A 72,089-nucleotide genomic window follows, 5' to 3' on the forward strand; every position below is an offset into this window, starting at 1 on the left:
TATATGGAGGTATATTGGCTATATACTGATATGTGAGGCTATATGGAGGTATATTGGCTATATACTGGTATGTGAGGCTATATGGAGGTATATTGGCTATATACTGATATGTGAGGCTATATGGAGGTATATTGGCTATATACTGGTATGTGAGGCTATATGGAGGTATATTGGCTATATACTGGTATGTGAGGCTATATGGAGATATATTGGCTATATACTGTCATGTGAGGCTATATGGAGGTATATTGGCTATATACTGGTATGTGAGGCTATATGGAGGTATTGTGGCTATATACTTTGGAAAGAATGTTAAATAACCATTGGTGTGTTCCGCTAAAGCATGAGACCTTCTTCTCTCTTCTGTTCCCTATTTCTTAGCCCTTCATAGCGGGACGCCATACGGCTCCTTACCTGAACTTATTCTCTAATCCTCGCTTCTATTTTCTCTCTCTTTCTTACTTTGAAAAAACGGTTCAGCACCTACTACTACGACCAACCTCCCACTTGAGCGCTCAATGTCATTCTTGTGTTCTTTTACTCTTATTTACTGCAAATTTTATTTACACACTTTACTCTATCTGAATGCTTATGTGCTCACAGTTTTCCATGACGTCATTGCCTGATGTTACCTGCTGAACTTTAAATAAAGTTGTTATAAAAAAAACTACAAACGACATGAGACCTTTAAACATACAGTATACCTTCCTCTAAAACCAAGGTCATATATAAGAAAGCATCAAACATTTGTAACACACTTATGAAATGCTACATTCCATATGACACTGAACAGAAGAAAACATGGCTTAAAATGCTCCTGGCTCCCATCACTGTATGAATTCTATGGGGTATAACGTAAATAAATCTTCACGCAACTTTAAATCAGTTAAGGAGGTTGTATAGTGTGGAAACAAAAACAGTGCAGGATCTATGACACTATTTCATGTAGCACCAAGGGGGTTGAATACATTTTGGAGAAGGAGAAAACCAGGGAACTCATCCGTAAGGTTTTACCACACATAGTGTCTCAAATTACTTCTTAGAAGTACATTTTAAAGATCCCACTGGTCTCCTATTTGTGGGATTAAATCAGACTAAAAATATTGAATTTAGCCTCCATTTCAGAAAGAGATAAGTGAATTTTCTTGTTACAAATATTTATCGGTTTCGAAATCAATATCGACTTTAATTTGGGTGCTTTTTTTTTTACAAGTATAACTAACATGCAATATATATATTTTATGATACATAATTCACTATATTTTTGAAGTACGTGAATATACTATATACTATAATTTACACTTCTTTGTCCTATGTACTGTTTATTATGTTTTTATGTCAAAATTTCCCTTTTTATTGTACTATTTGTAATGAAGATTGTCCTTTTCCTTATTGTACATTCACATTTCTAGCTTATTTTTCTGTTTTTCTACAATATGAATTTTTATTTATTGTATTTGTACATAATTGCTTGATAAATTTGTTCATTTTAACAGCCTCTGATGTTGTACTATTCTAGATAAGGAATACCATGTTTTCCATATCATTCAAATCTCTCTTCAATTCAATTTATGGCTACGTTTCAATAATTACATCAACTCCTCCCATTCATATTATAAACAAGGACTACCTCTCACTTCCATGAAAAAGTTTGCATCAAGACGAAATGCGTTGCGTTCCCTGGTTATTTGACACACCTGGGCCATCGTAAACAGGAGACCCACTTGCTCTTCAAGGTGGAGCACACTCGATACAGAACTGAGTAAATTTTAATATGTACTAAGTTGGGGATATCCCTATAATTTGAAATAGGGCTACGTTATATGTCAAACTGAAAACAGGACGAATGAGTCATCCGTAAGCTGGATTGTCTACGCGGAAATTAATCCATCTAGTATAGAGGCTTTAGTCTGATACTGAACAATCATATATTTCTATGTCTTTTGTTATCAATTTACTATATTGTATTGTCATTGATTAGCATGTGTTTGGCAGCACGGTGGCTCAGTGGTTAACACTTCTACTTCACAGCGCTGGGGTCATGAGTTCGATTCCTGACCATGGCCTTATCTGTGTGGAGTTTGTATGTTCTCCCCGTGTTTGCGTGGGGTTCCTCCGGGTGCTCCGGTTTCCTCCCACTCTCCAAAAACATACTAGTAGGTTAATTGGCTGCTATTAAATTGCTCTTAGCCTCTCAGTCTGTGTGTGTGTGTAAGTTAGGGAATTTAGACTGTAAGCTCCTATGGGGCAGGGACTGATGTGAGTGAGTTCTCTGTACAGCGCTGCGGAATTAGTAGCGCTATATAAATAAATGGTGATGATGATGGATTCCATTCAGTATTCTAGCGCAGACTCCGGTCCTAAACTCCCTTTCTGCTAGTGCTACTCAGTGCATTCTGGATGAACAGAGGTTTTATCAAGGCCTCCAGTTCCTGTCACATTCCTGCTTCAGCAAGACCCAAGGGTCCCAAATTGGTACAAGAAAAGTAGACAACTGTGACAGTAGACATCTGGGTTGGGTACGTTTACCCAACGTTATTTACACCGACAACGACAAGACCTGCAAAAAAAACCCGATAACTGTAAAAACGACTAGAATATAATTCAGACTTACCTGTAAAAGGACAAAGCAGATTTGTGAAGAGAGCAGCGTGCTGACAGCTAGAATATCCGATGACAGAGCTGGCCGGCACTCCATGTTGATGTCAGTTTAAAGAGCGACATAGAGCAATGTGCATTTAAAGGGATAATGTGAGGACCCCACATCTACACACTTTACTGTGTGTTACATTGGGAGTGTTGACCTAAGAATTATTACAACTCTGTTAGTAACGTATTCATTATATATGTGGCCTAAACTACCTGTCCATGTAGAAATCTCTTTTGTCAAACTTGACATTAATATCTGCTGTAGAGACTTCTGCTAATTTCAGCACAGCAGTATAGAGTTCAAGTTTTGGTACGTTCAGGCAGTGGTGCTAGTTACCTATTGGATGGAATGTTATGGCGCGTATGGATCCTGAGAACGCCAATGGAAAAGCGAAAAACAATGAAGAAAACTAGAACAGTTCACACTGTGTGATTTGTAAATCACACACCCAATGGTGATACAGTTACTTTGGAATTCTTACACTGATGTTTGCCAGCGGAATTTACAAATTAGTGTATACTGTTGTATTTCTCTTTATTGTTTCTTTATTACACACCGAAACTTCCCTCCCATTCAATACGTGACCCATAGAAGCAAGGTCGTATGCTTATTTGTTTCCAAGCTGCTACATTGTGTGATACATGCAAACCCGTTCAGGTCTTTAAAGAGTGTTTCCAATCCATGCACAAGATTTCCTACTATGAAAGTAAGAGTGTGTTATTGAGGTCTGGTCTCGTCAAGAGAACTAATGTAGGAAAACACCTTCACGCTTGGAACTGGTGTCGTACACCAGCCTAATCTGACCTGGCTGTTTTAGGGTTATATACACCAAATATCCTTAAGTAGCAGCATTCCTTCCTTACTTTTAGGGTGGGATTCACTTCTGTGGACCGTTCTCTAATATCTTCTCTGCTCATTTCTGTTTTTTTCAGAACTTATGTTTAAACAAAGAGAAGCATTTTATTCCTTGTTCTTTGTTGTTAGAAAGGTGGAGTCTTTGGGGTTTGAAAGAAAGTGGAGCGACCCAGCTGTTGGCGTAATCGTTAAGTAGTTGTTGATCCATATCCTTTAGAAGGCTTTATCTGCAATTGACAGTAATTGACGGAGCCAAGAGCTTTTCCCATTTTCTTCTTTGGAAGACGAAGTCCCCTAAGTTGTCTCCTTCGATGTTGCAGTCATGATTTGTAAGGACCAGTGATTAGATTGGATTGGAGGGCATTATTCTGCAACTCCTGTATGACTTCTTTAGGGGCATGGCTGAAAAAAAAGCAATATCAATTTTCCAAAGTATTAGTAAGGACAATGTTAATAGTGGTTGGTTAGTGTACACTTTCCAAGCAAACATTGTCCTCTAAGATCCATCTTAAATTGAGTTTTTGGGGCATATGGGGACTTGTGAAGGCCATTTATTTGTTTGCTCACCTAGTGATGTCCATCCAAATCAGGAATATCATCTGAGCTTGGGCAGCAAGAGCAGGGTTCGAAGATTTGCTGACCTCGGCCTGATTACTGGATTACGCTTGTTCGCTTGTGACCCTGACCTCTGCCTAGCTACTGGATTCTGCTTGTACTCTTTTTGCCCTAACCTCTGTCTGGTCACTGGACTCAGCTAGTCTGTCTGCTTCCCTGGACTGCCTCGTGCCTTTGGCAATCTGGAATCCTGATCACTGCCTCCTTAGTCTGGAGCCTCGTGCCTCCTGGCAATTGAGTAACTCTATATACTTGTTCCTGCATTTAAACTGTATTTGTCATTGCTTGTTGCTTCTGTGGACTATTCCTGCCATTCATCACACCTTTTCATATTTGTGTATTGGAGTATACCTGTTTATTCTGTTACCTGCATATTCCACAAACTCAATCTTTGTTCACATATTTTGCCTAAATAAAGATTCTTGGTTTTTATACTTCTGTTGCCGCTTCCTGAATTCGCTAGGAATCATAGCAGTTGCACTTGATTAATATTGATAAAGGCCACAATGTCCGGCCATTATGCATTCATCTTGATAGTCAATTGCTCTTCTCCCTGATGTTTCAATTACACAAGTGTATGTCTTAAGGGTGTAAGAAAAACTGAGGCCTTTAGTCTTGAACATATCAAAAAACACTGAGGTTGCTAATGACCTATTACTTTGTTCATCAAGGATAACATACAGTTTCACTGCTTTGCCTTTGTGACAAATAAGTAATATAATCGGAGCATTGTATGAAGGAGATTGCAATAGGTCAAACGTTTATTTCAACAAAGCTGCAATAAGAAATGCAAGTACATGGGGATAATATTCAGGTGCATTGGAATAGTTATCGCGCTGTTCCCTCCAGCTATCAGACCAGGTAAACCAAATAAAAATGCTAAAGGTGATCCCTTCTACAACAGGCTCCAAAACAGAACTGCTCAGGTCAGGGAGAGCTCAGTATGTATAGGATAAAATGCCCACAAAATTGGGACAATTTTCATACTTAATTGCCATACAAGATAAGCTTACTTGTTTGGGGGGATTTTAGCATTCAAGACTAAAGGAAAAAAAATACAGGTAAAGAGATACATGAAGATGTAAGTACAGAAAGGCATATAAATTTAACATAAGAACACAATACAAGTACAAAAGAAACATAAATTTCAAAAAAGACATTAAGATCATAGCAATCGTTCAAAATGCATGGGATGATCGTATTTAGACTATACATCCAATAGGGTTCTGTCTTAAGCATTTCAGGGGGTCCACAGGAGTCAGCCACCAGGAAGAACCAAAATGCCATGGCCAATCAGACAAGAGTCCCAGGCTCCCTCCCATCAAACTGTGGCTGCAGGCTGGGTCCATAGGTCAAAAGGCTGCTGCGGGGGCCCCTGACTCATGTTCCTGTCCCCCCATGGTGCACACACCCCTGATTTGAGGACCCTAGACTTGGTCTCTAACACAGATATCTGTGACATAATAGGATGATAGACCTACCTGCTTGACTGTACTGCTGCAGTTGTCTTAGCATTAAGATGTGCTGTAACGAGGTAGCAGTACGTCTATCTGATTCAATCTACTAAGGTAATGCCATACGGGAGCCGCTGTTCCACTGTTCTGCCCCGTCAGTATGTGATGTGGGAGATATAGATTGACTGACAGCTAAATGCTCTCCTTTTATTATCAAGCATTGAAATAGGAGATTCTAGCTTCAACTTTATTCATGAGTTACAGGCCAGGGTTAAACTGGAAAAAAAAAACACATTTTCTATCTGATATTACACATATAAATCTACATAGTTCTATATATCATCATCAGTTATTTATATAGCGCCACTAATTCCGCAGCGCTGTACAGAGAACCCACTCACATATATGCATAGATAACTCAAACAGAACATTTATTAGTGAACACATAGAAGCTGTATAGCTAGGATGCCATGAGGAAGTAAGATGTCTAAGGTGAAAGCTTAATAATACCAAATGCATGAATCACCGAACAATCAATTAAGTAAATATTCAGCACATATCATACTTTCTAACTCTCCCGAAATGTGTTGTAAACTCCTGACACTCTTCTGGATACCTCTTCTTATTATTGTGAAGTGGGCAGGCCTTTATGACGAATTCACGAAATTCAGGAGCCTCGCGGACATTTCGGATGAGCAGGCAACTGTGGTCACATGTTAAAGTAAATACAGTAAGTTTGCTGAAAGACAACGTTCACCTACTGCGGTGTATTATGACAAGTAGCCAGCAGAGGGAGCTAAGAACATGAATCAGTGCAAACCATACACTGGGTAAGCTCCACTAATGCCATGACAATGTCTATCCGCTACAATCGTCACTCCGACATCCTTGGCAATCTTCTGTCTCTGGACGCTTGCCTAACTGCCTCGTGTTTTGCTTGCAGGAAATCCTGAACATTTAAAACCTCTTTGATATTATTAAAAACTCTGATGGCGTAGTAAACATGGTTATTTTGGCAACTGAACCATTTTCCCTGTATTACTCCTGGGTAAGGGCTAAAAAGAACATATACAGTACAATGCTACAAACTTATCTCTGTGCTTGGTGCGGAGGTCTTTAAAATGTTTTAAACTGTTGTTGCCAACTACCGTCCCTGATTACCATGTAACGTTGAATGTTTTATAGATTTATCTGAAAGGATTATCTCTAATAATGTGCACATTTTTTTTTATGGTTGCCCGGTTCTGTTTTGGTTGCTGGGTGCAGCTGTTTCCTGTATTGTATATAGGCTTACGTAATAATAACAAGCTTTTGCAATACAATAGAACTGTTATATAATCCTGCAGTGGTCATGTTGGAGGTGTAGTGTCCTATGTCTGTATAGAGTGTAATAGAATTGTACTATGATCATGTCCAGTGGTCAGGTCATGTTGAGGGTGTAATGTCCTATGTCTGTATAGAGTGCAATAGAATTGTATTATGATCATGTCCAGTGGTCAGGTCATGTTGGGGGTGTAGTGTCCTATGTCTGTATAGAGTGTAATAGAATTGTATTATGATCATGTCCAGTGGTCAGGTCATGTTGGGGGTGTAGTGTCCTATGTCTGTATAGAGTGTAATAGAATTGTACTATGATCATGTCCAGTGGTCAGGTCATGTTGGGGGTGTAGTGTCCTATGTCTGTATAGAGTGTAATAGAATTGTATTATGATCATGTCCAGTGGTCAGGTCATGTTAGGGGTGTAGTGTCCTATGTCTGTATAGAGTGTAATAGAATTGTATTATGATCATGTCCAGTGGTCAGGTCATGTTAGGGGTGTAGTGTCCTATGTCTGTATAGAGTGTAATAGAATTGTATTATGATCATGTCCAGTGGTCAGGTCATGTTGGGGGTGTAGTGTCCTATGTCTGTATAGAGTGTAATAGAATTGTACTATGATCATGTCCAGTGGTCAGGTCATGTTGGGGGTGTAGTGTCCTATGTCTGTATAGTGTAATAGAATTGTATTATGATCATGTCCAGTGGTCAGGCCATGTTGGGGGTGTAGTGTCCTATGTCTGTATAGTGTGTAATAGAATTGTATTATGATCATGTCCAGTGGTCAGGTCATGTTGGAGGTGTAGTGTCCTATGTCTGTATACAGTGTAATAGAATTGTATTATGATCATGTCCAGTGGTCAGGTCATGTTGGAGGTGTAGTGCCCTATGTCTGTATACAGTGTAATAGAATTGTACTATGATCATGTCCAGTGGTCAGGTCATGTTGGGGGTGTAGTGTCCTATGTCTGTATAGTGTAATAGAATTGTATTATGATCATGTCCAGTGATCAGGGCATGTTGGGGGTGTAGTGTCCTATGTCTGTATAGAGTGTAATAGAATTCTATTATGATCATGTCCAGTGGTCAGGTCATGTTGGGGGTGTAGTGTCCTATGTCTGTATAGAGTGTAATAGAATTGTATTATGATCATGTCCAGTGGTCAGGTCATGTTGGGGGTGTAGTGTCCTATGTCTGTATAGAGTGTAATAGAATTGTATTATGATCATGTCCAGTGGTCAGGCCATGTTGGGGGTGTAGTGTCCTATGTCTGTATAGTGTGTAATAGAATTGTATTATGATCATGTCCAGTGGTCAGGTCATGTTGGAGGTGTAGTGTCCTATGTCTGTATACAGTGTAATAGAATTGTATTATGATCATGTCCAGTGGTCAGGTCATGTTGGAGGTGTAGTGCCCTATGTCTGTATACAGTGTAATAGAATTGTACTATGATCATGTCCAGTGGTCAGGTCATGTTGGGGGTGTAGTGTCCTATGTCTGTATAGTGTAATAGAATTGTATTATGATCATGTCCAGTGATCAGGGCATGTTGGGGGTGTAGTGTCCTATGTCTGTATAGAGTGTAATAGAATTGTATTATGATCATGTCCAGTGGTCAGGTCATGTTGAGGGTGTAGTGTCCTATGTCTGTATAGTGTGTAATAGAATTGTATTATGATCATGTCCACTGGTCAGGTCATGTTGGGGGTGTAGTGTCCTATGTCTGTATAGAGTGTAATAGAATTGTATTATGATCATGTCCAGTGGTCAGGTCATGTTGGGGGTGTAGTGTCCTATGTCTGTATAGAGTGTAATAGAATTGTATTATGAACATGTCCAGTGGTCAGGCCATGTTGGGGGTGTAGTGTCCTATGTCTGTATAGTGTGTAATAGAATTGTATTATGATCATGTCCAGTGGTCAGGTCATGTTGGAGGTGTAGTGTCCTATGTCTGTATAGAGTGTAATAGAATTGTATTATGATCATGTCCACTGGTCAGGTCATGTTGGGGGTGTAGTGTCCTATGTCTGTATAGAGTGTAATAGAATTGTATTATGATCATGTCCAGTGGTCAGGTCATGTTGGGGGTGTAGTGTCCTATGTCTGTATAGAGTGTAATAGAATTGTATTATGAACATGTCCAGTGGTCAGGCCATGTTGGGGGTGTAGTGTCCTATGTCTGTATAGTGTGTAATAGAATTGTATTATGAACATGTCCAGTGGTCAGGCCATGTTGGGGGTGTAGTGTCCTATGTCTGTATACAGTGTAATAGAATTGTATTATGATCATGTCCACTGGTCAGGTCATGTTGGGGGTGTAGTGCCCTATGTCTGTATATAGTGTAATAGAATTGTATTATGATCATGTCCAGTGGTCAGGTCATGTTGGGGGTGTAGTGTCCTATGTCTGTATAGTGTGTAATAGAATTGTATTATGATCATGTCCAGTGGTCAGGTCATGTTGGAGGTGTAGTGTCCTATGTCTGTATAGAGTGTAATAGAATTGTATTATGATCATGTCCAGTGGTCAGGTCATGTTGGGGGTGTAGTGTCCTATGTCTGTATATAGTGTAATAAAATTGTATTATGATCATGTCCAGTGGTCAGGTCATGTTGGGGGTGTAGTGTCCTATGTCTGTATAGAGTGTAATAGAGTTGTAGTGTGATCATATAATCATACCACACTAGGCAGCCAACTAACTTACACACAGTCAGCCTAACAGCCGGCTCCTGCTGTAGGTTAACTAGTAACTGCCACAAGTTTAGAAGACACCAGAATCTATTTACTCACAAGACAACTAACCTACCAGTATGTGGTTAAACCTACGATTATTTAACTAACGTGTTATATAAAGTATATTTTGTTTGTTTTGTGTCTATGTAGACTTGATGCTGCTGGTTACCACTGTATTCCAATTTCGTGTGGATCTGTTAAATATTTGTAATATTTTTTCGGGGCTCTAGTTGCTTAGATACAGATATAAGACCAGGCCTCTTCTGTGTCAGGGAATACCAAGCCTGCAGACGTTTCCTGACATCCTGTAATTACTATGAGCCCCTGCTAAGTAAACACTCTTCCTGCTATCCCAACAGAGCTCTACATAACATACTCCATACTTACCTACTTTCTTCAGCTCTCTTCCGGGAGCCAGCCAGTGGAGGGGGGCGTGAGGGGGCGGGGCGGCCAAAATCGCGTCATTTCGGCCCCGCCCCCTGTGACGTCATGACGCAAATTGCGTCATTTGACAGCGGGGGGCGGGGCTAAACGCCGCGATTCATCGGGAATCGCGGCGTTTGGGATCTAATTCTGCCCACTTCACTAGGAAGTGGGCACTTCCTAGTGAAGTGGGCAGAATTCGGGAGATTGCCACACTCGCCCGGGAGTCCGGGAGACTCTCGCAAAATGCGGGAGTCTCCCGGACATTCCGGGAGAGTTGGCAAGTATGACATACTCTGAATGTTTTCTCCTGTGTATAGACGTCCAAGAAATGTCTACCTGCAATCAACCCTTTAGTTCCAGTTTTAGAACATTACTAATTACTAATTATTAGAATAATTACTATTATTTAGGGTTTTGTACATAGAGCCTAACACTATGTATGAAAGCATACTGTATATGGTGTTTGGAGTCAACACATTTATAAAGCCATATGTGAATGAGCCCCTTGCCGCATTCACTCATCTTGCTTCAGCTGTGTCCTCTTCCTATTAGAATGTAAGCTCTCGCAGGGCCCGTCCTAGCCTTTGTTTTTATGTCTTCATGTGGTCCTACGACCTTGAAGGTTCCTATTTTATGTAACCACTACTGTCTGGCACTGCAGAGCACTGTTTCACGTTAAAAATCAATAATTATAATAATATAATATATGACCAGACCACCAAAAAATTCCATAGTCTTTTATTTATTTTTTAAGCAAGGTAAATTTGCACTGGTTTATGCTGGACTGAGATAGCTGCAGACTGTGTGAGGGTTACAAATAAGAGATATCCAAGAGGGAAGCAGGTACAATTGCAACATGTACAAAATAGGACATCAATCCAGAGTCAGGACCGGCTGTGACACAACAGTATTTTATCAATAATATGAGGTTTCCTGATGGTTTATTTTATCATTTAGAACAAACTGCAGAAGGGAAACCACATATATCTGGATATAAAATTATGCTTCAATTAAAAAAACATGGTCAGTAAAAATCAATGTTAATGTATGATTAATATCTGGGTGCAACCTTCAACCTGAGAGCTGAATGCAGTGTCTGGTAAATGCTCTCTGCTGTATCAAGTATTATATATCTTGTACATTGTATTGAAAAATACTCATTATAGTGTCTTCTAAGAGCATTAGCTTGCTTAGCTATTCGAGCTCTGCAGCGTATTATTGCTTGCTTGACCCGACAATTTTTTGACCATTCTTGTCTGCTGCCTTCTGCGACCTCTGCTTGTTACCGGTTATGCTGTCTGCAGCCCGAACTGACCTCTGCTTGTTACCGGTTATGCTGTCTGCAGCCCGAACTGACCTCTGCTTGTTACCGGTTATGCTGTCTGCAGCCCGAACTGACCTCTGCTTGTTACCGGTTATGCTGTCTGCAGCCCGAACTGACCTCTGCTTGTTACCGGTTATGCTGTCTGCAGCCTGAACTGACCTCTGCTTGTTACCGGTTATGCTCTCTGCTGCCCGAGCTGACCTCTGCTTGTTACCGGTTATGCTGTCTGCAGCCCGAACTGACCTCTGCTTGTTACCGGTTATGCTCTCTGCTGCCTGAGCTGACCTCTGCTTGTTACCGGTTATGCTCTCTGCTGCCCGAGCTGACCTCTGTTTGTTACCGGTTATGCTGTCTGCTGCCCAAACTGACCTCTGCTTGTTACCGGTTATGCTGTCTGCTGCCCAAACTGACCTCTGCTTGCTACCGTTCATTCTGTCTGCTGCCCGAGCTGACTTCTGCTTGTTACTGTTAATTCTGTCTGCTGCCCGAGCTGACTTCTGCTTGTTACCATGCATACTATCTAGTGCCCGAACTGACCTCTGCTTGTTACCATGCATCCTGTCTGCTGCCTGAGCTGACCTCTGTTTGTTACTATTCATCCTGTTGCCTCCCTTACTGACCTATGTTTTTTTCCATTTATCCTTGCCTGCTGCTCGACCCAGACCTCAGTTTGTGACTTTCATCACCATTTATCATCACCATTTATTTATATAGCACCACTGATTCCGTAGTGCTGTACAGAGAACTCACTCACATCAGTCCCTGCCCCATTGGAGCTTACAGTCTAAATTCCCCTAACATACACACACACAGACCGAGAGAGAGAGACAGACTAGGGTCAATTTTGATAGCAGCCAATTAACCTGCCAGTATGTTTTTGGAGTGTGGGAGGAAACCAGAGCACCCGGAGGAAACCCACACAAACACAGGGAGAACATACAAACTCCACACAGATAAGGCCATGGTCGGGAATTGAACTCATGACCCCAGTGCTGTGAGGCAGAAGTGCTAACCACTTCGTCACTGTGCTGTCCACAATCTGTTAGGCACCTGCTCCGAGTTTCTATTGTATATTTACTGTTCCTAGTTTGTTATTGTTCCTACTCATAGTAGCTTTAGGTTTTTACACTCCTTTACATTTTGTGGGGTTAGTCTCTTATACGGTATTCTCTGTTTGAATCCATCTATTCATGTATAAACCTATAGTATTGCACACATGATTTGTGGGCAACTGAGTACCTTTGAGCACATCTCTGGGATATATGGCAGCTGTAGGTGAAGACCTTACATGGTTCTATCGGTTTATTGTGATGCCAAGTGGCAGACATTGGAGGATGTAAGATGAGAACAGTGGGTACATGGAAGAAATGTGTCTGATTTTGAGCTACACATATCCTTAAGATACTCCGTTTATTATGTGTATCTTTGTATGTCCCGTAGACATGGTGAAATTTTTAGTGTTGATGATGGGCAGACCTTTGAGATGGACTATCTATAGACTAGATTACAGGTGGGATGTATCTTAAGAAGTGGCTGTGTTTTTGCACGTACGCTAGAGACGCACTTTTGCAGCCAACTCTAACTAGGGCACAAAGTACTTTGTCAAAGTGTCAGATAGATACTAATTCTCACATGGATGATAGACGTTAGATGATCTCGTTGTCCAATGCTTGTATTTAGAAGTATACATTAACCTTCTTTTCTCATGAATACGCACACACACCTCTTTAGTCTGTTTACATTTCACTCCACTGATTCACGTCTGTGTTTCTCCCACAGTAAAACAGCTGCCTACACCGAATGACTATTTTATTAACAATTTTTAGCACTGACTTCCACAAACACATTCACACTTATGGTAGAAGTAACTTACTATAATTAAACTGTCTATTAAGCCCAGTCTATTCAGACATTATTGACTCAATGCATTATACATTTGTTTCTAAAAATACAGCGTAGACAAGAGGACTAGCCGGCAGATTGTACTGAAAAGGACAATACCCCATGAACATTTTGTCTAGCAACTTCCTCACTGGTCACACAATGCCATATGGCTAAACTTAGTTTCCGCTGAAAATGGGTTTAAGTAAATGGTGCCAAGCACGCCCTCTGTTGTAATACCTGGCGTCAGATGCCCAAAAACAGGATAGACCATCTCTGCCAAGCGTCTTAATTAATAAAGGTAGGCGTTGCAGTTTATCTAGTTCACAGCAGCCACGAAGGGTCAAAGTGCAATCTGAGGGTAGAAGTATTCATGCATGAAGAATCCAAAATGGAATGTTTATTCCGTATGTGGGATAGCTACATACCAGTATCTTCTATATGCGGTCTGGCAAGAGCACACTACTGGTAAAACACAGGCAAACAATTTTGCTTTCTAACTTTGTTTTAATGTCAGAATGGTAAAGTACTTAAAAACATAAATAGTCCATACAGTTTCCTGTGACTCTAAATACTAAATAAACAGAGATCAGCTCTCTAGCCTACGGTCAGCTTTTCTAGCATTGGTCACACTGAATAGTGAAACAAACAGGTTTTAATACCTGACAATCCTCCCACAGCCCTAGCCTGATGGGCAGGTGTCACTCTCACCTTCCCTTTAAAAGGGAGTTCTCATCTCATGCTTCTGTTTGATTGCTTTTACTATAGGCACACCCTGTTAGCTTTCTGTATGGGAAAAGACACTTCCAAAGCATGTTTAATCAGACTCTATACTTTTATTTTGTCACACATATGTCCTCCTCCTGTTTATCCTTAAACTATGTGCACTGCTGCACAAATGTGTAACACTGTTTGCACCCGTACTCTGCAGATTATCAGTTAAATACCCCCCCTCCTTAGTTCCAGCGGATACATATATATTTACAACATACCACATGGTATGGTGGCAGAGAATCCCCCAATACATTTATAAATTCACCTATCATTTTGTAACTTACCCTCACTCTTCACCTCCAGCTGTGAATTCAAGCGAGAAATTATTTTGGAGAAAGATAAACCATTGATGACTGTATTGTGTTGTTATGAGATATTATCAGAGTCATGACTTTATTTAAAGTTAAACACACTTACTATAACAGTAAGATTGTATTAATTTTTTGCATGTTTTCATTCAGTTAAGACGACAGACATTTTTTTTCAAACATGTTTATTGAATTGATTTGTGTGTTTAATATGACATTTTTCACTTGATGCTCCTAATACGTTTGTTTAACAAAAAAAAATAAAAAATGCATTGCTGCACATCACTAATAATACGACTGTGGTTATGTCTCGTGCAGGTCTAATGTCCCTTTCCTCCTCCCCTGATCCCCTAACTCCGTCAGGGTGTACAATAGAAAGGTATAAGAGGTTGAGCAGAGACAATGGGAGCAAACATATTAAAAAAATGAATAGGTTGAATAATTCCACCTGTTGCTGATCATTATCCATTGTACATTTACTGTACATCACAAAGTTATTTTCCTCCAACAAATGCGTAGGATGTCATTTCCTATAAGCTTTTTACCTGTCTCTCCACGCTGTGAATTGTCGGTAACCTCTGTGCTTCCATCCTGTCTGACACCCTGTTATTATACAAGTTGCTATTTCCTGGCTTGCTGGAAAGCGTGTGTTCTAAACACAGAGATCTTACACTCTCATTTCTCTTGTGTTTATTTTTACAACTTTTTTTTATTTCTATCAGTCATTCACGTGTTTGCAGCAAGTAGATATTTTTGTACAGAGTTCCAAATTTCCAAGAAGTCCATAAAATTCTGTGTTCCGGTATGTAAAAATGTTCCACGGAAAGTCCAGCTTTACAGTAATCCCATAGAACGTATCTGAAAATCCGAATGTTTCCATGTCTGCTCTCTTCTCTTACATTATCTAAATATAATAGGCACATATTGGCCATTTGAATATTATAACAACAGGACAGTGAGTCTAATATAACAGACGCTGACCAATTTATTCCTAGAAATAAACACAATAATACAGACAAGTGAAAGACAAAACAATTATTTTAAGAGTTAAAGGGGGGAGAGAGAATTGTAAGATAAAGGAGAGAGAGATGGGAAGGGTACAAAGGGGAGAAGGAACGGGTAGCTAGAGCTTGTCCAAAGCGCATGGGTGAAGTTGTAAGAGGCAGAAGGGAGGGGAGCACCAAGATCTGCTTTCTGCAAAGAGCCATGGGGGGCACCCATACTTGATTAAATACATGACCCCTATCATGAAGATAATAGATGATTTCTTCCATGGCTGATTAGTTTTTTTTTAAGTGCACAGCTAGAATGTAGAATACTAGTTTGTTAGATAATTTATTAACATCTTGTGGGTGGAGGGTAAAACAGAAGAAACACCCAAGGATGCTTAGCTATCAGGACCTCAAATAATCTGTTTAGAAGAATGTGTATTTTATCCCATCATGGTTCTATTATGGGACATGACCCCCAAATATGGAATAGGGTGCCCCTGTGGCCACAAACCCTCTAACAGTCAGTTGAGGCAGAAGAGAACATTTTGTTAAGTTTCACTGGTGTTTAATGCCATCTGTAGTAAAATTTGCAAGATGTTTGTTTGATATTTGTAGAGATAGAAAATGAGCAATTCCCAGTTCCACGTCCACCCAGGCCTCCTCATCTGACAGGGGGTCCAAGGTCTCTCCCCCACTCCATCTCCGAATCAGTATACATAAGACAGCCTCGATCAGCATGCCATAAATTTGGGATTTCATTCCTAGTAGGATGCTGTCTACAGATACACTCAAAGGGGGTGAGAAAGCCAATGGATTGAGAACTTGGTGGAGAGCGCCAACATTTTTCCGATTGGTAGGTATTCAAATGGGTTTGGGTACAAGTAGGAGACTTTTGCTGTGGCTCAATTAGGTGCAGCCACTGAGCTCATGTACAGAAATCGAAAGGAAATTTGAGGTCAGCTTGGAGCCAGCCAGTAGACCTAATTACAGATGTTCCCGGCGGGAATGCTGGACTATGTCAAATAGGACTCATGGGAGAGATAGCGAAGGTGATTTTCAGTTTCACCGAGTATGAATCCCAAAGCTTAGTCAGGAATTTTAATGTTGGCAGTAATTTATGAGAACGTGGTCTATGTTTCCTATGCAGATCCTAGAGGGGGTTAGATAAGGTCAATACAAATGGTTAGTTTCAATGTCAAGCCAAGAGGAAGCACCAGTAAGCGCATATGATGCCGCCACTTGAGAAATGTGTAAAGCCAAATAGTGTCACTTAATATCGGAGAGTCCTTTCCTTCTCTAGAAATCGTCATCTGTCTTGTACTGGACCACTGAAAGCAGAGTGGGCCAGGAAATAAGTATAGGCACACCCGTGTGTAAATAAGTGAAATAAATATAGTAATGCACAAATTAAGCCCTACTTAAGACTCATAGAAACATAGAATTTGACGGCAGATAAGAACCACTTGGCCCATCCAGTCTGCCCATATTTGAAGCTATGGTAATCCCAAACCTGATTTGGTCCTTAGTTCTTTGTAAGGATATCCTTATGTCTATCCCAAGCATGTTGAAATTGCTCTACTGTATTATCCTCTACCACCTCTGATGGGAGGCTAACTCACATTTATTTTTTAGTAGCCTAGGACACAAAAAAAAGGCAGAAATGCATAGATCCTATAACGAACACTATGTTGAAAACATGAATAAATACAATAGCATAGCCATTATCATTAAAAAAACACTCAGTACTCCTAGCTTGTTTTCTCCAGGCAAAAAAAATAATTCACAGAAGCTCAATCGTTTTGACAGCGGTTCCCGATCCAGGTTTCCATCCATCATGTCTTTATTGTGCAGGGTTGTATCGGTTCTTTGTTTGGCATATATAAAGTTAGTGAACAATCACTTTCTAGAAAATTAATCTCCTCATTAGCTCTGGTACACAGGATGTGTTCATGACCTGTCTCGTGTATTTCTGAGCATCAGAGGAGCGGCAGAGCACAAGAAGTTTACACTGACCAGCAAACAATGGCAGGAGGAAATTATATCATGCTTTGGAACACGTTGTTATGTCATAACGCACACAGACCTATTTACCATATGGTCCAAAATAGCCCATGTCAAAGGCAGCCTGTTCAGGGGACACATTAGAAATGGTCTTAAGGTAAAGTGTACTTGTCACTGAGGCAGGCAGCCATTTTGTGGGCCAAACCAATATTTCTTTTGAACTTTGTTGCACTCGGTCTGCACCACACTTGCCGACTCTTCCGCCCCGAGAGAGTTTGTCAATCTCCCTAAATCCAGGTCGGAGAAGCGGTGAGCGGAGAAAGCAGAGAGCAGACACTGGGGAAAAGAATTAGTAATGACACATCTGTGTGTTGGAGAGTAGCGGCCATGCTCTTGTAGCACACAGTTTATTTACCAGGAGGAGACGTGCTACAAGAAAATGGCCGACACTTTCCAACACACAGATATGTCATTACTTATTCTTCTCCACAGTGTGTGAGAGATAGAGAGAGAGAGAGAGAGAAGGGGGGGTGAAGGAAGTGGGGGCGAGGGGTAGGGGTGAAGGGAGGTGGGTAAGAAAGAGAGGGGGAGAGAAAACAGAGTAAGAGGGAAGGAAAGGGTTGAAGAAGAGGGGAGGAAAGGAAAGGGAACGTGTGACAGAGGCCTCACACACACACACACACACACACACACACACCCCGCCAGCTAGCCCCTGCCTCTGAGGGTATTAGCTATAAATGTAGAGATTTTAACCACTTGGTAGTATATTTGATGACAGACAGTCAAGATGTAAAGGGTAAAGTGAAATGAAATCTTAATGAGCACAAATTCCGAAATTAGGACATAAAATCCAGAGAAAATTACAGAACATACGAAGCATGATAATTTTTAGCTCGTAATTATTCTGTGTATAAACAAATGGTTTCACAACCTGGCATGATTCACAACTTGGCAGGATAGCAAATTCAGCTAAATTAAGATATTGCTCAAACAGCGGGAAGACAAATAGGTAGACACTTTGTACCCAAAAGTATTTAAAAAGGATCGAGACTTGACATGTCTTTTGTAAACTGTTGAACAATTCTGTCCTCTTCGGACTGCACTACTGTTTGATTGACCATGTCCTAGTATTGTAGTAGTTTTTTGTTCTGAATAATGGGTATTTATGGACTGGTCCCTATAAATAAAAGCTGTTAATAGAATTGTATCTGCTGTGGTTCTTTCTTCAAGGTACAAAAGAGGTTCCACAAAGACAGATCAGACGGTGGTAGGCAGGGCCCTCTAGTGAATCTGGAATTATTTAAAATATCAAAATGTATGCAGCATGCACATTTTATAATATTAAAATCACAATACATATAGGGGATCTATTATCTAGAATGCTCAGAACTTCTTGTTCTTTTGAAATAGGTTTTTTTCCCTGTAATTTAGAGCACCATGTTTATAATATATACAATTTAAAATACACCTTTGTCTTTTCCCACAATGCCCAATACATTCCCCTGCTGACTAAATTATTTAACAGTGCTCCTCATAGTGACTGTAGGAAGATCAACTTGCTGATCATGGTTGTATGTCCAACATAGTCTTTAACACAGCAATGAATTACTTAAACATTTCTCTCCAGTTCTCTGAACTTTCTGGATAACAAGCTTTCGCTTAAAAGATCCAAGTCCTTTTTTAGACATATTTGGTTAATGGGTTAGACATTGTTTTGGAACTCATTTCTCAAACGTCTCCTTGTGTCACACATAGTCATTTCGACAACATAGCCTTTGCGTCCCACTTACATCATATTCCCATTTTAATGGTTGGTACAAGAATTGGTTTTGTTCATCAGTAGGACATTTCCCAGCAGATAATGTGAATGAGATGATTGATTGTTGGTGTATTTTCAAACTTCCATGAATATTTGTTGTGTTTTTCCTTGAAATTTTTGGAAACGCTATGTAATTTGTAACTTTTTTTGATGTTACATATATGATCTTGAATCCTAGCGTTTGAATTAATTTTTGTGCATCCTACATATTGAATTTTGCTCTCTAACTGCTAAAGATAGTTAACATGTTGTGCTAGAACTTAAAAATGCAATAAGGTCATATTGTTTTAATCTTGTGCTGAATAAAAAAATAATCTTTGGATTCGGTGCTCATAAAGTAACAAACAGTACATTGAGAACATTTGTTTAGGTTTGGGTGGCAACTTGTTGAGTGACTGTTGAATTTTGACCTCAGGGTCAAACTATTTATCAAAGTTCTTGACTTTTTACATACTATGTTAGGGTGGCCCTTGAGAATGTGATTTAGTATGAGGTTTATCTCCAGGATACTCCTATAGCCCTATTTCTCTGCTTCTTCTTCTGCCATTAGAGTACTTTTTTCAAGTTTTTTATGTCTGTAAGGTCTAAGTTACTAACAGTTTCAATCATCGTATTTAAGTTTAGATTTGTTTAGCCTTCTTCAATTAATTTATTCTTTACAAATATTATCTCCTTTTAAAAATATAATTTCTATTTTTATTCAATTATAAGGCGTCACCTGGATTGTTTCTATTAATTTTTGTAATTAATTGCATAGATTATTTTTGGTGATGTTTGCTATCAGCTTACAGATAAGAATTGGTAACTGTGGGTTTATGATAAATACACGTTGAGATTGAGTTGTTATGATCAATTAAAATGTTAAGATCTAGAAATGTATAACAATGTATTACAATGGTTATGGGTAAATGTAAGGTTTGAGTTGTTGTTTTTAAATTGTGTTACATAACCAAACTAAATGAGTATATCATCAATAAATATATACCAAAATGTAAAAACATCTTTAAACAGGACAGTGTCCAACAATTAGTAACGGTCTTCTCACCGGCATTGAAATAGATTAGTATATCTGGGAGCAAATCGTGTACCCATTGACGTGCCTCTCATAGGAAGCAGACATACATGGATGTCTATTTGTAGAATTTGTGTAGGATTTTGTTAAGTCTTTTGTAAACTTCTACATCTGATAATACTTTAAGCACTTCTTAAAGATACACTTCTTTGTCCAGTGGTACCGTTCTCATATCAGTCCCATTTGCTTATAATTATCACTTGGAGCCTATATATTGTCAACATTTATAGCCAACCAGTCTCCTCTTCTGAGTTCATTTCATGGTTTCTATTCAGATTATTAGTGTCAATTAGTTTAGTGTGAAGCATTGTATGTATGTCCCAGTGTTAAATATCCTTTTTAAGTAGAAAACATATTTTGAGGGTTACGCATCTGATATATTTATAAAGATGTATTTGAAGATCAGTTGTGTTTGGATTGCCATTTATGGAAAAATTAAAACCTTTAGATAACATTATTCATTGCTCACTTTCTGTCAGCGTGTGAGTGGAAAGATTGATCATGCTACAATTATTAGAGATTAATTTCTTTTTCTGCTTTCTTTTCATGTTTTGTGAGAGGTTTTATTTTCTTAGAGTTTTGGGTGTATATTTATACCCCATTCATACTGCACCAAAATCCGGGGTTTTTGCCGGGGTGAGCTCAAACAACCCGGGTCTTGGTGCAGTATGAATGGTACAAGCGAAAAATCGCGGGTCTAAAAACCCGGGTCTTCAAGCCGGGATTTATTGAGTGGTAATTCCCGGGGCGGACCCGGGTTGCCTGCACTATGAATGGTGCAACCCGGGTTTCCATAGGGGGGGAAGAGAGAGAGAGAGAGAGAAGAGAAGAGGAGAGAGAGAGAGAGAGAGAGAGATTTGTTTTTTTCATATTCCAGCTTTCAGCCAATGAAAACTGCTCTGGTGATGACTCCCACAAATTGCCAGGGCACAGACTTGTGCAATATGAATGGGGTCAACCCGGGAAATTCCCGGGTCTGAGGTGCAGTATGAATGGTGTTTCTGAGCTGGGACGCTCCGAGCCCCTGCAAAAACGCGCCTTGAAAAACCCGGGATATTGCCGGGGCAGCAGTATGAAAGTGGTATTACTAAACTGCGGGTTTAAAAAGGGGAGATGTTGCCTATAGCAACCTATCAGATTCTAGTTATCATTTATTTAGTACATTCTACAAAATGACAGGTAGAATCTGATTGGTTGCTTTAGGCAACCATCTGCTACTGCCCGCCTGTGGCAATGCAATTCAAATGTACAATAGTGACACACATAATAAAGACAGCTCCAACATAGATGTCAATAGCATCAGTGCCATCTGTAGGCTATAAGGAAGTATTGCATGTTTTGATAAGGTTTGTATTGTTTTAACGAAAGAAAGAAAAATTATACTTATTCGTTAAAGGCAAATGATACTTTATAAATTGGGTTTATTTACAATTTATGTTTGTACACATAATCAGTGAAACGGGTATGGTACGTTAAACCAAGCATGATAAAGCGATATTACTTACCCCGACAAGGATTACCCGACCGTGACTTTTCCTACATACTTGTGAAGCCGAATGCTTATTATAACGACTTTGAAGAATTGCAATCGTATAACAGGGCGGCAGCTGTAAATGACGTTACTTTGAAAGCCGACAGTATTATTTGTGTACTTAAAGGGATCACTTAAAGAGGGGCTGGGTCCACAATGTAAGACTTTTAAATTATAGAGGCAGCGCCTCCTTAAATGATCCCTTTAAGAGCACAAGATATGTGGCCATCTTTGTTCAGCGCATGAAGACAGCCATTTTGTCAGCTGACCCATTATGCATTCTCATTAATTTTGTTTCAGACTACAAAATAGCTGCTTCCAATAACACATAGATACATTTAAGGCAGCCGTATAAATATAAATTAGTCACTTCCATGTACACGAAAACATATTACAACAAAACACTGTATTGGTAGACTCAATAAATCATTCTTTTGTTTGGTTCTGAGGAAAAAGAAATCCGGGTAGTGTCTGAAGATTCCATTTGGACGGATGACTGCCTTGGTCTGTATTTTGTAGGTAGAAGAAGGCTGTAGACCTCTCTGGCTTTCTTTCTAAATTGATTGCCAACCATGACATACAGGAGGGGATTAATGCAGCTGTTGCTATAGCCCATGTAGGAAGAAATTTGGTTAAAAATGTCATTGTATGGTGTTACAGCACATTTGCCAAACAGTCCATATAGATCAAGTGTATCAATGAAGGCAGAAATATGGCACGGCAACCAGCAAACTATAAACACCAAAAGCACCGATAGAACCAACCAAGTGGCTTTTTTTTCATTTTTGTCTCCCTTGAATTGCTGCATTGTGTTATTCCTCAGAACGTATATAATCTGCACAGTGCAGAATGTGATAACAATGACTGGTATTAAGAAGCCAACAACGTTCAAAATGATATTTGTGGCAATATGCCAGTCGGTGGAGGGGGGCCTTGCAAGACAGACGGTAGTATTAAAGTTAGGGACAAATACAACTTTTCGGAACACGACTTTGGGCAAACTTACTAATAGCGCAAAGACCCAAATGATTGCACAGTTCACCTTGGCACATCCAGCTCTTCTCAGGCGGCCAAAAGACATGGTCTTCACAAAAGCCAAATACCGGTCAATGCTGATCATCATGAGGAAGTAGATGCTGCTGAACAGATTCATTTGAATCAGGGAATTGACGGTAACGCAGAGGAAGCTGCCAAACGGCCAATAGAATTTGTTAGAAATGTAAATAGCCCAGAAGGGCAACCCACTGACCAAAATCAGATCGGCAGCCGCCATGTTCCCCAGGTAGATCTCCGCCACTGTGCAGCGGTTTTTATGTAGCAAAAAGACTGAGATGACGAACAAGTTTTCTATGAAGCCAAAGACAAAAATGAACCACATGTAAGCTGGTTGATAGGCAAAAATCCATCGAAACTTTTCTAAATCTAGGCATTCTTCATCTGGATGCATGGTGGACTGTACCAGCATACTGAGGGTGGTGTTGAAAGCTTCGTTCATCCTCTGTATTTAACACACTCTGTCTCCTGTTTGACACACACAGAAAATAAAATTAATTGAGTCATCACCCATCTCTCACTTTGCATAGACATTGGATTCATATTGATACAAATTAGTACTTATTAGTACTTATTTAGCAACAGAATGGAATGCACAGAAAAGTTTACAGTAAGGGTTAATGTGGACCCATCACCCTACCCAACAAATTTCTGCCTCCACTGTGTGTAGTTAATGGGTCTGCTTTTAAGATCATTAATTAAGCTTGACGTCAACAAACATCAACAAACATCAATATCCAATAGCAGGATATTGTCAAACTGTAATACACAAGATACCCACCACTGTTATAAGAGTGGAATATAATTAAAATTGGACATCCCTGGGCCGGAACATTATCTTCAGGAGGTTTTGACTTGGAATTGCTCCCATAACTAAATGATTACCATTCAACCCAAGACACGTTTCAAATGGCATTACAGAGCTTCCTGTTTTAAATCGTATGGGTGCACCGTCCATAGTTTCATTTCTATGGTGTAGTTGTAGGTCCAGGTCTTCTCACTGTATTACGATTTGCTGTCTTGGTAGTTGAGGTGGCAACTACAGCACAAGGATAGCTTCCAAAGAGGGCTGAGCTGTAGAGAGCATCAGAAAACAGGAATCTGGACAGCTCGGTATATTTTGAAGGAAGTATATACAGAGGCGAACTCAGTCCTATTCAATTATGCTGAATAGAAGTGCTATATACTACTGTAATTTATAATACTGGCAAACCTGAGTACAACTATGCATTGGCTAATTTCACGCGTACAGCTCAGTCTACTTCCCTATGTGAGAAACCGGGGAGGTTCACGGTCAGACACCCCCATATTTGATTTATGGGGACAGTAGCACATGTGGATGGAAAGATAAAAGTTCAGTAATGTGTGGAGCGAGGAGACAGAGGTGATATACTAGAAGCATTTAAATAGATGAAATTGTACCAATAACAGTTCAACTGACAGAATACTTATACACTAGGATGAGAAGTTATAGCCTGAAATTGGAGGGAGGGAGATGGAGAGGTGCTGAGGACTGACACAGGCAAAGAATTTTCCATTGTAAAGGTTTTTAAAAAAACACACACACACACACACACACACACACACACAAAGATAATGATAAGAAAGACACTAAGGTTAATCAGGAAAAGAAATGGTATCCATCTATTATCCAGAATTCTGTCATACAGAACATTCTGAAAACCAGAAAGCAAGAACAGTGAATCATTGTACTGTTCAGTAAATAATATCATAGGCCCCAACGGAAATGGGTTTTTGACTGCAGACGTTTTCTCCTTCTAAACCACAGATCTATCGTGATTCAAATGTAGAGCGTTTTAAATGGATAGCCCCCCTAAGACTGCCCCTGACATTTATAGAGTAGGGAAGATTCCCATACCTATTTCAGAGCAGGTTCTAGATACAATATTTACTATATATGTTGTATGTAGTATTTTTGTATAGCAAATATTTAGGGGCAGATTCAATTTGGTGTCAGGTGCCTCAGTGTGTCTCCACAACAGTCTGCAGAAACACATCCCCTTGATGTTTTTGCACAAATCATCGCTCATGTCTTCTCGCATCCCATAGAGAAGCGAGGATTGGAAATTTTGTACCATATTTTCCGCACAGCCGGAAGTCGATGTCATGGGTGGCGGCACCTTGCGGCCAATTGAATAGGCCCCTTAAACAGGATCTGAATAAAAAGTCGAGTTGAAATTCCTCTGACCCACTTCTGAAATTCAATTATTGTCACCTGTTAATATAAGCATTAATGGCAAAACATTTTTGTTTTGTCATTAATGCTGATATTAATGACATTAATGCTTATATTAAGCACAAGAGGAGCAGGAGAGCACAACAATAAGGAACAGCAACATAACAATAATGACCACCACAGGTAACTGGGAGAGGCAGATATAAATAGGGAGCCACCAGGTGCAGGTGATTAATAGTGCAACAGGTTAACCCCTAGTAGAAAGAGAAAGCAAGGCACAATAGCAGCACCACTAGTGAATTAGAGGTACTGCCGGATAATACATTCAGTGTAAAGTCCAATATAGTCCTGGAGGAATGATTTGCCAATACAAAGCAGCAGGTAGATGCAGAAAGGTGAAGGTAGATTCTGACAGTATGTAACTTGTATTAATGTTATTTTTACTCTGATGATGTGATGATGATGTTCTATTATGTCTTTATATTAAAATCTTATATTAAAATATTATCTCCTTAATACTCTTTGTAGCAATGTAGCCTCTCGCTCAAGAGACCAAAGATTTTCATTTAATTCATGGAATATCAGATTAAGGCTCTGAACATAAAATCTCCCTTTTTGCAGATATTGCCATTTGTCACTTTCTTCAGTAGAGGTCATACTTGTTCTTTCCCAAAAATACTCAACGACTTCATATTATAAACGTAACACTACTAAATATTCCCCCAGAAAACACTTAAATCTATATTCCATCTGGAGTTCATAATCCATCCAAATATCTGGGGATTCACTTGGCATGCTCTACTAACAATCCTTCAATTACTTTCCCTTTATAATAAAAGCCAATAAGCCTTAAATAACTGGACTTGTTGAAGCCTTAGGCTGCATTATGACATAATAGCTTACAAGAATAGGGCTGAAAGACCACATTTTTGCAACGCTAATATGAAAAATGATGATTAAAACATGATTTCTATACTTATTTAAAAACATTTCATACCGTTCTCCTAACTATATTTTTTACATGGCTAAAATTATATTTAAATGCTTAATTTCAAGAAAAGTCTGGTCCATCATTAAGAATTGTAAAATGCAGTTAGGGTTTGCTACCTTTGAATTAAATCCCACCGCATTGCAGTCATGTTAGATCAACTCTCTATATGGGTCCACTATCCAAAGACTGAAACGCGTTGTCCTATATCCAGCTATAACATTTGTTTATACAATCTGGGATTAAATAATTACCTCTCTCTGAATCTGATTCCACATCCTAATCTTACAAAATATTCACTACGTCTCACCTTAAATTCAAGACCTCTCATTCACTTTTGTAACAAACAAGGGATTCACAGATTTTGCAACTTATTTTCTGAAAGTAAATTACATTGTTTCAGTGACGTAGAATTAACATGTAATATCCCCAATCAATACTTCTATAAATAACTACAAACAAGACATCTACATACAACAACATTGTTTTTAGTTTAAACACTCCGGTCTTTAACAATTTTCTTAACGACACCTGTTTGAACTTTCTAATATTAAGAAACAAATGTCTGGTTTCTTTAAGGATTTGACCAACAATAAGGAATTCACAAAAACGAGCACCTGAAACAGAGGGTACCACTACCTTACAGATCAGTTGTTCCCTAGACCTATTAGATTGTAAGCTCATTTGGGTAGAGCCATCTTTACCTTCTGTTTCCTATCATTGTATGTTTTGTATCATGAAGCCCTCAATCTACATCGCTGCGGAATATGTTGTTGCTTTCTAAGTAAAGGATAGTAATAATAAGATTAATTTTCTCAATCAGCTCTTGACACAACAAACCATTACCCCCATCATGGGGGTAACCTGGCCCCTCTTCAATTTTCTAAACTTCTATTTAGCCTGGATTACATTCATTAAATGGATAAATCTAATGCATTATCGAATAAATTAATTCAATACAACTGCAAGTGGAAAAAACTGTAGCCTTATCAAAGCCTGCTCACTAACATATAATATCCTCACAAAAATAAGAGTAACCCTAATCTCCTATCACCTACCCCCTCTCCATCCCTCTCCTTTCCAAAGTTTCCTCTTGCTGCAAATCCTTACAGTTGTTTTCAATCTTTAAATTCTCTTTCATTCTTGAGCTTTGTTGCAATGTGAAATACTTCTCAGATAGTCTTTGTACTAACTCGCTGGTCGTATATTTAAATTTTACTTAAAACATTCGTCTTCTACTATCCAATAAACACAACTTGAATTAAACATATATTGCAATAATGATGAATGTGGGAGAGTTTAAACTTCCCCCAGCTTATATTGCAACAGAGCCTCATTAATTTGTGGTAGAAAGGTTACATTAATCTGTGTGGGTCAGCCCTTGGCTTCAGGAATACCGTACAGTCTGGTACCTGTTCAGGGAAACGCAGAGAGTGCATTCACCTAGGGATGAGTAATGATAACGCTGTCCTATCTACAAGTTTGTTACTTCATGCATGGAAAGAATAACCATTGTGAACCATATCGCTGACACAGCCTGTTCCTTCCCAGAGAACAACTTTGTTCCGTTCACATATAAATTAATCTTCGCTAAATAAAATAGAGGTTTAATGGTGGCGACAATACTATCTAGGAACGATCACATGCATGAGATAAAAAAGAAACAATTGTTTAATTAACGCATCCGGTTCTGGAGATACCGGCTAAATATCAGAGCTGTAGGGATTGGTCCATTCTAAACACATCCTAATAAACATAGCTAGAAAAATGTAAATGGTAAAGTATATAAAGGTGTTTGTGATACTTTATGTCATTATGTATTTTGCTGTTTTGTATCACGACGTCCTCAATGTACGTTGCTGCGTAATTTGCTGGCTGCTGAAAACATTTTAAATATAGTTTGTTTAAAAATGTATGGATAAGTAATAATTATACATAACTATGCGGGACTCACATGAATATGTCTTGGTATTCTCAATCTACGGGCAATGCAGAGACAGATTTTATTCTCAGCCTAGACGACCTCATGTTAGGGAAGAAGGGGAGACTTGGGCAAATTCTAAAATAGTGGATTTGTTCTTTAAATCGGGACCATTGACAGGTAGAGCTTAACCTGGTCCCCACTGGGGTCCACTGGTTACAATGCTAAGGACTGCACTGAATGTATAGTGCTAGTGTGAAGGAAATAGTCAGTAGTCTCCTGGTATTGTTTTACCTTAAAGTGTCTCCCCTTGAAAAAAGTTTGGAAAATAAATAAGAGTTTAGGTGAAATGAATATAAAAAAGCCTTACACCCCTAGCACCACAGGAATGAATCCCTTGTGACACCAGAACACATTTTTTTTTCGGCATAAACTTATGGAAAAAAATCATGGATGCCCGATCTAAAACTGAGCGAAATGCGTCAGTCCTACAAACTTGCTCTGCCTGCCAGCCATCTAACTTATCATCCCTTACACTGGGGAGTGTTTTAAAGTAATGTAGCACCTGCTAAGAAAATCTTACCTATGAGCCACACCCATGGACTGCTTTTAAAGAGGAATAAAGGTAAGTTGACTTCTGTCCCCTTGTGAAGGCATCGTGGGTTTTTTTATATTTAAAAATACATTTCTTAGTCTATTATGAATGTCTACTGTGCACAAACTTCATTTTTACAGTTGCTCCTGATTGCAAACACATGTAATAGCATGCGTCACTAATAATCGGCATTTAGACTAGACCTGAAGCTGGAGCGAGTGATACAGCTGAAAGCCACGTACCTGAGAGATGTACAGAGTTTGAATCGGACGCTACTGTGTTCTCTTGTCATTGGCCCACCCTTACTGTACATTGACTACAGGCATCCGCCCATGTTCCACCCCGTTCCTCCCCCAAAATCGTAGGCTGCAGTAAGTGTCATTTGCGCTTGAAGATGAATCGGACGTTGCTGCGTTCCCTGGCGTATAAGCCGGTTCTGGGTGTGCACAGAGTAATTGTGCCCATGATACGCACCAAATCCCCAGATACGATCCTTATTGAATGAGGCCCGATGTACATATCCCATTGGCCTTGCTTCTACAGCTCTACGTAACATGCATGTGCCAAGTATATAACAAAGACACTCTGCAAGGTTCCGTTACTAGTATGTGATATAACTTCTCATGGGAGATTCCTTGGAAAGTATCTGTTAATAAACACTTCCTGATATCCATAGTCACTGCTTTAGGGATTACACATAATAAGTGGTAAACAATGATTTGGTGCCCGTTCCCAACTTATTACTATAAGGCTATATAATGTATAACTGACACACTATTATTGAACTGAGCCTTCTGGGCAAAGACAGGCTGTACTGGGGGGGAGGGGACAGGGGGCAAAATTTGCCAGCCCTCCCCTACTTTTAGGGTAACCTGGTTTAGAATAGGGACATTAGTTAGTAGTCTGGGAAAGTGTGTTGCATTCTGTGAATTTGTTGATAGAGACACGTTGTACTAACCCCTTTCCCTTGTCAGATGCATCCTGTGTTTCCATTGTAATAAATGATGAATTATTCTGTTATCTCTGTGTTTGTGAAATTTGTTGGTGTCTGGAGTGTTAGCAAGAAATGTACAAGAGATAATCTGCTTCTTTAGAAATCCAAAGGTGCCCAGCACCAGATTCCGTCACACACACACATATATATATATATATATTTATATATATATATATATATACACACGTGTATGGCCAAATCTGAAAGATCTGACGATGCAGTGCTCAGGATGCATAGACAAATCATAGATGCATCAAACTGTTCACATTTTGATCTGTATCAACAGACTTCTGTAGCTTATATACACTGCAATAGTAATTAGATCTAAGCCAGACTTACTGGCCAGTAAAATTGCAGCGAATATGAGTTCGAGCATTTTTACCTCCAGGTGGTGATTGCAAATTCATTAACTTTAGCTATAATTAGTAGAGGATGTTTTGGGGATGATTGATCAAGGGAAGGGGTCAGGAAGTGACAACAGTTTCAATTATTTTGTCTTACTCTGGATCAACACAATTAATATTTATGAAAGTCTGATCTTGACGGACCGGTTGGACATCCCAGGTTAATACTAATGTACAAATGCATAAGGTTAGAGGGGAGATGTCACTTTTAAATTAATACTACCAGAGGCAGAACACTACATTGTTGGGCAACTCCAAAACCTGGAACTGTATGTGGAAAATAGAGATATTTGGCAGCTTTGTAAACAAACAAAAACAAACATATAGACAACAGTCAGACGCTGAAAAAAATAACCAGAACGTGTATAACTCTTTTGGCAGATCAATACATCACCTAAAAGGAATATATGATATATACTGCCTTGGAAATGGGGGAAAACTGCAAACACGTTAATAGAAAAAAATACCTGTTAAACGTAAAAAACAAAAAAGTTTTCCTGTCAATAGTAAAATATCCCAACTAACCCATTCATTGCTGATGCTTTTTTTGTACTGAGCAAACCGGTGGCTCAGTGGTTAGCACTTCTGCCTCACAGCACTGGAGTCATGAGTTCAATTCCCGACCATGGCCTTATCTGTGTGGTGTTTGTATGTTCTCTCCGTGTTTGCGTGGGTTTCCTCAATGATAATTAGAATTACTGAAATTTGATTACACATCTAATAGCCATTGGAATAAAACAAATACATTTTTAGTGCTTCGCTGGAAAGCAGACTGTGATCATATTGGGGTATATCCGTGATAACTAGACTGCCAATACAGATATTTTTGGGTTTCGATATGACAAAAGCAATAAAAAATGAAGTGAAACTGATTTGAATAATGCAACTTGGACAGAAAAACAGATTTAAGTGAGAATTATCTGTCCTAATTGGTTGTGAACACTTTGCCCACAGAGTTATTTTAGCAGTTTGCAATGTGAATATTTCCAAGATAAAATAATTCTAGGATCCAAACACCTCATGCACCCTGGTGTAAACAAGTGCTTGTTATCTTAGTAAACAGAGCCAGTGTAACCAGTAAACAGGACTCAAGCGTAATCAGTAAGCAGGGCTCCAGCGTAATCAGTGAGCAGGGCTCCAGCGTAATCAGTGAGCAGGGCTCCAGCGTAATCAGTGAGCAGGGCTCCAGTGTAACCAGTAAGCATGGCTCCAGCGTAATCAGTAAGCAGGGCTCCAGCGTAATCAGTGATCAGGGCTCCAGCGTAATCAGTAAGCAGGGCTCCAGCGTAATCAGTGAGCAGGGCTCCAGTGTAACCAGTAAGCATGGCTCCAGCGTAATCAGTAAGCATGGCTCCAGCGTAATCAGTGATCAGGGCTCCAGTGTAATCAGTAAGCAGGGCTCCAGCGTAATCAGTGAGCAGGGCTCCAGTGTAACCAGTAAGCATGGCTCCAGCGTAATCAGTGAGCAGGGCTCCAGCGTAATCAGTGAGCAGGGCTCCAGTGTAACCAGTAAGCATGGCTCCAGCGTAATCAGTAAGCAGGGCTCCAGCGTAATCAGTGAGCAGGGCTCCAGCGTAATCAGTAAACAGGACTCCAGCGTAATCAGTAAGCAGGGCTCCAGCGTAATCAGTAAGCAGGGCTCTAGAGTAATCAGTAAGCATGGCTCTAGAGTAATCAGTGAGCAGGGCTCTAGAGTAATCAGTAAGCAGGGCTCCAGCGTTATCAGTAATCAGGACTCCAGCGTAATCAGTGAGCAGGGCTCCAGCGTAATCAGTGAGCAGGGCTCCAGCGTAATCAGTAAGCAGGGCTCCAGCGTAATCAGTAAGCAGGGCTCTAGAGTAATCAGTAAGCATGGCTCCAGCGTAATCAGTGAGCAGGGCTCTAGAGTAATCAGTAAGCATGGCTCCAGCGTAATCAGTAAGCATGGCTCCAGCGTAATCAGTAAGCAGGGCTCCAGCGTAATCAGTGAGCAGGGCTCTAGAGTGATCAGTAAGCAGGGCTCCAGCGTAATCAGTGAGCAGGGCTCTAGAGTAATCAGTAAGCATGGCTCCAGCGTAATCAGTGAGCAGGGCTCTAGAGTAATCAGTAAGCAGGGCTCCAGCGTAATCAGTAAGCATGGCTCCAGCGTAATCAGTAAGAAGGGCTCCAGCGTAATCAGTGAGCAGGGCTCTAGAGTAATCAGTAAGCATGGCTCCAGCGTAATCAGTAAGCATGGCTCCAGCGTAATCAGTAAGCAGGGCTCCAGCGTAATCAGTGAGCAGGGCTCTAGAGTAATCAGTAAGCAGGGCTCCAGCGTAATCAGTGAGCAGGGCTCTAGAGTAATCAGTAAGCATGGCTCCAGCATAATCAGTGAGCAGGGCTCTAGAGTAATCAGTAAGCATGGCTCCAGCGTTATCAGTGAGCAGGGCTCTAGAGTAATCAGTAAGCAGGGCTCCAGCGTTATCAGTGAGCAGGGCTCTAGAGTAATCAGTAAGCAGGGCTCCAGCGTAATCAGTAATCAGGACTCCAGCGTAATCAGTGAGCAGGGCTCCAGTGTAACCAGTAAGCAGGGCTCTAGAGTAATCAGTAAGCAGGGCTCCAGCGTAATCAGTGAGCAGGGCTCTAGAGTAATCAGTAAGCAGGGCTCCAGCGTAATCAGTAATCAGGACTCCAGTGTAATCAGTGAGCAGGGCTCCAGTGTAACCAGTAAGCAGGGCTCTAGAGTAATCAGTAAGCATGGCTCCAGCGTTATCAGTGAGCAGGGCTCTAGAGTAATCAGTAAGCAGGGCTCCAGCGTTATCAGTGAGCAGGGCTCTAGAGTAATCAGTAAGCAGGGCTCCAGCGTAATCAGTAATCAGGACTCCAGCGTAATCAGTGAGCAGGGCTCCAGTGTAACCAGTAAGCAGGGCTCTAGAGTAATCAGTAAGCATGGCTCTAGAGTAATCAGTGAGCAGGGCTCTAGAGTAATCAGTAAGCAGGGCTCCAGCGTTATCAGTGAGCAGGGCTCTAGAGTAATCAGTAAGTAGGGCTGGTCTGACATGAGATTTTTCTCAGGTTGTGAAATAGTTCTTTATACCTCATCACACATAGAAAATGCTCATTCAGTGAGCTCTATATGAGCATTGCAGTTTATTGTCCCTATTTTTCAGGGACAGTACCAGGCTTTAAATGTCAGTCCCTGGAAAATGTCCCTATTTTTATACGGACCAACTGGGCCTTACGTGTTATGAGGAGCGAATACAGACTTGACAGACTTTGATTAATAGAAATGAACACAAGCCGTAGACCTACAAAATGTTGAGTTATTGCAACAGACTCAGGGGTATATTTGCTAAACTGCGGGTTTGAAAAAGTGGAGATGTTGCCTATGGCAACCAATCAACTTCTGGTTGTCATTTTTTTAGTACATGCTACAAAATGACAGCTGGAATCTGATTGGTTGCTATAGGCAACATCTCCACTTTTTCAAACCTGCACTTTAGTAAATAAACCCTTTGTTATTTGAGTGATTACACTCGAGGACCAGCAGATGGCGCTGTTGCTAAATGTGTTATCACTCTGTATTATAGATTGTACTGTGTGTTACAGGAGTGTTCTACTAATGTTATTGATCGTGTATGACCTGTCATGTCTGAATGCTGACAACAAAACAGTTTATTATAAATAGTTTTACCACAAAGAACTCCCCAGTGTGTGACTATTGATTATCAAAGAAACGTTGATCTGCTAACACAAAATATGAAACACATCCGGATGGATAAGTATTTATTCATAGGTACTAAACGTCAGTTCATGAATTGGCCATTACTACCTAGGCTGATTTTCCTATAATGAAAACCAACTTCCCTGTGTGAGGTGGTATATTAATATTTGTCAATTAAGTCATGTGAAAAGCACAGTTTTCCACCTGCAATTTATCTAGATTTCTTTCGTAGCTTATCCCCATCTGTTCCCTTACTTCAGAGGTGCTCAAAGCCAATCCTCAAGAGCTACCAACAGGTCATGGTTTCAGGATTTCTGTCTGTAGAAACAATTACTGACCCAGACAAATAGAATAACTCACCTGTGCCTGGTTAACGGAATCCTGAAAACATGACCTGTTGGTAGCTATTGAGGACTGAGTTTGAGCACCTCTGTTTTAATTAGGAAGGTTCACCTATACATTTCTTACAGACATCCCCAGAACTGTACCCCATATTCAAAATATATGCTATTGGTAAAACTGTGCTTCAAGAAACACATGTCTCTTCCATTTTAGGCATACTGTGGCCTGGGGAGGGCTGGCAAATTTTAGCCCGGGGGCCGAAACTCGACTCACCCCCCCCCCCCCCTGCCCCCCAGCCCAGCCTGCCCCAGACTGTGGCTCATCTTCTAGACAGTGATTCTGCCCAATGCCATTTATGTTTGCCCTGGGGTGTATGTGCTCGATTCATTGCCTTGAAAAAGCCTAATAAGCGAAACGCGCTTCGTCATTGTTGCTTTTCCACAATGTTACTCTGCTTATTGCTGCCAATTTCCTAAACCAATTCACCGTGAATAGTTAGTTAGATAGCCACAATATAAAGATTTAGTTAGACTCGACACACTCTACTCCAGCACAACATGTTTAGCTATCCTATATGGGTGTTCTATCAATATTATTCCATAAGAATATTTTCCACTATGAGGAGAGAAGACAGATTGTACTATCGGAATCAATATGTTCCCTATTAGTATAGATATTGATCTATATTGAGAAATATTAAACAGCTGAATAAACCTTGGTATTAAAATAAGCAAGAGACCTATATTGACATACAAATAAAAGTGTTTATTGGTATAAATAAATGAGATGGCAAAGCCATTGCAAATTAATCTGCAATTTTTCACACACTATTATTTTCACATTAAATCACACCACTAAAAAACACTTTAATTTCGCTGATTTTCAAGAACCAGGAAATCTCCAGATATTTTAATGAATATAAATAAAAGTTGTTATATTTTAATTGAACATTCCAGAGTGCCCCACTCATACATACATGCTTACGGTAGTCTATGCAAGGGATGAATTCAGCGCCATTTTACGTGCCGCAGTAGGCCGCACTAGAGCACTGTTTTGTACACTGACGTTATTGCATTTAACGTCCTCTTTCTACAAAACCTTTGTTGACCTGGTCACATTCAAAATATTACAGTATTTGGCTCACTTTGCTATTCAATCTTTCTGACCCATCTCAGAAATGATTTACACATTGGCTACAAGCTGTGGGTATCTCCATCACCTATGTCTGAGGCAGTAAGGAGAAAGTACACCATTACACTTTCAAACAGAACTGCAGCCAAAAATCCAGGCTCAGGGTTCCCTAGTCATGCGTGAAAATGTCTATTTTGGATTTGAGTTGTTTTGTAAACAAACTGAAATTTATTTTAAGCCATTTCCCCTCACTGAATGATTGTATCTAGTTTACTATTCATGACAAGGTGATTCAACTGCTATAAGTATCTCCGATATAATTTAATCCAAGAAAACCTTGAAGGGATTGCAGAACAGTAACACGTCCGTTGTAGGAAGACCCCACTCAGGATTAATTCCTGCAGGACTTGTCTCAGTGCCAGGGAACACATTGACGATTATTGCACATCTTTATAAACACACTACTGACACTGAGCGTACAGATGTATTTTCCATATATACTAACTGAAAAGCCAACTGTTTTCCCAGGAGAAGGAGCTGGCAGATTACTACTACATCCAGAAGAGACAAACAATCCCGATTTATACCACACCCTTTGCCGAGAAGTTAACACCCTACTGCAGTATTATTAGACTGTATGAGCTTGAGGAAAGATTCATTCTGTCTATAGCTGCACGTGGCTTTATTCGTTCACGCTCGGGCCAGGGGAGCATAGGCAAACCGAGGGGGGGGGGGGGTTCCTAGTGCCTGGAAACCCCCCCTCCAAGCCTGGGGTACTGTATAATTGAGGTGGCTGGACCCTGCCCCCGCTTCACACGGCTCTGCTTGAAAAGGGAGAGCTGTGTGCACCTAACAGTAGTGCACGCAGCATTGCCCATGTATATTATGGGGATAGGAAGAGTTGGAGAGCAGCCAATCACTGTCTAATATTATAGCCACACCCCCATGCATGCTGGTCACACCCACTGGTGGCGTGGTGTGGAAAACCCCCTCTACAAATCCTGCGTTTGCCCCTGGGGAGGGCTGGCAAATTTTAGCCCAGGACAGGATTCGACTCTGCAGGGCCAGCCTGCTCCTGGCTCAGGCTGTCGTTTAATCTGAGTTTTTGAAAACTTGGTGGCAGGGATATTTTAACATTGAATTCAGCCTAAATTATCTGCCAAGTAGAGCTGAATGGAATTAATTGTAAATGAGAGAAACGAGGAGGAGGAAGAGGTTTGAGACAGTTGGAACAGCAAAAGTGTTTTCCAAAATAAATTGAGCTCTAACCCAAGGGGTGTCTGCAAAACAATCCACAGATGTAGTGGTGGAAAATAACAGTTAGAGGAATTGAAACATGCTTTGGATAACACAGATCTTTTCCGAAATAAAAGCTATCGCAGGTCACCAAACACCGTAATTATATTTTCTACCTGGCTTCTTACTGATATATACACAATGCTATTTTTCTAGAAACCGCAAGAACATCTAATTGACCACCGAGCATTAAACATAGCTCTCAAAACAACACCTGTTTGGTTGAAGTTAATCATTTTATTGCTAGGAGAGTATTCTTTATAGAGAAGAGTGAAAATCAATACACAAAATTGCTTACATGAACCGCTTAAGCTGCCGAGTCGGATACTAATTATTGCTGTACTTTATCTTAAGATCTCTGCAGTCTCAGAAGAATCCACAGTCCTAATATAGAACCTCCAGGGGATGTAGAGTTAATAATCCGCTGGACAATACCTTATTTAGCTCTGTTTATGTCTTGGACTTCTGTAGTCATATAACTAATAAGATACGATTATTGTTATCCACTTGATAGTGTTATTATGTTAAACAGTCAGGATACACAATCAAATGCAGCCTAATTAAACTCTTGGGCTGGGTACACACTACAGGTTTTTCAACCTGACTGTTAGGTCCTATATCGCATTAGTGTGTACGCTACCACGATCATTTTTTATCGTACCAAATCATATCTTATCATTTCATTTGGTTTTCTATATGTCATAAAAATCACGATCAACGATGGAACGATGTCGGGTAAATGTGGCAGTGTGTACACACTCACCACCCGCAGTGTAGGCAGATATCTGTACAGTGTACAGAATCAGGATGTTTTCAGCAGATGGTTATCACAGATGAAGATCACAGATCTGAAGGTAAATGGTGTAGGTGTGTACACAGGAATCGACATGATCATCGGGACTATCAGTCACTGGTAATATTGTTACAGATATCTCTGAAATTTTCTGTAGTGTGTACTCAGCTTAAGTCGCTCATTTATGCAACAATCAAAAAAAAAACTTTGACCGATTTATTAAGAAAATGTCATTGGAGCAGTCAAACGATGCTCAGCCTTCCGATGATACTGGAGCCGGCTCCAATTCCACATTCTATGAAAAAAATGTTATGATCACTAAAAAAAAGGAAAGAAAATGTAATTAAAAACTGAAAAAAAGCAGATTTTTGATATATATAAGTCCGGATTTAATTGTGACTCCAGACACGATCCTCAGCAAATCACATCTTCAGTCCCCTGGATGCAGGAGAATGCCCTCCTATCCCCTGGAAGATTCAGGGAGACCTACCCTAATTCCATGCAGGTCTTACGGACATTCTGAGAGAGCAGCAAAGTGACTGTAATATGTATAGTTAGAAGCGGCTGTTTGTTGCTTTACTGATTCCCCTTTGATGTTTCCCAAAAATAGTTACCTACGGTCATTGTAACAAACAGCAAACCCTGTGCTATATCTTGTCACGTTTATATTTGCAGCATGGTCTAGATCAGGCCTGTCCAACCTGCGGCCCTCCAGGTGTTGTGAAACTACAAGCCCCAGCATGCTTTGCCAGTAGACATCCTGTTGATAGCTGGAAGGTCATGCTGGGACTTGTAGTTTCACAACATCTGGAGGGCCGCAGGTTGGTCTAGATCAGGGGTAGGCAACCTGCGGCTCTCCAGGTGTTGGGAAACTACAAGTCCCAGCATGCCTTGCCACCTATCTGCTGGTTATCTACTGGCAAAGCATGCAGGGACTTGTAGTTTCACAACACCTGGAGAGCCGCAGGTTGCCTACCCCTGGTCTAGATCCTCTTACTGCCACCTAAAATGCCACTATAATAAGCCATCACTGCTAATCTATTAATAAGATAAATGGGCAGACTGGATGCACCAACTGGTCTTTATCTGCCATAAATATTCTGTTTCTATGTTTCATGATATAACACTCACTGAAGACAAGAGGCATCTGGATATGAAGATACAGGTGATGGAGATGAGGTGAGACTGTAGCGGATGTTTGCAGAGCAGCGTGAGAACAATGGATCATCTCTTCTGTCACCCAACTTCGCTGCCTAGGCGTTACCTTCGACTCTTCTCTCTCCTTCACCCCCCACATTCAATCCCTTGCCCAAGCCTGTCGCTTCCAACTTCGCAACATTGCCCGCATCCGACCTTTCCTCTCTCAGGATGCCACCAAAACTATCATCCATCCACTCATTATCTCCCGCCTGGACTACTGCAACCTCCTCCTCGCCGGCCTCCCCCTCTACCATCTTGCCCCCCTCCGCTCTATTCTTAACGCGGCTGCTAGACTCATCTTCCTATCTCGCCGCTCCTCCTCCGCATCCCCTCTCTGCCTTGCCCTACACTGGCTCCCCATACCCCACAGAATCCTTTTCAAACTCCTGACCACAACGTACAAGGCGCTCTCCCAGTCCACTGCCCCCTATATCACTAACCTCCTTTCCATTCACACTCCCGCCCGCTCTCTGCGCTCGGCCAACGACCGCTGCCTCTCCTCCACTCTGATTACCTCTTCCCACTCCAGAATCCAAGACTTCTCCCGCGCTGCCCCCCTACACTGGAATGACCTCCCTCGTTCCATCCGTCTCTCTCCCACTCTGTGCTCCTTCAAACCGGCACTAAAAACCCACCTTTTCCTCAAAGCCTACCCACCTTCCACCTAACCCCGCCTCCCCTCCTTTATACGCCAACTCACTCCCTCTGTACTTGTGTTTTGTTCACCCTCCCTTAGGATGTAAGCTCATTGAGCAGGGCCCTCCTCCCTCTTGTGTCCTTACCAGCTCTTCTGCTCCATCTCTACCGCATTAGCCTGCTTAGAGCTCCTGAAGTGTCAGTATTTTTTGTTTACTGTTCAGTAATGTAATACCCTGTACTGTCTACTGTTTGTGCTGTGTACGGCGCTGCGGAACTCTTGTGGCGCCTAACAAATAAAGAATAATAATAATAATAATAATAATGGATCCACAATAACTAACTGAGGGAGTATTGACCTTAGGCAGCGCAAACTCTGAATAATTGTCCTGAGAGTGGACCTCACACTAAGAACCATATTCCACTCCATAAAGTAATGTTAGAAGAGAGAGATACATTTCATGAGTGGGTGGTTATTGCAGCTGATTTAGGTGCGGCTATGTGGCTGACAGATGATTTCATTGCCAGTGAAGTTACTATTTTTTTATTTAAGAGTTTAGGAGAAATGTATCCTATTAAAAACTTTGTCCACAGTCATACTATATATGTGGTTTATTTACAAGAATGTTCTTGCACTTTGAAATATTATTTACTTGTTAATATTTATTTATATACCGCCAGCAGACTCTGTGTTGCCTAATAATGGGAACAAACTCAGTCATCAAACAAGTCTGAAAGAGAGAAAAGAATGTTCCACCCTACAATCTATATGAAAAGCACACTGGATCTCATTTAGAATGATTGGAATTCTATATCCATTTGAGAAACAAACTTGAACTTAAATCGTATATATATATATATATATATATATATATATATATATATATATATATATATATATTATAATTTTTTAAGTTTATTCCTTATATAGTTATTATTATTTACGAGTGTGAAACATGTGCCTCTGGGTCACAGAATTGCAATACATGGGACATTATGTTCATTTTCTCTCTTGTTTTGGATCTTGTTTCCACCGATCGCTCAATTAGCTCCCTAATTATTTTAAGAACACGTGTTATATGCTCTGGGCTCCCCTGCACACATAAGGAAGTAACATGCCTGTTAGCGTAGTATGAATGACATATCTTTGAAACTTATAAACCCCACTATAAAAACTGGGTGGAGGGCCAGCCTCCATTCAGCTCTGAAATCCTCCCAGGCATGACAATGAAACATTGTATAGAGAGACAGAAAGGCTCCGCTAATTCTACTGTATATTTTTGTTGCACAACTTTACCTAGATTCTATAAAGGTGTAACTAATTTCTGAGAGCAGAAATCCTTTGTTTTTTTTCCTGTCATATACAGTCCCTTTGCTTTTCTCAAACACCTTCTCTGATGGAACTGGGTGCTCAGACAACATTAATAAAGGTTAAGCCCCCCCCCCCCCCCTTTGTCACAGAGCACAATAGTCTCACAGGATTCCTGAGGAAGCCCAGGAGAATGGATTTTACAGGAGAGTACGGTTGTGCCTCCTACCTCAGTAATGTTGCTTGTACTTCATGAATCAATAGACTGAGTGTTACCATACCTCCCAACTGTCCCGATTTTAGCGGGACATAACTATTCAGGAGTAAAGTTTGTTGGAAAGTGGGTGGAGTTTTGCACAAATATGTCAATTTGTGGGTGGAGTTCGGCTGGAATGGAGGTGTGGTTTACTTTGTCCCAATTTTGGGATTGTAAATGTAGTGAGCTATGATGTTAGGACTGTGTCCTGAACACGAGTGGCATGCAGTTCCTCTGTATCACCAGAGGGGGTGCTGTTCTGGAATTTGTGTACCTCACCTGTGGACCTTTTACCTGTGCAGGGCTAATCTCCTCCCTCCTCTCATTACCTGCACCTGCTTCCCTGGCCTTACCTCCCTGCACTCTGCAATCTGCTGGTCATTGTTACCAGTTACAGTGTTCTGCTGTTAGTCCCAGCCTTCTGCTATCCCAGTCTGTGTCCCCGTGTTTTGGACAATCAACTATCCAGTGTTCTGCTTCTCTTGTGTTCCTGCTCCTGGCTGTTCCTTTTATCACAAGCTCACCAAGTGTCGGCACGTTCCAGCATTAGGTAATCTTACCTGCTGTTCATTACCTGCTCTTCAGAGACTGTGATTCTGTCCTATCCTGCCACACCCGTGATACTTTGCATTTTGGTTATCTATGATTATACCTGCGCTGTCTAAGTTATTCCACTATTCTTGTGGTTTTGCTGCTTACATTCTATCCTGGACTCTACACTGTAGATCAGGGAATGGCAGCCAGATGTCAGCCTATTAGGAACATTTTAAAAGAAAAACAATTCAGATAGCCCAGTGACCCAGCCCAAAGTAGCCCATTATAGGACCAGATGCTCCCCTGCCCCCCAGCCTGCCCCTGCTTTCATCACTGTATTTGCTGCGCTCCACTCTCCAGCTTCAGGGCTCCACGACGTCCTCTCACTTATGTGTTTAAACATGAATAAACTACAGTATCCTTCACCTACTTCTGACTCCCCATCAACCGTTGCAGCAGACAGTTTACCAGAACACTTTAAAGGGATGGTCCACTTTTTAAAAAAAAAAAAAAAAAAACCTCCAAATTTTAAATAGGGTTATCACCACTCTGCCAGGGATTCCCCTGTTACCTTAAGCTGGGGATTCCCCCACTACCTTAAAGCGGGGATTCCCCCGTTACCTTAAGCTGGGTGTCAGACCACATTTGCCGATGTAAAATTTTTTGTTCACCATGAGACTGCAAGGAAAACGAGTGCAATAGGCACCATCGATAGCTACAAAAGCAGAGCACCCCTTTAACTCGTATGTCCATAGAAGAGGGAACAGTACTGGTTCCATCATATAAGTTGCTAATTTGTTGTTCAACTCAAAGCATAAGAACTAATAGCAGACACAGGAGAAGATTCCCATTACTGCAGACTACAGCTACATGACATCACTGCCGTGACATCACAGCTGTACTTAGTCAGTGATAGAACTGATGTAAGCCACCACGGACCTGATTTAGAGAAAAGATTTCTTGTTGGCCTAACTGCAAAGACGCAAAGACTCGCCTACACACTTGCGTTTCTACATCTGCATTTTGCACGGCAGTGTTAAATTTAGTGTATAAATGCAAGTGGATCAGAGGATCATCTCCAAATTATCACCAGGTTTACGTAGAAGCTCATCTTACATAAAGATCTGTGTGACTCACATTAGAGGAACGTGATTAACAGGCATCTGCTCGCTCCTGATCCACCTCTCCAAGTACCAGATACAGGCACCTATAAATATGGACTCACCTAGTGCAACAGTTTCTAACCAAGATGCATTTTTACACAAAGGCACTTCTGTGGATCTCCAAATCAGCCCCTATAGAGGTTACTATTTATCACTTATTTATGAGGTCAACCCTTTTACATGGAACTTTCCTTTCATGTCTCTCCACTTTAAATGAATTGCACATAAGGAATTAAGTCTATTGACGTAGTATAGTATACAATTGCCTTGGACATTTTAAAACCTACTACAACCACTTGGCAGATGGCCAGTCTCAATTTAGCACCAAGAGCCTTCCAGACACGTCCCTTAACTATTCTTACTATAAACGTGGTGATAATCTAATTCTATTTTTTATTTTACTCAGAGTCTATCCAATAGCAAAGAGCCATTACTTTTGTTTCTGTCACATTTTCTCATAAGCCCTCTGGCACGGTACCACCTATGTCGCAGGGCACACTGCCCACTGCTTCTGTAGTTTGTGTTAGTCCTTTGCTGCCCCCATCATGTTAATTACCGTATTGCATTTATCTTTCTTTTATTGTACCTTGTGTGTGTGGATTTTGCCTCCATGTAAAGGGTGTAAACAGCTGTAATTAGGAGATAGGTAATGTCCGTGAGGCTAAAGGGGGCCCCCACCACCAGATTAATTTCTTAAGCAGAAACTGTTACCCACTGAACTTTAGCATTGTATAGGAACTGCTCGGTGCAGTCCTGCTGTGCTAATAACAGAGGGACAGGACATGTTAGACCGCAATGACTCTTTTATATATATATATATATATATGTTAGCAGCCGCACTATATGTAAAATGACTGAAAGGGAGCATCTGTAAAGCACAGTACTGCTGCCCACTAGTGATGACCTTACAGAAGCTCCCCTTACCTCCCTCCATCCCCCCCATCAAACTATTGTACCTCGTCCCTTTGCAGATCTGAGGACTGTTTTGGGGGACCAAAGGATCGATGGTTGTTGGATTCGATGCGGCCACCTTGCGGTGGTAAGTTGTTGGAGCGTGTTTTCCCTGGCACGCCGGTGAGTATAAGGCTGTAGGAAGCGCCATGATGCTCACATTGTTCACATACTGTCCTGAGGACACAGCTCTGCCGAAACCTTTGTGGGCGCAGGGGTTAATAACGTGCTGGTTTGGACCCTGGCAAATGGAAAGAGTGGGGGAAAGTGAAGAGTCTGCTGTCAAATAGTTTGTGACAATGGCGCACAGTGGGATCGACTCATCACGCCATGTATCTACCGATTTTGAGAGTAACATAACCAAAATCACACAGCCACATCTGAATCAAGCCCTAAACACATCAGTGTTACTTGTCTTTTTGCCCAATCTCTTGCTCCAGCTACAGGGCTCGTCTAAGTCCCGATCAGTAATGACAGTCTTGTATGCATGCTATAACATGTGTTTGCAATCAGATGATACTGTAAAATGTATTTTTATGTTCAGTAGACATTAACAATATTCTAATAAATGTATTTCATGGGAAGGGAAAAAAATACTTTTTCCCCCCATTATTTTACCGTTAACGTCTATGTTATAACCACGTGACATTAATTCTATATCTTTTTATTTTCCTGTGCGTTCTTTTGAGACTTTATATTTCATAGGCATTGGACGTATCCTGCAGCATCATGTGCAGTAGAGCACAGCAGACCTATCCCCATATTCAACAGTGCATGTATCTTGAGATCCGTGGTTCAATGTATTTGTGAGTATGTAAAGCCTAAATACATGAGTGCCGTCAATTCACTAAGTGAACAATCGCCTACACATCTCAAGGCAAAACATCCGAACAGACTTCATGTGCACAAAACTGTTTCCTTGGCCGAGAAGCCAATGCTGCAAATTAGTTATGTGGGAAGGAATTTTAAATAATAAGGACTATGTCAGGCAAGGTTTGCCAAAGAAGGGAAAATCTGTTGACCAAACTGCGAAAACTAGTAAGCGGATGCCAGAATGGACTACAACATGTCCATGAAAAAAGATGTTGATAGAAAAATTAATGATGCAGCTAATTGTGCACAATCCATGTATCTTTTTTTCCAGACTTGAAGTGTTAAAGAAATGTGACAAGATTGGACTCTGTTAAAGCTCAATAAAGCTTTCTATATTAAAATCTCATTTTATTTGAAACGTCATTCAAATCATTTGTATAATCAATTTTCAGACATAAAGGTGAAGTATTGGTTAAAATAATGTGTGTGCATGTAACTCTAATAGGGGCAAACGCAGGATTTGTAGAGGGGGGTTTCCACACCACGCCGCCAGTGGGCGTGACCAGCATGCATGGGGGTGTGGCAATAATTTTAGATGGTGCTTGGCTGCTCTCCAACTCTTCCTATCCCCATAATATACATGGGCAATGCTGCATGGACTACTGTTAGGTGCACACAGCTCTCCCTTTTCAAGCAGAGCTGTGTGAAGTGGGGGCAGGGTCCAGCCACCTCAATTATACAGTTCCCCAGGCTTGGAGGGGGGTTTCCAGGCACTAGGAAACCCCCACCCCTCATTTTGTCAATGCCTAATGTGAGTTAAAAATGATAAAAAAAAACAAACAAACAATTCAGTAGCAAAGCTGGCCTGTATTACAGCAGTAACATTAATTGATGTATTGCACAAAGGAGTGATTCCTATATACTGTATTCACCCACTAATAAATTGGCACTGTGTATCTAATATATTGCATATAATACTAACAATTCATGAACACTGTTGTCCTGAGTCATTAGGCAAAGTAAACAAAAAAAAGGAGTAAATGTTCTCTGGGAAAACCCCTGTTACAATGCAATGGGTGCAAAATAGTTTTTTTATTTTGCACATAAGTTAAATACTGTGTTTTTTTCATGTATCACAAATACTTGATAGCTTTATAACAATGAATATACTGAATATATCTGCGCAGATAAACACAGATGCTGCCTTCGTTAGCCTGAGCACAACTCAACAAATGTGCTGCAATAAAACTGTAACATAAAACAATGGCAAACTGAGATGGGGCTTCTGATGTAACCAGTGTGTAGGAAATAATCTACACTGAAATACAAACATAAACTATATAAAGTCCTCGAAAGGAAATAATTCAATTGACAATCCAAAAGTTCAATCAATAAATGAAACACGAAAAGTTCCAAGTACTGAAGTTAGTTAATTTCCTGAGTTCAATCAAATCCTGATGTCTGATTCATAGAAGTTCTCCAGAATAAAACATGTAGAAAAAGGGAGAAACATAATATCATATCGTAAACGATGATACAAAAAATGACGTCCTTATAAATACTCCCACTACCATAAGCGCCTGCAGTGAATGGACACGTTTCACCTGGTGATCCTCTCATAACCCCTCAGGGAGTTATTTCCTTTTGAGGACTTCTTTATATAGTTTGTTTGTATTTCAGTGTAGATTATTTCCTACACACTGGTTACATTAGTGGAGAGACAGTATGTATATCAATGTGATGCCTTGCACTTGTGGAGTCTTCTAAACAAGGATGTCTGGCAGGTGTTAATGAGGCTCAGGATCGTTCCCAACAAACAAGATGTGACATGCATGGGGGACAAATATCACTCATAGTATAAAACCTTACAAGTGTTTATTATATAAAAAAAAAATGCATATATATATGTATATAATGATGTAAATAGTGTCCATACAGAGAAAGCATTTTTGGTGTGGCAGAAAACAGAAGTCCAGTACAGGTAGTAACGATGGACTCTTACCCGCCTCCGTAATATTCAGGTGTGTAATGGAAAACAATATCTCTCAAGATGGTAAACGAGATCGCCGGCTTCCTTTCCATATATCCATCCGAACCGAGGAGGTAGAGAACAGTTCACTCGATAGCTGACTGTCATAGCCACACCCCCTAAGCAACGCGTTTCGATATAACAATCTTTATAAAAGCAAAAAAAGGAGTAAATGTTCCCCGGGAAAAACCATGTTGCAATGCAATGGGTGCAAATTAGTTTTTTATTTTGCACATAAGTTAAATACTGGCTGTTTTTTTCATGTAGCACACAAATACTTGATAGCTTTATGTTTACACTGAAATTTAAAGTTGATCTAGGACATGTCCTACCCCAGCTATAAATGTGTCCACACATTTTAAATTTACCTCCCCCTCCAATGCATCATGGTTTTGCCCAGGTGCAAAGTTTCTAATTTTTTATGTTTTGCTCTCCTTAATACTCAGGCCCTGTGTGGGCAGCACGGTGGCTCAGTGGTTAGCACTTCTGCCTCACAGCGCTGGGGTCATGAGTTAAATTCCCGATCATGCCCTTATCTGTGTGGAGTTTATATGTTCTCCCCGTGTTTGCGTGGGTTTCCTCCAGGTGCTCCGGTTTCCTCCCACACTCCAAAAACATACTGGTAGGTTAATTGGCTGCTATCAAAATTGACTGTCTGTCTGTGTGTATGTTAGGGAATTTAGACTGTAAGCTCCAATGGGGCAGTGACTGATGTGAGTAAGTTCTCTGTACAGCGCTGCGGAATCAGTGGCGCTATATAAATAAATGGGGATGATGATGTGTGTTTTAAAATATATTATTAGCAGCTTTGATGTCATCACTTATAAGCTGGACTCATTATCAGCATTAATAATAATGCATATGCATATATGTTATGGTGGTATTGTAAAATACTGATGTTACTGTTGTAACTAAATAATAGGTACGTCAGTGAAGACTGTAGATTATTTAATGTGGTGAAACACCGTAGTAGTGTTATAACGCAGTTAACATGCCTCATTGCAGTGATTTCTACTATTGATTCACCCAAATTCATCCTGTCTGGTCAAGAGTCTGTAAGATATCATAAATATTGAATAGCATGGGTTGGAATATATTGGCTAGCAAGTAGGGGGTTGTCACATCACACCTATAAGCAGGATATACAAGCTAAACCCCTTCTTGCTATATGGTACTGGGAGATGTCTTATTACATCTAATTACAAATGCTATTATTTATTCCTGAATATACACATTCTAAAGATTGCATAGCTCTAATAAGTTAATATTATAAAAGGACCCTGTGGTCAGTAAATTTGCCTAAGTACCATTAAAGTTGTCTGATAACTGAAACATTTTACAGTATCTTTTTCTGAACTCCTGCTGATTGGAGAGTTGAGCACAACTCGTGGCAAAAAGTAAACAACTCTGCACCATACAGCTAAAACCTCATCTCTGAACCACCCGACACACTCATACCAAGATCTGCCCTTCAAGGTGTAAGCAATAGCAGCAGAAGCTGTTGATTAACATCACAGAGTTTGCGACCGGTCCAGCGGGGACTCCAACACCAGCACACCAGACAGCTGACGTCATTCCCAGCGCAGCAGCCCGTGCATCATCTCACAGGGGAAGGTCCAACGAAAAGCTGACACCATGTCCAGCGCAGTGGGCGGGGCATCATCTACGGCTGATGCCATTTCCCGCGCGGACAAAAGGACATTCATCACATCACAAGGGAATGGCGAGATTAATAATGACGTTGTGTAAAGTTGTAATGTACAATTGATGACAAGGATGTAGGTAATGCAAATATTAAGGTTAGGGATGTTTATAAGGATCAAGAGGGCTTAGGTTACAGTTCAGGTGACGATAGTTCATCCAAGTTGAAGAGCGAGCAGATGTATAAGTCGTTGAAGGAGCAGCGTAGTAAGGGATCATAGGAGGAAGATGAAGCTAGTGGGTCCTGGGGTGGATGCGGTAAGGAAGAGATTTGTGCAGGTGGAGTCGCAGAAAGAATGTTTGTTTGTACAGGGAAGCGTAGCTGTGGGTTGTGAGTTGAGAGCAGTGATGGGACATTTGCCAAAACACATCAGGAAGGAAATTGAGAAGAGTAATTGTGTTGATCTATTTACATGAACCGAGGTGGGACTCAAGGAAAAAGAGAGGGAGCAGCGCAAGCAGAAGCGTAAGTACTATAGATAATTGTCTGAGCAGGATGTTTGTGGACTCTGGGTGTTACATGGGGGCATTCTGTGGCAGTGCAATGTGTATACTAAAGTGCACAAACTTTATTCATTCAGTTTACAGAGAATAAGGGGGGTCAGTATGGTGGAGATATGATTGAAATGACAAGGGCAAAGGCCCATAAGTTTCAGAGTACGGGATACATATTTGGATCACAGTGGTTCATCAGTGGAAAGGAATGGTGCAGCGATAAGGTTTGGAGGCCAGTAAAGGTGAGCAGGATGCTAGAGTGGCCGCCTAGGTATCCAACAAGGGAAGAAGCTGAGTTGTTGCATTTGTGGCAGGCGGGTTTTTATGGAAGGTTTTAGGATTTCTGTTACAAGAAGCATCCCCCCAAGGGGATTAACATGCAATCTGCAATAGTCAGGGATAAGATGGTCAAGGAGCTGATGTTGGATCGAATGGCTGGCCCTGTCCAGGAGCCTTCCATTTAGAATTTAGTCAGTTCACCTCTGGAGCTGGTTCCTAAGAAGGCAGCAGAAAATTTTAGGCTCATCCAGCGCTTATCTTACCCAGCAGGGGCATCGGTTAGCGATGCGCTGGACAGGGAGAAGTGTTCCGTCAAATATCAATCTTTTGTCAGGGCTGTAAAAATGGTCAAAAAGCATGAAAAAGGGGCCCTCATGGCAAAATTAGACATAGAATCTGCCTTTCGAATGTTGCTGCTGCACCCTGACAGCTTTAGGTTGATGGGGTTTTCAGTCTGATGGGTATTATTTCATAGACAAGGGTTTGCTGATGGGCTGTTCAGCATCATGTGCATTTTTTCGAAGCCTTTATCTTATTTTTGCAGTGGTGTTTTGAATCCATCACAGGATGCAAATCAGTGGTGGATGATTTTCTGGTGGCAGGGCCGACGGAGTCAGATCAGTGTAAGATTTGGCTGTGATTGTTGGAGAAGGTACTTAAGTATTTTGAGTATTGGAGCTCTAGGGTCAGACATGTCAGGGGCAGGCATTGATAGGGTGAGAAATAAAGTGAAACCTGCTAGTGCCAAGATTATTACCTCCCGTGGCAGCAGCAGAAGCAAAAATCGGGGTTCAGTTGTGCAGGTTTTTAGAGGAGTGACGGGGGCACCTTTAAGTTGTTGCACTTGATATGTTTAACATTATGCAGGAGGCGCTTAGGAGGTTGTTGTTACAGGAGGCCGTAGCGGTGGGGGCTTTGGTCCCCATGGACAGGGTCATGAGGACCTTGCTTGGCAGAAAAGGGGCGAGCAAGGCATAGAAAGGGGGGAGCCAGCAGGGCCGGGCAGTATCACCCAGGGGAACACGGATGCACGCCTGGTCCCAGCTTCAACGGTTGGGCCAATACAGGCGACGTGCCAGGTTTCAGCAATTGGAGGGTGATTTATGCCAAGGGGGCTGGTCTCCAGAGGAAGTTGCGGTGCCTTCATGGTGGGCAGAACACGCCCTATTTTTCTAGATGGACCTGGAAAAAGGTGGTAAATTGTATTAGCCTTGCACGCCGCTTGTCTGCCAAATACAAGTTTGGAAGTGTTTAACAAAGTTGTGACCAAAATAATTTTGCCAAATACTTGTCTCAGAGTCTTTCATTATTAGCTCACTGTGGGGGAAGTCGGTTGGTCGGCCTATATCCCTTAATAGATTTTCGACACACAGAAGTAAATATCCCTCTCTCGATAACAAGTAAAGTAATTTATATATTCACGATTAGTGTTGTGATCTCTGAATTTTGGATGAAAACTGGGCAGCCAAACCGGAGAGCGAATGAAGGATCTGATATCCTAACCTACTATAAAGACACACAGTGTGTATGAATTGTTAGTCTATTATATGCAATATATTAGATACACAGCGACAATTTATTAGTGGGTGAATACAGTATATAGGAATCACTTCTTTGTGCAATATACCAATTAATGGTCCTGCTGTAATACAGGCCAGCTTGGCTACTGAATTGTTTCAGTTTTTATCATTTTTAACTCACATTAGGGTTACATGCACACACATTATTTTAACCAATTGTTAACCTTTATGTCTGAAAATTGATTATACAAATGATTTTTGATGAAGTTTCAATTAAAATGAGATTTTAATATATCAAAAATGCTCTTGGGGACTGGAGTGCCTCTCCTATCTCTCTGCACCCCATCTGTATAAAATGATGGAAATATCTTACAACAACCAGATGTTAGTCCTCTCCTGTGTGTGAACACACTTTTGACATTTTGAGGTTTCCATGTGAACCGGCTTTCAGAAGACTTTTCTTTCATGTACTTGATACTCTGAAAGGGCAACTGAAGTGGAGTTAAAAAAACCACTGCTAGGAATTTTGTTTTGTTTGAGTTCCTCACTCGGCCAAGTCTCTTAACGAGAAGGCAAATACTTTAGCAGGACCGCGCTCCGAGGGAATAAAGGGGGAAAGTTAAATTCGAGCTCAGTCACCGATCCTCTGCTGAGTGTGTCTAAGGGCTAGATTTACTAAACTGCGAGTGTGAAAAAGTGGAGATGTTGCCTATAGCAACCAATCAGATTCTAGTTATCATTTATTTCGTACATTCTACAAAATGACAGTTAGAATCTGATTGGTTGCTATAGGCAACATCTCCACTTTTTCATACCCGCAGTTTAGTAAATAAAGCCCTAAACCTCTTACCAATAAGAGAAATCTGTGATGTCACTATAAAGTATTGTAACGATTTGAATGCAACTGAAATGAAGAGTTTTATGTTTCAATCAGTTTCCATTGTCCTAGAGAGCAGCAGAGAATCATACACAGGTCCCGTCTCAGTGCTACATCTCGATAGAACTCAAACTTTTTCCTGGGTATCCCTGGAGGATTCTCTCTATGAAACACATTGTAACAAGTTCAATTAACTTTGATGCTGTGATGAAAGAGTTTGCAGGTGTGAAGGCTTAAAGGGCACCTTTATATACCAATGGGAACATTTTTAAAGGAATTGTTATGATTCGCTATTATTTGTTTCCTGTTTGTTGCAAACCGATAAATGGAAATACAATTTATTAGTCACATTTAGTTTCAGTGACTTATATTTCAGTAACCATTTAATGGGAGTTTCCCCGCGGCGTTAAAACTATTACCGGTATTACGGTAATAGTAAGCTGGATTTCAGCTCGCGGCTCAGGGAGCTGCAAGCTGAAATCCAGCGAGAAAAGTACCGTAATACCGGTATTTATGCGCACTATTACCGTAATGATGGTAATAGTGGGCGCGTCGCGAGATTTTTGGCATTTTCGACAACAATTGAACATGCCCCAATGTGTTTATATGACTGGCGTGTGGTGACTCCATTGCAGGCGCTAATGTCTAGATACAGCATAAAACTAGCTCAGGCCACCAATCTGGAAATCTTTTCTTCTTGATCACCCACTGAAATATACACCCCTTAATACCTTGGTCCTCGCACTACCACATAAAATCCTACTATATTCCATCACTGATAACACTATTAAGAAGAAATGGGCCAACTAGACAGACCAAATGCTCTTTATTTGTCATAATTATACTATGTCTATGTTTCTAACCAGGGGCAAAGGTAGGATTTGTAGAGAGGGGTTTCCATGCCACACCGCCAGTGGGCGTGGCCAGCATGCATGGGGGTGTGACTATATAATTTTAGGTAGTGCTATGCTGCTCCCCAAATCTTCCTATCCCCATCATATACATGGGCAATGCTGCGTGCACTACTGTTATGGGCACTCAGCTCTCCCTTTTCGAGCAGAGCCGTGGGAACCGGGACATACCTCCCAACTGTCCCTACAATCAGGACAAAGTCCTGACTGAGTGTGTCAGAACAGTTGACAGACTGTCCTGCCCTCTCCTACCTGTTCTTGCTGCTTTCAATACTTGTTGGGGAGAGATGGCTGTGAACAGTGCAGACAGAAACAATCTGCACACAAGCTGCAAAGTGGCTGGTCCTGGGGCAGGGTCCAGCCACCTCAAGCATATGGTACCCCAGGCTGGGAGGGGGGTTTCTAGGCACTAGGAATACCCCCCCCCCCCGCCCTCGGTTTGTCTATGCTAACACTACTGATCTGAAAGTCTTCCATGATGCAGGGCCATCTTAACAACATTATTAAGAGCCCTGCCTATGGGTGGGGTCCCCTTGCCCGTGGGGCCCCTGGGCACCTGCCCATCGTGCTCAATAGAAAAGATGGCCCTGCCATGATGAAATATATAACATTTACTGAATGAGCAAAAAAGATCCACAATTACCAACTGAGGTAATATTTACATTAGCCTTAGGCGGAACAAACTCTAACAGCTAACAGCCTGCATCCACGATGCTTGGAGAAATGCGTCTGTCACAGAGATCATTTCTGTACGGCGCAGTGGACCTCTTGTGGCACCCTATAAATAAATAATTATAATAATATTCCCTATGTAAGCTGCCCCACATGATCACACTGAGATGCAGAGAAAAGGAAACATGCATCATACCGGTTCATATTCAGTTACATATGAAAATAAAAAGCTTAAGCCAAGACTATTTTTAATGAAAATAACGTTCGCTTTGTACATCTTGTTCAAAGGGACCCCACTAATTGTTTTTATTATTATTCATGTGACCCAGATGACATAGTTTAACAATCAATGCAATGTATTGTTTGCTGTCTGTTGCTGCTGCTTTAACATCTTATTTTCTGCTACAGAAACAATTAGACCTGTGTGCAACGGATTTAAAAATACACCAAAGTTCACATACACTTTAGTTCAATCATTCACTACAATAAACCTTAGCGGCTGCCAGCATTGTTGTGGATTGCAGAAACTGATAACACTTGGGGAGGTGGAGAAGCGGATACATCTGAATGTTTTTTTTCCCCTCTACCATAGGGCAGTAGAAATATGCAGGACATAGGGTGTTTTGTTTAAGAAGGAGGAAGATGGTAAAAAAAAAAAAAAAGAAAAGGATGTAAAGATTTTTTTTTTGTAGCAAGAATTACTTTATGTTGTATAAAAATTGGGTGACTTTCTTTAAGTTGGTTAATTTGTTGCTGTTAGATAGAATCTTTGACATGAACATCCTCTTAAAAGTAAAGTTAATGTAACTTATATCATACATGCCAACTCTCCCGGAAAGTCCGGGAGACTCCCGAAATTCGGGTCAAGCTGGCATTTCTCCCGCATCCCAATCTCACCAAGAATCGCGCCATTTGACGCGATTCTCGGTGAATCACGCCATTTTGTGGGGCGGGACGAGGCCAATCGCGTCATTTTGGCCCCGCCCCCCACGACGCAAATTACGTTTCCGCGGGGGGCGGGGCCAAAATGACGCGATTGGCCTCGTCCCTCCCCCTCCCGCCCTCCAGTCACGCCCCCTTGGTAAGTATGACTTATATGTTGGTTTGTTTTTGTCCACATGAGCTTGTGAGTAAAATTAGATATATCGACGATTTATTTTATTTTATTGCATCTCATATGCCTTTGTTTCAACTTTCCATTTCTAAGGAGAATGTCATATTGGGGGGATTAGGGATGAGGCAGGAGAGAAATTAATAAGGTCATAATGACTGAACACGATTTCTTGCTAATCTCCAAGGGACAATCTATTACTGATGAGAGTCCTTTGGATTCATCACTACATTTCAGCAATGTTGAGACATTATAACCACATTCTGAGTACCGGGAAGAAACCCACACAAACACGGGGAGAACATATAAACTTCACACAGATAGGGCCATGTTAGGAAATGATTTCATGACCCCAGAACTGTGTACTGTGTAGCAGCAATGCTAGCCACTGTGCTGCCCGTTGTTACAGTGCAGAAAAATATTCTGGTCTTACATTCAGACCCTGATCTTAAATAGATGCTTGGTGACATAATCATGGTGACTTGGACAAGATCCCATAATCTAAGGGATAACGTGTTATGCAGCCATTATGCCACACAAGGGTCTACTGCTTGTATCATAGGCAAACCGAGGGGGGCTTTCCGATTGCCTGGAAATCCCCCTCCAAGCCTGGGGCACTGTATAATTGAGCTGGCTGGACCCTGCTCCCGCTTCACACGGCTCTGCTTGAAAAGGGAGAGCTGTGTGCACCTAACAGTAGTGCACGCAGCATTGCCCATGTATATTATGGGGATAGGAAGAGTTGGAGAGCAGCCAAGTACTGTTTAATATTATAGCCACGCCCCCATGCATGCTGGTCACGCCCACTGGTGGCGTGGTGTGGAAACCCCCCTCTACAAATCCTGCGTTTACCCCTGTGTAAGCATCAAGCATATTTTAAGTGACTGAGGCACAGCGTAAAATACCGTTTGGTGATGTCACAAACCTCGATTTCCACCAAAGTGGAGCTATAGCTGATCGTGGCTGGAATGGATTTTGCATCTTCAGTGGACACTATACTTAGTAGTATTTTAGTAGAAAAACAGAAAATTATAATTAATGGATTGGTTCTAAAGTGTTCGGAGGCTGATCATTGATCTCACGTTTTGTACAATGTGTTATTTCCAGATCACATTTCTTGTTTTCAAAGAAGTATCCAAGGACCAAAATCTAGGTGTGGACCCGAAATGCACTTGAATAAACCATATAGTGCAAAACAGACTCAATGTACAAACTCCATGACTTAACAAAGACTATATTGATGTTTATGGCAGAACTTAAATTCAGAAACTGAAGACTTAGGGCTAGATTTACTAAGCTGCGGATTTGAAAAAGTGGGGATGTTGCCTATATCAATCAATCAGGTTCTAGCTGTCATTTTGGAGAAAGCACTAAATAAATAAAAGCTAGAATCTGATTGGTTGCTATAGGGCAACATCCCCACTTGTTACTGTCATAGTTACCAAGTATGCCAGCCAGCTAGACAGCACTTATTCAGACCTTTGGAGCAACAAAATTTGCATTTTTAATGAATTCACAAAATATGGCATCCCACAAAAACCACAGTTAGCCTCAGTTCGCCTAATGGTGTTCACATCTCTGTCTGCTCCAAACTTTTAAGCATTGTAGCATATTCTATAGACAAACATGTAAAGAGAACTGATGCATTTCTCCACCACCTCTGCAGAAACCACAAACCAAGTGTGTAGGTACATGTCAGACCACTTTGCATGGTCTATCCTGTGATTGTCACATTGAAAGGAGAGAGAAGTGCAGCATAGGACATTTATGGCTATCTGGGATCTGGGTGGAACTTACAAATGGTGCATAGTCTTCAAATACTACATGACGCATTTCTTTGCTATCTCTGAAATGCATGGTTGAATAATACGTTTAATTGACTTCTGTGTGAAATCAATTCTTTATTAAAGCTACATTGTTCTGCATTTCTACAATCTTTTACAACCTTTGCATTTGAGCTGATTTTTATGAATCAATTTAATATCATCAGCTTGCCTGTACTTGCTGGATATGTTGTAACACAGCATAGGAGTACTTTCCTATACTCATGGGTAATGTGATATATAGTTATTATCTGCTGGCTGCATTTCATTCACCGCATGGACTGTAAATAAAGTACAGTCGAATGTGGAAAATTAATAATATCTAGTTATTTGAATGCAGAAAGGCTGCTATTTATATGGAAACACCAACCAGCTGAAATACTTCTGGGGATATTTGTTAAGAGTGAAGTTAACTTCTCGACAAGTACAGGATCTAACATTGGTATCTATGCTGCCAGAGAGATTTCCCTTTCAGATGATTGGAGCTATCTGGTAGGTTTTACATGTCATAATTTGGATAATTAAAATGGGCTAATTTGCTTTTGGAGTGAGTCCATAACTGTTTCTAATTAAGCCATCAGGCTTCAAACGTGCTCATCACCAGAAACTTGATTTGCAACAGAGTGAGGCTGACACCGTCCTTTACTAAACACTGGATACTCAAACTTCTTGTTTTATCATAACATATCTGTATCTATTTGTGATTTCTATATACGCTGATGATCTTTGAAGCAACAACTTATTAAACAGCTGTGATCTGTATTTTTTTTTAAATATATTAAGTATCAATATTTCTCCCAGCTGATAACATGGTATCATATAAGTTGCAAATGATATAGATACACATATATATGATATATATTTTTTTCAATAAATGTGTTTGATATTCCCAAGCCAGCATACATCATTGACATTTTATTAACATTAATAATGATGATATTTAGATATCATTAGGAATTTTTTTCCTGTGTCTTCATTTACTCATTTACTTGGTCTCTATAAAATATGAAAAAAAATAAAATAAATCTGTACCTGGTGTGAGTACAATCATTTGTCACGTCCACCACAATCCCAGTAGTAGTCCCACGATTCACTTCTAATTCCTTTTAAACGGGATTGGGAGGTTCTGCTCAACCTGTTTTAAACAGGCTTGGAGGAAGCGTTGAGGGGTGTGTGAGGTGGCCTCAGGGACTGTAGAATATCTGGCAGACACTGCATCCAGCGTACGTAGAATATGGTATTTTATATTAACTCACAACAGACAGTTCTTTAAACAACCAGCAAACCGCAGCTCTTAGGCACTTAGTTAGAAGTGACCACTAGCTCAGGTGAACTGTTCTCAATTATACGATGATAATGATGTAATTCATGTGCTGCAAATGTGTTTCCATACAGTAAGATACACAGTTGCCTATTGTTCTCAATTTCCAGGGACAGTCCCAGGTTTTAAAAATGTGCCCCCACTAGCGTGTTTGTTTTTTGTCAGTATTGACCTTTAGATGTTATTCTTGCTATGCAAAGGAGTACTTAAAATAATACACTAGTATCACATTGAAGAACTAGACCCTGAATTGCTGGCTGGGTTGTTCTTGAGACCAATGATAGAAATACAAGACTGAAAAGCACAGGAAGCAATGTAAAAGTTACACGAGGACATGTGAAGCTCAAAATTTTTTGTCTGGTGGTGGAAAACCCTTTACACCTGGAATGTAATTCCTGGGTGCATTGTGAATTTGAGTCCTTTTCTTATAAGCCTTTGTTAAAATTCTCTTGGCGGGGGGAAGGGGGGGGGATAAAAGAAGAAAGGTACTGAGTGAGGAAAATAATCATATTTATAATAACGTTTTATGCTAGTATATCTTTAAGTATTGCTAATTGGAGAACGGAGTCTTGAGAAATGGAATTATCACGTTCTTTTTTTTCTGTTATTAGATCAACCAAGTTTTCTAAACATAACATTCCAAGCCAATTTTGCATAGTTGGGCGTAACATTACATGCACATGACTGATTTCAAGTATTCTAAATATAGTGAGATCATTTTTTTTCATGGGGGAAAAAACCTCAAACTATAAAGATATATATATATATGAATTACGCTTGCAACACCGTTTATCACTTGACTTAGAAAAAAATTGGTGCTGTCACGTGATTTGGATTACTTAATTAAGCCCTGAGGTACACCTCTATTGCTGGTCACAGTGGAAAGGTGTAAGTGGTGATAGACAAAAAGTGAGACTTTCTTGATGAAGTGTTGACAAATAAAACACAAATAGAAAGTTGAGGAGGGAGTTAAACAATGTTTAGGAATAACAATGTTCTCTTTCCTCCAGTTTCACCAGGAAATCACTCTAGGAATTGTCAGCCTTCCTAACTACAGCAACAAATAAAGAAACATTTCTTATTTGTAGAAAATATTGATACATTACCTGTGAAACAATGAAAGCTCTTGGATCTCGAGATGATACTGGACTTCCTCTGAGTGATGTGAGTGTGTGGTGCAGAGCAGAGCGATATAATGTTGAGTGGTATTATCACACCCCTGGCTGTGGTGGAGAGGAAGGAACGTACAGAAGCCTTTCAGAACTCTTAACTGACACAGTAAATGAAGTTATCAGCTGTTGGGCTGACAGGATGAGTTGTTAGTCTCTGTTACAGCCTGCTTATTGGTAATCAGGTGGATATACACAATAAAGGTGTCTGGGATTTACTTGTAGAATTTACAATGTGACACTTGTTCTAAAAAAAAAGTCTCCAGTTGTAATTTCTTAGAACTCTCACCTCCTTGTTAATTAAAATGTAAATTTTTAACAAACATACAAGAGTGTTGCCAGAACCATCTTTATATTATTTATTATCATCATCATAATTTGTTTATATAGCGCCACTAATTCCGCAGCGCTGTACAGAGAACTCACTTACATCAGTCCCTGCCCCATTGGAGCTTACAGTCTAAATTCCCTAATATACACACAGACATAGACTAGGGTCAATTTCTTAGCAGCCAGTTAACCTACCAGTATGTTTTTGGAGTGTGGGAAGAAACCGGAGCACCCGGAGGAAACCCACGCAAACACGGGGAGAACATACAAACTCCACACAGATAAGGCCATGGTTGGGAATCAAACTCATGACCCCAGTGATGTGAGGCAGAAGTGCTAACCACTAGGCCACATATTCGCAGAGCATCTCACATGAAGATGTGTTTAAAGACCCACTGTGAATGTACGTGAAAAGATGGGGTACAAAGTTAAATGTGAGAACCAGGGGGGCAGGTCCAAAGTGTAAGCTGGGGACATGACAACGTGATTCGTCATTGCGCAGTGGGAGGTGGGAGAATGGCGATGTGTATAACATCACCAGGACCCACCTAGCGAGTTCCGATGATGTGAATCGCGTCATCAAGGCCCCACTCTCTTTACAATACAAGGAGAGGTGGGAGGTGGGAAAGTGATCTATGCTACTGGGATTCCAAGAGGGCTCCCTGAAATTCATGAGCCTTCCGAATGTTTTGGGAGATAGGCAAAAATGGTTGTGAGGTATGCTTAAACATTATTAATACATTTGCAACCCTACTGTGTGTCTTACCATGTCAAATTCAGACAGGTCATTGACGGTGGTTATCCCAATCTGATCTGGTAATCCCACTGCTAACACCAATTATATCATTATTCCTCAGTACTGACTTTTACTGGCATAAAATTAACCCAGATTTGCTCAAACAGGGCTCAGACCAAGCTATTGACTCTACCCAATTGTGAAAAAATTCAAGTTGCTTACTCTCGCTTATAAAGCCCACTAACGTCTCCCCCTCCTACATCTCTAACCTTGATAAGAAATACTTCCCTGCTCACCCACTACGGTTTTTCAATGACGCTCGCCTCTCCTAATCACCTACAGCCACCCCACACTCCCGCTTTCAGGACGTTGCCCACGCTGCTCCCCACATTTGAAACTCCCGGCCGCACCCAATCAGACTCGCCCCGAACCTCAAAGCTTTCAAACAGTCCCTTAAATCCTCATCTCCTTTGCAATGTTTCCTTTGTTCTAGTTGTGTCTTCTTCTATAGTCTCTTCCTCTATAGTCTGTTGTATTGAGTGTTACTGATTCTATTATCTGTCTTGTCCCTTACCTATCAGTATTTTTTCCTGTTTATATTTTGTTCGTCATGTGGAGGTGCACGGTCTGTGGCGCCATGTAAGTAAATTAAGATGATGATGATGTTGATGAATATGGTTATGGCAATTATTCAAAGCCAAAGCTAGCTGAGCACAAAAGATAAAAATTGCAACCGCCCCTAAAAAAAGAAAGTCTCGGTTGGCCCCTGAGGGAAATAATATTGACTTGGGCCTGCAAGTTGGGCGTGGTCATTCGCAACATGACCACGTCCCTATCCCGATTTAAAGGGGGAGATATGACAGAATGACGTACTGGCAAACAGGCTCAGGTCGATATTTCTTTTTAAGCAGGTCAAATCAGGATAGTTCCACCTAACTCGGACTATGTGGACTATTAAGAATTCAAAATATTGAGCAGGCCAATGTGTCTCAGTTCTTTTCTAACAGAATAATTGAAGAATGATTTCAGAATATTCATCTGAAACCCTAAATTTAACATAATGGCTTTGAGATGTTGTGGAATGTGTAGCTGAAAGGAGATTGAATGGGTTAAGTTGACTCTCCTGTAATGACCACAATGTCACTAATGTGTTTTATGCTGGTGGGAGATAATGGAATCACTCACGGACTGAAAACAATATTAATTTTTCAATAAAGGTGCAGCAGCAAATTGTTCTGGTAACATCAGAAGCCAGTTGCTGGTCCATTCATAATATCAGAGCACCTGACTTCATTTTTATAATATCGGCTACAATTTAATTTATATTGATACACCCTTTGTATGTGAGTTTGTATTTTAAAATCTGCAGAGGTGCATGTACGTGTCTTTTAAATGATAACAAAAGTGCATATTTTTTCTAACAAACCATTAATGTCTCTCATTGTCCATTTGAAATACTGTGCGGTATTGATTTATCAGACTGTGACTGTCAATCTACCAGGTCATGGGGTCAAGAAGAAATCTGTGTCCCAACTTTTGTTGTCATCTCCTCCAAATGAGCAGCAAAGCTTAAGGTCTTGTTGTGGAAATTCCACCACAATGCCCTGCAGGTAATTGGGCTGTTTGGTCATGCGGTGCTATCTGCAAGTCGTTTGGTCCGTGCTGGCCATTGGGGCTGTGAAATCTTTAGGTTGTTTTGTCTCTACAATCCATTGGTCTTTTGTACTGTACACCCTGCTGGTCATTTGTACTGTACATCCTGAGGGTCATTTGTACTGTACACCCTGAGGGTCATTTGTACTGTACACCCTGCTGGTCATTTGTACTGTACACCCTGAGGGTCATTTGTACTGTACACCCTGAGGGTCATTTGTACTGTATAATCCATTGGTCATTTGTACTGTACACCCTGCTGGTGATTTGTATTGGACACCCTGCTGGTCATTTGTACTGTACATCCTGAGGGTCATTTGTACTGTACACCATGCTGGTCATTTGTACTGTACATCCTGAGGGTCATTTGTACTGTACACCCTGAGGGTCATTTGTACTGTACACTCTGAGGGTCATTTGTACTGTATAATCCATTGGTCATTTGTACTGTACACCCTGCTGGTCATTTGTATTGGACACCCTGCTGGTCATTTGTACTGTACATCCTGAGGGTCATTTGTACTGTACACCATGCTGGTCATTTGTACTGTACATTCTGAGGGTCATTTGTACTGTACATTCTGAGGGTCATTTGTACTGTATACTCTGCTGGTCATTTGTACTGTACACCCTGCTGGTCATTTGTACTGTACACCCTGCTGGTCCTTTGTATTGGACACCCTGCTGGTCATTTCTACTGTACACTCTGTGGTTCATTTGTACTGTACACTCTGCTGGTCATTTGTACTGTACAATACACTGGTCATTTGTACTGTTTACTCTGCTGTTCATGTGTGCTGTATACCCTGCTGGTCATTAGCACTGTGCACTCTGCTGGTCATCTGTCCTGTACAATCCGCTGGTCATTTGGTATGTGTATTTAGCTGGTTATTGTGGCTCAATAATATGCTCAATAAGTACAATCCTGCCGTGCATGTATTCATGGCAACCCTATATGGAGATCAGTGGTGGACAGTGAAGATGGGTTCAAACATTAGTCCCCTGCTGTCTCTAACATCCACCACCTCCCCCAACATGCTCAGCCACCCAGGACAATGGATTATAACCACATCAAAGATGTTCTACTTGCCTTAAGTAAACCCAGGTTTTCAGAGCGATTGTGTTGTTTTCGTTAGTGATATATTTATCATGCCTAGACACAGCTTGTTTTCATCTGCTAGGAGTTATCAGCCAAATCCAGTACTGAACAGTATCTCAGCGCCGAGTCATCTTCAGGCATAAATAAGAAGTGGGGTCATGATATGCGTGAAAAAAACATTAGGACTTTGTGGGTAAAATTGAGAGATTAATAGGAAAGAGAACAGTGTTTCGCTGATAAAGACTGATTAGCTGGACAGGGACAGCTGGCTCTGGGTGATTAATCCCTGAGATCACTGCAGTCGTGTAAAGACTGTCACCATTTCTCAGTAATATTGTGAGAATACCCTGACACAGAATTATGCTTATACATAGGGGGGTATCATTTCTTAATTTCCTTCACAACCTCACAGTTGTTTTTGAAACTCGGTTCCACTTGGCTTTTTAAACGGGTCACAGCTATCTTTGTCACTCATCTTGTTTTCATTAAAATCAGGAATGCATAGCGTTAAGGAGGTATAAATGTGAGGTACAGGTGGAGGGGGGGCTGTCGCATTGACTCCTTGGGGGGAATTCAATTGTCAGCCGGACATAACTACAATGTCTGACTGTGCACATTGCTGACCATTACGGTAGGGAGTTTCCACTCACTTTTCAAGAGCGGAGATTCCAGCCAGAACATCTGCGCATTTTGTCTCCGAAGATATTCGGGAGGCACATAGCACTGGATTGAATCTTACTACATTTTTTTTTCAGGATTTCTTTCTACTTTGGAGATCAACTATTATTTTATATTTTAAAATTAATTTCAGTTTACACCTTTCCCTATTACAATTTTGCACCTCTAAAAATCTTGCTTTCCCCCCAAAGCCTGCACCCTAGGCTGCAGCCTAGTCAGCCTATTGAATAATCAGGCTCTGCCAGTGTGGAGTAAGTAGGGAACAAGGCATCATTAATCCATCCAGCCTGGGACTTCCTCTTGCCTAATACCAGTATTAATTACTGCTGTTCTGTGATGTGATGGGACAGCCCCTTATGTTGTACTTTCTTCCATCTGTCCATTCGCAGAGCTTATCCCTCTTTATCAGGTCTCAGAATGCTGAGTGACTGAAGGTGTGAGATGGGGGGACTTTCGTTGGCTGGGGGGGGGGGGAATAAGGGTGTATGGGACATTTATTGGCAGAATCCTATTATCAGGGTACTTGTGCTGATATATGTAATAGGTGTCAGCGGTGTTGTTTGTAGATGTTAAACCACAAGAAGCTTTTAGACTTAACCAATTTGTTGGTTTCATTTCAGAACTTCTTTACAGTTCAAATGCCACTGTAAGAACCTGCTGAGAGCCTAGCTTCCTGTCTGGGCATGCTCAGTAGAGTGATGCGGACGGCTGGAGGCTGCCCCACTTCCTGTCATCACTAGATCTCGGGCACTTCACTACCAAGATGGGAGACGGAGCGTATGCACTCTATATTAACAACATATAGGGGAGCAACTTTTGGCTTATAAGAGTGCGTTCTCTTCTTAGTTACTATCTAGTACGGTGGGGACTCTTGATAAGGACTAATTTGGGGATTTCAGTTTCAACTGCACTGATATGGTGGGAGTAGAAACAGACGCCTACATGGAACCAGCTGCAAGCGGGAAGGGGGGATGGGGGACCGAAGGAAAACATTTTGCAAGGACCCGCATGTACATAATACTTTCAAGAGGAGTGACCAGCAACCAAAAACACTCTACCCACCTGACCCAACAGACCCTCTCCTCTACCAGCCCACCCCACTGGAAAAATCTACCCTTGATTGTTCACAGGTTTGTGGCATGGGGGCCATCTCCCCCTATAATATCACTGAGGGCATATGTGCCCTGTGGGGGCCCAGGATAGATCTCTTACCCTCAAGTTTCATTAGAACCAGGAAAAGAAAATAATGTAAGTATTTGGGCAACATTTTTCCATTTTCCACTAACAGACAGGTTGTGTACTTACAGTTTTCCTCAAAATCAAAATGACTGTCTTTTCAGAGCATGGTAAAAAAATATATATTTTTCCTATATTGTTTGATTGTGAAATCTGATCCCAGCTGTGAAATGCATAATTACATTCCTGGCTTGAATCTAGACAGTTCTGATCTTGATACAAGTTTGCTACAAATGTTTCTAATCTTGACTGCTTGATGATGATTGAATGCCGTCTAATGTGAACAGTTGTGATTGGCTGCTTTTTACCTTATAAGGTGACCATGTTTTACTGGAAGCAAATGTTTCCCCAGATACAATAAACAAGCTCCATTATTGTTACATACAATGTAAGTGAGGAGCGTGAATGTTCTATCATATTATCATATTATCAGATATGCCAACTTAATATCCAATTATGTCAGGTTTGAGCAAACTGTTGATCCCCAGCTCTTGTGAAACCTGCAGTTCCCCAACAGGTGCAAAGCCGCAGGTCACCTACCTTTGATCTGGCTTTCAGGGCATGCTGGGACTTGTAGTACCAGTCCAACTGAAATACGCCTCTGATCTAATAAAAGCATCCACCTGTCATTTAAAGCATGTTTATGTAGCTTTGTGTGTTTGTCATAATCCCCTCAACATTCAATACTTTAGTAGAAATAGGACAACAGGTTACAGTAACTTCACAAGACAAAGATAACTGCAATAGGGGGCAGAGCAAAGCTTTGGGCCTTATAGCTGGACCAAAATGTAATTGAGAGGACTGAACTCAGGAAGAGAGAAAGTTGGCTCTGCAACATAGCGCTAAGCCCTTTGAAGTAGTTCTCCGGGTTAGTGAACCTTCAAATGTTTTTACTTTAATCCTGGCTTTTATCCAGCTGTGACCATGAAAACTAGCAGCTATGGTTCCCTAGTTCCTTTATCATTGCAAATTATTGGACTATATATCTATATAAGGAAACATTTTTCAAAGGTCTCGTTTGGCTCTTTAAACTTCTAATGACACCCTCTTTGTATATTATCTGGCTGATGCCCTGAACACCACCTCCAGTTTGTATAGCGTCTCTTGCCTGAAATATCTCTGTTCTTACCCAGAAAAGTGTGCACACACATATGTGCCCAAGCAGAGCTGCGTGATTCTGCAACTTACGCCAACCTGCGCCTGGATAGACGCGACAGGGGAAAGAGGAGAGGCTTTCTAGAGTAAGTGATTCACATTGATTGTGTCATTCTGTCCCCGTCCCAGCATTGAAATTCTGCAATTGTATCATTGCGTCACGGAGCGAAGCTAAAATGCTACAATTGATGCGCCACTCGACACCTACACTTCACCTCCGCTCCGGGATCTCCCAGTGTGATTCAAATGTTATCTACACTACTACAATAACACTGCATATGAGGAAAAGGGACTACATGTAAATTATATTTAATAATTAGCAGGGTCGGATGTCAGAACACACCTGGCATTGTCTGTTATCACCTCCATACAGATTTTCCTCCATAGCAGTTCCTCAGATCCATTCCAGGACTGAACTATTTGTCAGAAGTTTAATTCTTTGTTCACTATTGTAGCTGACATCTGTGGAATGGCCCAGACATCTGTTTCACATCCGTCTACTGCTTGGCAATGAAAGTTTACTCTCCTCTCCCAGCAGCTCTGTGTGTATGTGTGTGACCACTTGTAAGTCTGCCACTGTATGTGTTTATAGCAGTATTTGTAAAGAGCAATGTACCCCTGGATGGAGATACTGGGGTCATGAGTTTGATTCCCGACCATGACCTTATCTGTGAGGAGTTTGTATGTTCTTCCCGTGTTTGCGTGGGTTTCCTCCTGGTGCTCCGGTTTCCTCCCACACTCCAAAAACATACTGGTAGGTTAATTGGCTGCTAACAAATTGACCCTAGACTGTGTCTGTGTGTGTGGAATTTAGACTGTAAGCTCCAATGGGGCAGGGACTGATGTGAGTGAGTTCTCTGTACAGCGCTGCAGAATTAGTGGCGCTATATAAATAAATAGTGATGATGAAGTCACCTCAAGGTTTCCTCATCTCTACATAATGGTCATAGAGGGCCTGATACACAATAGAACCCCTGCATAACATTAACTTGCAACTGAAAAGGTTGCACACAAGTGTATGCGTGTGTACGTCCTATCCAGAGCGTCCGCTGGACAACAGACGCTCCCCTCAGACACTTGCATCCAACTTGCCAACATGTACAAAAACCTTTGAAGCAACATTTAAACTTGAATAACCTAATACTGTAGAAACAACTTCCAGACATCGGGAAAAAAAATACATTTATATCTTTGTTACAACAAACTCGGCAAATCCTAATCTATGACTGAGTGATTAGTAAAATCTCAATAAGTATCTGTGAACCATTCTGAAACCTCTAATTACAAGCAGCTCGTTAGCTAAGGTCATTATCCGCTACTTACACCTGCCCTCGATCGCTCGCAGATAAAGCCGTCAAAACATCACAGGTCTAAATAGACACAGTTGCATGCGTAGTGCAAAGACACACAAAGATACACTAGGCAAAGAGACATATGTCTCACTCTGGATCAGAGCCAGAACTCTTTGGGCCTTCTATTGTCTGTGAAATGCAATGTAACTAGTACATTATTCCATATATCTGTGCGCCTGCTGTACATATCAATGTACTAAAGTTGCAAATCTGTGAGTTAGTAAAATTATTTCTTATACATATCTCAGTCATCGAGTACATGACATTTTACAATAGGGTTTGGCCACGCCCCCCAGAGGGCTGCCTGCCTATCAGACATCTCCCTTCCTCCAACATTCTCACTCCGCAGGACAGACCCGCTGAAGTCCGGACATTTGGGTGGTATGCAATGTGATGATATTATCCACAACTGGTGCAGGCAGACTGATTCTTAGCCCTTATATGGAAGGTTTGCTGTGATCTACACTAATCACACTGCCCATCAAGTTCATGAACCGAGACTATCTCAATATGAAACATCATCTCCGACAAGCAAAGACATTTTTCCAGCATTCTATTTGGATGTTGTGTCGTACATCTCAAAAAAATATTTATAATTGTTTTAACTTAATCATTCTGCATGATACAAAATTCACGAAAAGCCCCACATCAGAGAATTCCCCTTTTATTGTGTAAATAGAAGACTTCAGAGTGGGCTTTGAAGGAATTTATTTTCATGTAAATTTCTCATGTCAAAAGGATTTTGGAACTGAGAACATTTTTTTGGACAGTTGTTCTGATCAGGGCAATGTTTTCTTTGGAATGAGCCAATTAGCTGAATGTACTCTGATATGATTTATTATACAGACTTATTTTAAAAGTCCTGCAAATCTTGAGAGCACCCTTTGGTGGACAAATCATGGGTACTCCCACATCTGAAAGTAACATCGTGGAAAGGAGTGAAGTCTGCCAGGGTTTCAATTCCAACCGGTCACTATCTGTGCAGACTGCATGTTCTTCCCGTGTTGGCGTTGGTTTCCTCCAGGTGCTCTGATTTCCTGTTTTAAATTCAAAAAGGAAACTATATTGGCTTCAGGCAAAATTAACCTGTGTGCGTGTTCATGTGTTAGGGAATATAGACTGTAGGCTCCACTGGGGAAGGGACTAATAGGAATGATTAAATATTATCTCTGTAATAATAAATATGAAGAAAGTTCCAATACAGCTTATACAAATTTGCGGCTATTTCTCTGCAGTCAAAGAAATGGATTTTGGAAGTGTGCTTGACTGCATGTGCCCAGGCATACTGGGTGTCGTGAACATAGAGAGCTTGCAGTTATTTATAAGGGATAAATCATAACTACAGTGTAAATATGTTATATCAAATGAATCCATGTATAGATTGAGCTGTTAAAGTGTAAAATGCGAAGACAGAGAGTCTGATGTAAATGTATTTGATGGCTTTGCACATCCTAGTGTGAGAAGATTACCATGTCACCTGTAGCAGCTTCAGAGAGCTCTTGCTGTTAGTCTCGGACTTCTGAAGAGACTTTGTGGGGCCGGTCACAGCTGGACATCCTTGCAGCCCAAGGCAGCATTTTGCAGGCTTATACAGGTATATAGAAATATGAGCTTCAAAGGAAAAATACCTTCATAGTTCATCCTGTCCTGTGTGTTGCTGGACCACAAGGGGCCGGAAGGACAACCCGCAAACAGTCACTGTGGGTGACAAGATAACTGTGGGGTTAAGAGACTGGTGCAGATATTGCGTTCAGAACTGGTAGGGTTAGAGAACTTCATTCCAGGAAAGTGTATTTCGGTGCAAGGGGTGGGTGGAATTCACCTTAATGTGCCTGTAGCCAAAGTTTACCTTGATTGGGGTGCTGGAAGAGGTCTAAGAGATGTCGGGCTATCAGATAATATGCCTACAAATGTGTTACTGAGGACAGATTTAGGAAGAATGCTGTCTCAGTATGTCGCTAATGACGATGTTAATGCCACACCTGTTACTGTGTCAGAATCAGCTAAACATACCAACGTTTGTTCCCAGGTACCAGGAGGTGACAAGGAAAAGGTCTGTTCTGTTGCACCTGTAAACCAGGATGTGACAGGGAAAGGGACTGTCGTATTATAACTGATGTAAACCAGCATGGCAGCATTGTGGGCTAGTGGTTAGCACTTCTGCCTCACTGCACTGGGGTCATGAGTTCAATTCCCGACCATGGCCTTATCTGTGTGGAGTTTGTATGTTCTCCCCGTGTTTGCGTGGGTTTCCTCCAGCTGCTCCGGTTTCCTCCCACACTCCAAAAACATACTGGTAGGTTAATTGGCTGCTATCAAAATTTACCCTAGTCTGTGTGTGTGTGTGTCTTAGGGAATTTAGACTGTAAGCCCCATTGGGGCAGGGACTGATGTGAATGAGTTCTCTGTACAGCGCTGCGGAATCAGTGGCGCTATATAAATAAATGATGATGATGATGTATGTAATGACGCTAATGCCACTGTGTTAGAATCTACTGAGAATACCCATGTTTTTTTCCAGGTGCCAGGATGTGACAGGGAAAGAGAATGTCGTATTATACCTAATGCGTATAATGAGGATAATGCCAAAAATAAAATTTTGTTAGAATCTAAACCTGTTTTTACACTGACATCTTGTCATGAGGTAGGGACAGCGGATACTGTGATTGCTGATGCTGGCATTGATTCTGGTGTAGATATTATGCTTGCTATAAATGGAACAGATGACAATGTGACTAATTCTGTCTTCTCATGAGATAGGGACAGAGGACACTGTTACTGCTGATGTTGGCATTGATTCTGGTGTAGATATTATGCTTGCTAGAAATGGAACAGATGACAATGTGATTAATTCTGTTGTGTTATAGAAAGGCAATGTTTCTACCCAGGTGATATGCTTAGAAGATAGGGTACAAGGTAAGTGGGAGGGAGGGCAGAGTGATGAAGATTTGTGTTCTGTGCCTGAACCAGTTGTACCCAGAGGTGTTGAGAATGTGGGGGAGACACATAGGCCTGATCAATGAGAAATAGCGAGTGACAGCAATCCTTACATTGCTGCTGGGACCTGTAGTTCGAATGTTCACCACTCAGATCTCAATCTGAGTTCTGACCATTCACCTGAGTTTTCTATAGAGACAGGGGGGGGGTCAGTTGCTAGTCAGCCGTCTAACGGCTTAGAGGAGGTAGATAAGGGGCCCAAACTCCCTGTTACTCTACACCCCCAGATAGATGAGTCCAAGTTGGAGGGGAGTGTCCTGTTCAGTAGCCCCCCAGATAAGAATTGCATAGTGTGTCCCACAGACAGGGAATTTTGTAACTGGGAAGCAGGGCAGAGTGGAAGTAGGTATTCTGCTGTGCCCGGATTAAGGGGTTCCCACTTACAGTAGTTTTTGTGGGAGGGAGGCGTTCTCTCAAGCAGCACCCACAAAGAGACACAGTCAGTGAGAAGTACATGGAGTATAGGTAAGAATGCAGAGGTTAGCCCACAGCTATTGAAGGACCAGAAACCCCAGCTAAATGAGATATTTAACACCTTCTTTACCCTTCTCACCAGAGAATCTATTGAGACCCAGCTAACAGCTATTTCATTTGAACCAGGGGGAATCTGTGGGAGTTGGCCTGGGCAATGACCTGTCAGTCAATCCCCATGACATCTCTTAAAAAGGGGAGGTGTCGTGAATATAGAGAGCTTGCAGTTATTTATAAGGGATAAATCATAACTACAGTGTAAATAGGTTATATCAAATTAATTCATGTATAGATTGAGCTGTTAAAGTGTAAAATGTGAAGACAGAGAGTCTGATGTAAATGTATTTGATGGCTTTGCACATCCCAGTATGAGAAGATAATCATGTCACCTGTAACAGCTTCAAAGACCTCAGCTGGACATCCTCGTAGCCCAAGGCAGCATTTTGCAGGCTTATACATGTATATAGAAATATGAGCTTCAAATGAAAAATACCTTCATAGTTCATATTTTGGGAAATCCGGGTGGCACTCCATACTGAGGAGCAGAAATCACACCAGGGTGGTGAATGTCAGGTACTGGCGGTATCTGTGAACAGCTAAAATCACATATCTTTGGAAAAAGTATGTTACATTGTCAAAATGTCATCATGGGGTAAATGTTTTATAGTGCGGGTTGTACAAGTCGCCGGAAATCGGCGAGATGACAGCTTAAATTTAAAGCGGCGCTGCCTTGTAAAGAGAAACTTCCCTTAACAAGGCTGCGCCGCTTTAAATTTAAGCTGTCATCTCGCCGACTTGTACAACCCGCACTATGATATATTTACCCCCATGTTTGGTATCAAAAGATGGACAGAATGATAGGGGATTTATTCATGATAAAGTTGGATAGATGTGACGCTCTACAGAAATGTTAAATCACATAGTAGAATTGGGTAGTAAATCAGACAACATGCAAATGGTGATTGGAAAAAGTGTCACAGGCCACAACCCCTGGGGGCAGGGACAGGTCTTTAAAATGCTGAGACGAGGTACAGAAAATTATCAGACTTTATGGGAAATCAATTCATATTGATAAGCTGTCCATCTTCCAAACCAAATTTCCCTTGGCCAGAATGCAATTCATGTAAGTGCTAATCTGAATGTAACCTTTTTTATTTTAAACTGTTTTGCTTGTGTATATTTTATATCAGTTGTTTATTAATTATTTTTCTTTATATCTGAATGCCCTGTACTTTTGTATATTAAATCTATAATTTAATATGCTGCGTCCATGATACTCTAACGAATCCATTAGCCCGTTAGAAGAGATAGCTCGACCAAGTTAACCCGGTGATTGGCAGTGTGTGATTTGTTGATACATTTGCTTAACAAGCCGTGTGTTACATTTGTGTAACAGTCTGGAGGTGTGAAGAGGTAACCCTGTGTGTGCTGGTGTGGGTCTTGCTCGTCTGTGGATAGCTAGAAGCCTGTGTGCCAGTGTGGGACAGTATATTGGGGTCCTATTGCCCGTATTCAATAAGTGGTGGCAAACCTGAAGTGTCTGGGGGGGTGTGTTTTGGAGCGATTCAGCAGGTCTATAACCTGTGTGATAGGTAGAGAGAGACTGTGGGCTGCAATCGTGTGTAATCTCATACAGCGAACACCCCCAAAGTCACGGCAGCTGGTAGCGTGTTCATGACACTGGGTAATCAGTCATTTAGGAACACCAGTTATTACTCAATCTGCACAAGATCTGCGTCTCTCTTCCACTCTCATCACTTCCTCCCATTCCCGGTTACAGGATTTTTTTCCGGCTGCACCCACTTTATGGAATTCGCTCCCTCGCACAATAAGACTTTCCTCTAGTCATCAAACCTTCAAGCGTTCTCTGAAAACCCACCTCTTCAGACAAGCTTATAATATTCCTCTACCACCTTCTTAATCTCACTAGGTCACTCTATTACCATCCTCTACACCAGGGGTGTCCAACCTTTTAGCTTCCCTGGGCCACATTGGAAGACGAGGAGTTGGTTTGGGCCGCACATAAGATACACTAACAATAACGATAGCTGATCATCCAAAAAACCATAGAAAACATAGTTAACATATATATATGAAAGAAAAAGTGATATATATATATATATATATATATAATCACTTTTTTTTCAAATCCCCCTATACTTACCTTTCAATCGCCCTGTTCAAAAAATCCTCACTAGTTATTATACTATAATCACTTTTTGTATTGTTTTGAAGCAATATCAATTAAGTGCATTTAAGCCAGGCATTGTATATCAGGGTGCCCTGACCAGGCCTGCGGTACCTGACATCTACACCACTGTGACCCCAAATTGTGACCTGTTTTGTTAATTACACCACTATGTTAGCTAAGGAATAACAACTTATAATGGGCCAAAGAGAATAATATATAATGCCCCATTAGTATTACAAGTAGAAGTATGTAGCAGGGAGATAAGGTCCA

The 72,089-nt window shown here is 41.0% G+C and overlaps 1 protein-coding gene and 1 long non-coding RNA gene across 4 annotated transcripts; one reads left to right on the top strand and one right to left on the bottom strand.

Moving 5' to 3' along the window:
• Positions 1 to 21,607: 21,607 nt before the first annotated feature.
• Positions 21,608 to 58,017, bottom strand: LOC142109257 (B2 bradykinin receptor-like). 3 transcript variants are annotated; one of them, XM_075193367.1, is made up of 3 exons: positions 57,859 to 58,017; positions 26,304 to 26,371; positions 21,608 to 23,276 (listed from the first exon to the last, which is right to left on the bottom strand). In XM_075193367.1, the coding sequence occupies exon 3, from the start codon at positions 23,248 to 23,250 to the stop codon at positions 22,174 to 22,176; it is 1,077 nt and encodes a 358-aa protein (XP_075049468.1). In that variant the 5' UTR covers positions 23,251 to 23,276; positions 26,304 to 26,371; positions 57,859 to 58,017; the 3' UTR covers positions 21,608 to 22,173. The 3 variants fall into 3 exon arrangements, with proteins under 3 accessions (XP_075049468.1, XP_075049466.1, XP_075049467.1); XM_075193365.1 differs by lacking the exon at positions 26,304 to 26,371; XM_075193366.1 differs by lacking the exons at positions 26,304 to 26,371; positions 57,859 to 58,017 and adding an exon at positions 56,464 to 56,876.
• LOC142109267 (uncharacterized) lies at positions 40,862 to 44,025 on the top strand. The gene is made up of 3 exons (XR_012680320.1): positions 40,862 to 41,102; positions 43,221 to 43,323; positions 43,972 to 44,025. It is a non-coding gene; the product is annotated as an uncharacterized LOC142109267 (long non-coding RNA).
• Positions 58,018 to 72,089: the final 14,072 nt, after the last annotated feature.

This window comes from Mixophyes fleayi, chromosome 12, assembly GCF_038048845.1.
Source record: "Mixophyes fleayi isolate aMixFle1 chromosome 12, aMixFle1.hap1, whole genome shotgun sequence".
In the NCBI taxonomy this organism is placed as follows: domain Eukaryota; kingdom Metazoa; phylum Chordata; class Amphibia; order Anura; family Limnodynastidae; genus Mixophyes; species Mixophyes fleayi.

Bases quoted from the DNA above. Each gene is read 5' to 3' on its own strand.
- LOC142109257 (XM_075193365.1), bottom strand. From the start codon at position 23,250: ATGAACGAAGCTTTCAACACCACCCTCAGTATGCTGGTACAGTCCACC.